General features: G+C 36.8%; 6 protein-coding genes, 1 long non-coding RNA gene and 1 other non-coding gene across 13 annotated transcripts; 5 read left to right on the plus strand and 3 right to left on the minus strand.

The window, feature by feature from the left end:
* The first annotated feature begins 1445 nt into the window (after positions 1–1445).
* Positions 1446–2264, plus strand: LOC104777506 (uncharacterized). The gene has a single exon (XM_010501777.3). The coding sequence runs from the start codon at positions 1595–1597 to the stop codon at positions 2138–2140; it is 546 nt and encodes a 181-aa protein (XP_010500079.1). The 5' UTR covers positions 1446–1594; the 3' UTR covers positions 2141–2264.
* A 524-nt stretch (positions 2265–2788) lies between these two features.
* On the plus strand, positions 2789–5784 carry LOC104777509 (glutathione S-transferase T3). 2 transcript variants are annotated; one of them, XM_087506424.1, is made up of 5 exons: positions 2890–3374; positions 3480–3562; positions 3652–3773; positions 4264–4419; positions 4503–5784. In XM_087506424.1, the coding sequence occupies exons 4-5, from the start codon at positions 4306–4308 to the stop codon at positions 5124–5126; spliced, it is 738 nt and encodes a 245-aa protein (XP_087362550.1). In that variant the 5' UTR covers positions 2890–3374; positions 3480–3562; positions 3652–3773; positions 4264–4305; the 3' UTR covers positions 5127–5784. The 2 variants fall into 2 exon arrangements, with proteins under 2 accessions (XP_087362543.1, XP_087362550.1); XM_087506417.1 differs by having other exon boundaries at positions 2789–3374; positions 3652–5784.
* LOC104777507 (uncharacterized) lies at positions 5700–11199 on the plus strand. 3 transcript variants are annotated; one of them, XM_019243835.2, is made up of 3 exons: positions 5700–6664; positions 8145–8197; positions 10009–11199. In XM_019243835.2, exons 1-3 carry the CDS (start codon positions 5935–5937, stop codon positions 10249–10251), a joined length of 1026 nt encoding a protein of 341 aa, XP_019099380.1. In that variant the 5' UTR covers positions 5700–5934; the 3' UTR covers positions 10252–11199. The 3 variants fall into 3 exon arrangements, with proteins under 3 accessions (XP_019099380.1, XP_010500080.1, XP_087362539.1); XM_010501778.2 differs by lacking the exons at positions 8145–8197; positions 10009–11199 and adding an exon at positions 6791–7347; XM_087506413.1 differs by lacking the exon at positions 8145–8197 and having other exon boundaries at positions 5792–6664.
* On the plus strand, positions 10009–13397 carry LOC104777510 (uncharacterized). 3 transcript variants are annotated; one of them, XM_087506436.1, is made up of 5 exons: positions 10009–11123; positions 11461–11634; positions 11722–11809; positions 12509–12661; positions 13128–13397. In XM_087506436.1, the coding sequence occupies exons 2-5, from the start codon at positions 11502–11504 to the stop codon at positions 13159–13161; spliced, it is 408 nt and encodes a 135-aa protein (XP_087362562.1). In that variant the 5' UTR covers positions 10009–11123; positions 11461–11501; the 3' UTR covers positions 13162–13397. The 3 variants fall into 3 exon arrangements, with proteins under 3 accessions (XP_087362562.1, XP_010500084.1, XP_087362566.1); XM_010501782.2 differs by having other exon boundaries at positions 10869–11240; XM_087506440.1 differs by lacking the exons at positions 10009–11123; positions 12509–12661; positions 13128–13397 and adding an exon at positions 12234–12345 and having other exon boundaries at positions 11385–11634.
* On the minus strand, positions 10542–10648 carry LOC147947059 (small nucleolar RNA R71). Its single transcript, XR_015595600.1, has one exon. It is a non-coding gene; the product is annotated as a small nucleolar RNA R71 (small nucleolar RNA).
* Positions 13398–14153: 756 nt separating the features above from the next.
* Positions 14154–17545, minus strand: LOC104777512 (uncharacterized). The gene is made up of 5 exons (XM_010501785.3): positions 16472–17545; positions 15604–16352; positions 15434–15523; positions 14628–15350; positions 14154–14526 (listed from the first exon to the last, which is right to left on the minus strand). Exons 1-5 carry the CDS (start codon positions 16578–16580, stop codon positions 14455–14457), a joined length of 1743 nt encoding a protein of 580 aa, XP_010500087.2. The 5' UTR covers positions 16581–17545; the 3' UTR covers positions 14154–14454.
* A 2869-nt stretch (positions 17546–20414) lies between these two features.
* Positions 20415–22655, minus strand: LOC147947060 (NAD(P)H-quinone oxidoreductase subunit 1, chloroplastic). Its single transcript, XM_087506450.1, has 2 exons — positions 22103–22655; positions 20415–21009 (listed from the first exon to the last, which is right to left on the minus strand). Exons 1-2 carry the CDS (start codon positions 22653–22655, stop codon positions 20723–20725), a joined length of 840 nt encoding a protein of 279 aa, XP_087362576.1. The 3' UTR covers positions 20415–20722.
* Positions 22656–40232: 17577 nt separating this feature from the next.
* Positions 40233–41365, plus strand: LOC147947061 (uncharacterized). Its single transcript, XR_015593924.1, has 2 exons — positions 40233–40385; positions 40479–41365. It is a non-coding gene; the product is annotated as an uncharacterized LOC147947061 (long non-coding RNA).
* The last annotated feature ends 15620 nt before the right edge of the window (positions 41366–56985 follow it).

Here is a 56985-nt window from a genome sequence, read left to right on the forward strand (position 1 = left end):
TTATCGTCTCTCACTAGAAGATGGTTTGCGTTTATGGTTTGGATCAATTACTTCGAAACATTCTACTCAAAAATTAATCCAACCCAATTGCGCTTATGGTTTGGATCAAATTACCATTAAATATAAACTAAATATAGTAAATGTAATAAAGTGGCTATGATAAACATTAAGTATTTCGTCGAGATCCAAATAATGTAACAGTGAATAGAAAATGAAAAAGTAGACTGAATTGTATAGGCAGAAGGGGACAAAGACAGTAGACATTAGTACATGATTCATTAACTTTTTTTACATCTAATTTGGACCTTCTCGGGAAATGATAAAACTACAAGTTTTGGAGCCATTATTAAATTAACTAAATGTTAATGATATAACCATTTAATATGTTTTTTGCAGGCTCAATAAATGTAGATGATGGGTTTTTCTATCCACGCGAATGGTAAGTGCGACTCAAAAGAACCAACTACTACAACTAGACCAGCAAAATTTTATCAGTGTGAGACCTATAAATTACAAAGACATCAATGGTCAGATCTATAAATTATATATATATATATATATATATCATATAATAAATGGAATCTATTTATAAATCATAAAAGTATCAACATGAGAACTCGATGATGATGTATTGTTAACCTGGCGGTCTATTTAAGTGTTGTCCCATTTCCTCGTGCAAAGATTGAAACCTGGTGCTTACATCTGGTGGTAGGGTGTCTGTCAGTTGTGACAAGAAATGTTATACTACTATATATATACTGATAAGTTACTATAATTTAGTAAACATAGATTTGCTCTTTGCTCTTGTTTTACCAAATCAAGTCATCAACTAAACAAAAATGGAATATATTAAAAAGCATGGGTCATAAACTAATAATAAATTATTTTTAAAACGAACTATTACTATTGTAAGTAAAAGTAATTAACAACATATAAAAGTTGAATACTATATAAAATTATCGTGTTGCATACTTGCATCTCTTTTTAAAAAGTTCATTCATAAAAGAAAACATAGAAACATTTAAGAAATTTTGTTAATACTACATAAAAATCGGTTAAAAAGTGTACTGTAATATGAATAAACTTATAATGTAGTAAGAATGTTATCTGAAACATACCTTTCATACAGAAATATAATAATCTAATTACCACTGTTTGTCTGTTTCAAAAATAGCATTGCTCTCAAGTCAATTATTTCATTTCTTACCTACACGCCAAAACTCAATTATTTTTTTAAAAAAACAGATATTCCTTAATAAATAATACTTTTTAAAAAACATAGAGAGGAAATATAATTTGACCAGATTGAGAAGAAGCCAATTTTCTGGAAAGAAATCTGAAAGTGATTGTGAATGTGTAACCCAAAAATAATGATAAAGCCACTTTGACCAAAGCCTCTCTATCTCCTTATTTTAACCATGCATCAAAGCTTTCTAACTCTCCAACTACCACAAACCCAAACTCTCTTATTTCTCCTTGTCTCTCTCGCTCTCTCTCACACACACATGAGAAACTAAGTTCTTTTGTGTAATCAAGAAGTTTCATTTCTCTTGTCTCTCAGGAGTAACCAAGAAAGAAGATCTATTGGATCAAGATGATTGAGACGAGACAAAACAGTGTTCAGTTCCAAAGACCCACTTTCTTACCAATGTTATGTTCAAGACCTTCCATCAAGAACGTGACTGTCCCGTCTAAATTACATCAAGAAGACCATCAAACCGATCCGTTGTCTCCCAAAATCAGCTGCATTGGTCAGGTCAAACGAAGCAACAAGATCGTCGGCTATCCCACCACCAGCTCCTCCTCCTCCATCACCCCCGCCAGTCACCACCGTTACTTCAAGCTTAAACGTCTCTTCTCCGGCAAGAATCTCACTTTCTCCGCTCCCACTACCACCAGCACCAAGACTAGTCGAGGAAGAATCAGAAAAGAAGAGTTTGATAACAAAAAGATTGCTGTTATCGACGTTGCACAATTGGACCCTCCGTTGCCGGTGGTTAAGAAGAAGCTCGACGGTGGTGCCGGAGATAAAGCGGCGGAGAATCTGTGGAAGAGGAGATCTGGTGGTGGTGGTTGTCAACTACGGAGTTTGCAAATTCAACCCAATGGAGCTCATCAGCTGAAAGTAACAACTGTTTGAGTTTGGATCAATCAAAACTTTTATTTGTTATTGTAATTTTTTTTAGTCATTTATATAGTTTGTACAAATATATAACTCATATTCACTTCTTTCTTCTTCTTCGAAATAATTTATTATATCATAATTTTGGATGTCTTTCGATTAAATCAAAAGTATCATATATTATGAAAACTATTATATTATATATATAGTATCGTCATTTTTCATATATGATTTGTTCATGAAGTTATTGCATCATTTTCAGAAAATTTATGGCTTTTTAAAAATAAATTCATTTGAGTCTTTCCTTGTCCATACACAATATATTTTAAAATCATAGATAAAAATAACAAAGGATAGTCTCCCGGATCTTTGCTATTTTGTTATTGTGGGTAGCTTCTCGCCCTGGTGGACTCCAAAGCATCCATTCTATTCTCAACGTCTCAGCATCCTTTGGCAGTGACCAACCAACCGTCCTTCAAGTTTTTCAAGGATGGCTTCTCAACTTACCAAGATCTCACACGTGCTAAGGGGCTAGAGCATCTTTATCGGGACTTCTTAGTACAACTTCTTAGATTTTGTGTAATTAAAATTAAATCAAAAATAGGAATATTGCTAAGATGAACTTCTTAATTAAGGGGTTTAAGAGCATCTCCATTGGTTGTATTTAAGCAAAATTAGTTGCTTAAAAAGTTAAAAAAATAAATCAAAAGTCTTAATTATTTAACAATCGATCATTAGCTTAGATATTTTAGCAACGATGCTTACCTAACACGTGTCAGCCAATATAATTTTAGACTAAAAATAAAAAAGAAAAGCGTGTTCTTTTTGTTTATCCCAGCCATGTTTTCTCTTTTCTTCGTGGAGGAAGAGTTTCATCTGATTGAGGAAGAAACTCGACATACATCCAATTTCTACACTTCTCTATGTTTAGTCGATTGGGAATTTTTAAGTCGATTGGGATACTTCCCTATATCGTTTGGTCTCTTACGGACCTACCTTATGCGATATCACTTGGGGTGCCGGAGGATCCACCACCGATCTCACCCTCGAGATCGCTTCGAGGATGCAGAAGATTGACGACGCTCTTGAGACGATTAGATCTAATGGGGTTCAGAATTTGCTTGCTCTTAGAGGAGATCCTCCTCATGGACAAGATATATCTAATGGGATTCAGAATGTGCTTTGGATCTGGTTAATCACATTTGTACCAAGTATGGTGATTACTTTGGAATCACTGTTGCTGGTTATCCTGGTATTGAATTTGCCCCCACCTTTTTGTTGGTTTTGTTAATGTATTTGTGTTTGTGTTCGTATGTTTGATCTCTAATTGAGGATTTGTGTTTTTTGTTTAAATCAGAGGCTCATCCGGATGTTATTGAAGCTAATGGACTTGCTACTCCTAAATCTTATCAGAGTGATCTTGCTTACCTGAAGAAAAAGGTTCAGATATGTGTTCTTGCCTTGTTTCTTGTTGAGTTTGGTTACTCGTCTTTGATATGATCTGATGGGTTGTGGTCGTATCTGAACAGGTTGATGCTGGAGCAGACTTGATTGTTATCCAGCTTTTCTATGATATTGTATCTTCCTCAAATTTGTGAATGACTGTCGTTTAATGTTCTTCCTAGTCCCACTATCTCAGCCATATGCACAAGTAAGTAACCAACCTTTGTTTTGTTTTTTTTTTTTTCTTTTTCTGGTTTGAGTTTTGGTCAATCTTTTGTTCCACCAAGTTAAATCTTAGTTCAACACACGAATGAATGCTTTAATGGTTTTCTTGTTGAATTAAGTCACATCATTATTTAGTGAACCATTATACCAAGACTTTTGCAATGTGATAAATGGTTGGTTATGTGTTATTAGGTAAAAATTTATGTCCACCATTGATTGTTACTTATGTGACTTTTAACCATAAACTTCAATTGAATCTCTTGTTATCTAGATAAATCCTTCTTACTCTTCCTTCTTCTTCAACCATAAAATATTCTTGTTACTCTTCTTTCTCCTTTAAACACAAACCATAAACACTCTTTCTATCTCTTACGTCTCCTTTAAACACCAACGACAAACACTCTTCCTTCTCTTTTAACCACCAACCAAAAACTTGACTATGGAACCATCTAGTGACATGTTAGGTTTTACAGATCTGTTAAATAGTCAAACCACAACCAACACTGTCGAAACCAATGAAACTGATGAGGTTGCAAGCGAAGGTGAATACCAACCTGAGGAGCGTCAGCAAAGAAGAAAATGGTCTCACACTGAAGATGTGGCTCTCATTAGTGCTTGGCTCAATACAAGTAAGGATGCAGTTATTTCAAATGGCCAAAAACGTAATACTTTTTGGTCACGTATTGCAACTTATTATGCTGCAAATCCTAAGCTTGCTGATCTCGAGAAAAGAGAGCCCAAGCATTGCAAACAAAGCTGGCAGAGGATCAACAAGACGGTGTGCAAGTTTGTTGGAAGCTATGAGGCTGCAACAAAAGCAAAAACCAGTGGCCAAAATGAGGATGATGTGATGAAATTAGCGTACCAGATACACTTCAACGATTACAATGTGAACTTCACACTTGAGCATGCTTGGAGAGAGCTTCGCCATGATCAGAAATGGTGTGGAGCTTCTACTACAAAAGGTACTGGAGCTTCTAAGAGAAGAAAACATGATGACCATTCACAGTCATCAACCTCAGTTCCAGCGAGTGTGGAAGAAGAAGCTCTTCCTCCAGGTGTTAAGGCAGCAAAGGCCAAGGCAGCAAAGGCCAAGGGTAAAAATGTGTTGAGCAAGCCAAAGACTGTGGAAGAAGAAGGCGCTTCGCTTGAGGAGTTTCAGAGCATGTGGGAGATAAGGCAAAAAGAATTTGATTTGAAAGAGAAGCAAAGTAAGATCAAAGAGAAGCAAACAATGCATAAAATGCTTGACCGTCTTCTAGCTAAAACGGAGCCGCTTACAGAAATGGAATTAGCTTTAAAGAATAAGCTAATTAGTGACATGTTGTCAAGTTAGTTTGAGTTTATGTTAATGTTCATCTGCTTGTATGTTGTTTCTTTCATTTCTGTTTTATGTTATGAGTTGTTTGTCTATTTTATGCTATGAGTTGCTACTGGTTTTTATGTTTGAATTTAACATGTTTGGTTTATAATGATGATCAGTTGGTCATTTCTGTTTGAATTTAACTTGTTTGGTTTATAATGATGATCAGTTGAATTTAACTTGTTTGGTTTATAATGATGATCAGTTGTACAAACAAGTTTGGTTTTTGTATTGTGAAAAACCGTTTTGTTGTTTGGATGATGTTGGTGTATTGGCACTATAACAGGTACATGCATTTGGAACATTTGAAAGAGACCGTGAGGGGTACATGCATTTGGGACAGTAGAAGACAAGAAGAAAAAAGAGAAGAAGACAAGGCGAAGAACAAAGCCAGCCACAAGTTTTGTGAGTTGGACAGTAGGTCACGGATGTTGAAGGAGTAGACAGGAGGAGAACAAAGCCAGCCACATGTTATTGTTACTCTTCTGCACATGGTCACGGATGTATGTACTATATCTACTTTGTATTATAGACACCACAAATTTTGCAAGCAATGTAAACCACAAATATTTTTAGTTTGTATTACCACAATCGATTCTCCTCTATATAAGTCTTCCAAAGAGTTTATCAATATGCATTCTCATCTCATTGTCTTTTTTTACAATCTCTTTTTCAGCCACAAAAATATCACGATACAATATTTCCCCAAAGCATCTTTTTCCCCTTTCTTTATCCACAAAAAAACTTTCAAAATATATATTCTTCTCCTTTCTTTGGTGAAATGGCATCTTCTTCTAATAATATTGAAGAAAGGATGGATGAATACTTTGATCAAGCATTTGATAATTATTTTGATAAAGAATTCGAGAATCGTTTCAATCAAGCATTCAGTGATCAACAAGAAGCAACCATGGAGAAGCCAAAACGATCCTACATTGAAAGAGACCGTGAAGATGGTCACAGACGCTTATGGGACGATTATTTCAGTGACGATGCAACATATCCTCCTCGCTTCTTTCGTCGCCGTTTTAGAATGAACAAATCCTTGTTCTTGCGTATCGTTGAACGACTCTCTGCTGAAGTTCCATACTTTCGACAACGACAAGATGCTACTGGAAGGTTCGGTCTCTCTGCACTACAAAAATCTACAGCAGCAATTCGTATGATGGCATATGGTTGTGCAGCTGATGCAGTTGACGAATACCTCCAGCTTGCTGAAAGCACTGCGATGTTATGCTTGGAACAGTTCGTTGAAGGAGTCATTAATTTATTTGGAGATGAGTACCTCCGAAGACCCACAGTAGAAGATCTTCAACGACTACTCGCTATTGGAGAGTGGCGCGGATTTCCCGGAATGATAGACAGCATAGATTGTATGCATTGGGAGTGGAAGAATTGCCCGACCGCATGGAAAGGTCAATACACACGTCGATCTGGAAAGCCAACAATTGTTTTAGAGGCTGTAGCTTCACAAGACCTCTCGATATGGCACGCATTTTTTGGACCTCCAGGTACATTAAATGATATCAATGTTCTCGATCGCTCACCAGTTTTTGATTACATATTACAAGGTATAGCTCCCAAAGTGGAATATTTTGTCAATGGACGAGCCTATCATATGGCTTACTTTCTTACAGATGGTATTTATCCAAATTGGGTTACTTTTATCCAATCAATTCCAATGCCAGCAGATCCGAAAGCATCTTTATTTGCTACATGTCAAGAAGCCACACGTAAAGATGTCGAGCGTGCTTTTGGCGTTTTGCAAGCTCGATTTGCCATAGTCAGAAACCCAACTCTTTTTTTGAATAAGAAAAAAATTGGAAAGATTATGAGAGCATGTATCATACTGCACAATATGATAGTAGAAGACGAACGAGATGAGGCCACTCAGTTTGATAAGGCAACATTCACACAAGCAGATTCAAGCAGAACTCCAGAAGTGGATCTCTCATATTCTACAGAAACGCCTTCAAATGTCACTAACCTAATGAGTAACATAATGAGCAAACGAAAGGACCTTCGTGATCGAAAAATACATCAAAGATTGAAAGCTGATTTGGTTGAGAATATATGGCAAAAATTCAGAACCAATTAAGATTACGATTAATCGTTTTGTAATGTGTTTTAAATATGCTTTTATGTATTGTTTGTTTAAAATCTTATGAAATATATTCATTTTCAAGTTTTTAAATATATTTAAATTATACTATTATAATTTCCAAAATAATAAATTTAAATTAAGGACCATATTTTTAGATACTACAAATGGACCATAAAAATAGAAAGTTTTTTAAGAAGTTTCTTAACTTCACTTTTATTCATTTTTACTCAAAATTAATGTTTTTAGCAACTTTACTTAAATACAACCAATGGAGATGTGTTCGATATTTACTGGGTGAGAAAAAAATTATCTGTTTTGCTTCTTTCTCTTCCTCCTCTCTCTCTCTCTTTCGCGACGCTTTCTCTCTTTCTCAAATCTCTGTATCTACTCTTTCTTATTGAGAATCAGAGTAGAATCAAGCTGCTTTAGCCAGATTCTTACAAACCCTAATCCAATTTCCTAATTCTCCGTTTCTCCCTCAATGTTCTGTTTTGAGGTTAAAAACACATCTTTACTGAGAACTCGAATTGCTCCTTTTCAATCCAACCAAATTTGGTCCAAACCCCTTGATTTGTCTGCTCAGTCCAGTTTCTTGAACGGTTTGTTCTTTATCCTCGTTTTCTGCTTCTATTGGTTGAATTTAGAGTTTTGATTGCTTAGTTTATGTCATTGAGCAAAAGGGTCATTGAGTAATCTCGAGAATTGGTAAAATTAGATTGGATTCAATATGAATTTGAGGGTTTTTGTTTATCAACACCAAATTTTTGTCTTGAATCTCTGTTTATAGTCTATTGCTCCGGTCAGACCACCCCTTGTTATTAGTATTACCAGACTAAATCCTCTTGGTCTCTGCTGTTACAAAGACTTTTTTGTTTTCTTAATCTCAGGATATTGCACCAAAAATCTTTCCAAGCAGAAGCTTTCTTCACAGATTCTTCAGGTGATGATGAGTCTTTGCAGAATGAGAATGTTAATCAAGTCAATGGAAATCCAAATGTTTGATGGAATATGTAAAGTTGATTTGAATGATTGTTTTGAATCTCTGTGCTTTTAGTCATGAATCTCTGTTTTGAATCTCTGTTTTTTGTCAATGAATCTGAGTTTTGCATTTGACAAGTTTTTGATGTGAATATGAGCTCTTCAAAAAGAATTCGTAAGAACCCCTCATATGTTCTACTATTGGAGAAAGTTTTTCTTAATAACTCCATTGGTTTCTAAACATTGACAAATCCAAAATTTAATAGAAAAAAAATTGATTTCATGGGTTCTTAGTAGTTTACCGATAAAGATGGTCTTACATGCTCATGGTTCACAACTTTTTGGATTTATAGTCGATGAACTATCTTTGCATTAGGGAATGCCTTTGTTTCTATTGCTTTAAACTTTGAGAACTCTTGCTTTTTGTACTCGTATATGTGATATGTATATATTTTACACTCTTTCATCATGCATTTGTTATTTATTTTGTTCTCTTAACTCATTGTTTTGCATTGTTTTTAGTCTCTTTTGCATAATATACATGTCTAGGTAGTCTTTGCATTGGTCTTGCATACATCTTGCATATTGGAGTTATTTCAGGTGTTTAGGAGATGTCCAGATTGTTGGAACTGAATGGAGGTTGAGACATGCGGCTTGACCAAGCATGCTCGGAATGAACGTCATGTGACTCGACCGACATCCAACTTGGACGCGCTCCCAGGAAGAAGCACCAGCATCCCACTCAATCCATCATGCCTGGAATGGATGTCATCAACACTCCCGGAACCGTCGTTCGAGCCAACACCATTTTCGTTTGAGTCGTCGTTCGAGTCGCCGTTCGAGCCACCGGTCGAGAGATTCAGCTTTTGACGTCTTTATCAAAGTTGTAGAGAATTGAGTCATCTTTCCAATTCCATTTATTTCAAGCCAATCAGAGGTGTGGTTAAAGAGTTATCACCGTTTTAGTGGATACATATACACCCAGCTCGAGTCGCACCACCTCCACTCGATCCAGCTCGAGTCGCACCACCTCCACTCAACCCAGCTCGAGTCGAACCACCTCCACTCGATCCAGGTCGAGTCGCACCACCTCCACTCGATCCAGCTCGAGTTGCACCACCTCCACTCGACCCACCTCGAGTCGTATGACCTCGACTCGATCCGTTCCACTCGACCGCACCCGAGGGAGAGACGACACGTGACTCGACCACACGTGTTTGGTTTTGCACGCTTCAGGAGATTCCCGAACCGACGCTCTATCTTGTCGTTTTAAGTTTTAGGGTTTTAGGGTTTTAGATTCCCGAACCGACGCTCTATCTTGTCGTTTTTGATTTTTATTGCATCCTGAAACTGTTTCTGATCCTATTATTTAGTTCATGCTAGACTCGTTTTTGTTTTCACTCTTGTTTACTTCTTGTCATGCATTTTCACTTCTAGTTCTGTAATCCATTTCTGTTTTGCATTTTCATCACTCTAGGTTGTTAGACAAAAACTCTTTTTTTGAATCTGGCTTAACTTGTGACTACTTGATTGCATTTTGATTGTTAGTAAAGTTTTCCAACTGGATTGACACCTTAAGTATTACAACTGCATAAGGTTAATTGAACCTACTAGGAGACACAAAAAATCCTAGTATCAATTTGGCTCTGTTGCCATTTGGGATTTACTTTGCTACATTTAAGATTTCAAGTTTTGCAAGATTAAGTTCTGTTACATTTGTGACTCTGAGTACTGACTTGTTTTGGTTGTATACTTGTTTGTTTTGCATCACAGAAACTTGTTGATTGCAACCTTGCATGCACACCAGATCAAGAGGACATCAGAATCTTCTTCCTACTATCGACGACATCAATCAGTTACAAAGACCAAGACAAAATCGTCCTCTCACTGATCATCCCGCACCGGTCGCTATGGAACAACCGAATGGACCAAATCCGAGACCGCGAAACATTGGTGCTGGGGATGCACCAAACACTCATACTCAGCGTGCTGGAATCGTTCCTCCCGCCGTGCTGAACAATAACTTCGAGATCAAAAGTGGTATGATCTCCATGATCCAAGGAAACAAGTTTCACGGTTTACCTATGGAGGATCCACTCGACCACTTGGATGAGTTCGACCGTCTGTGCAGTCTCACCAAGATCAACGGAGTGAGTGAGGATGGTTTCAAGTTGCGACTCTTTCCATTCTCCCTGGGAGATAAAGCTCACCAATGGGAGAAAAACCTCCCCAAGGGATCCATCAACACTTGGGATGACTGCAAGAAGGCATTCTTGGCAAAGTTCTTTTCCAATACCAGAACTGCACGTCTCAGGAATGACATCTCTAGTTTTACACAGAAGAGCTCAGAATCATTCTGTGAGGCCTGGGAGCGTTTCAAGGGTTACCAGAGCCAGTGTCCTCACCATGGGTTGAGCAACGAGTCACTGCTGAACACTCTATACCGTGGTGTAATTCAAAAAATCCGCATGCTGCTTGACACTGCCTCTACCGGAAATTTCCTGAACAAAGAAGTGGATGAGGGATGGCAACTCGTTGAGAATCTCGTCCAGCCTGACGGCAACTACAATGAAGATTATGACCGCACAGTTAGAGGTGACACCAATTTTGCGGAGAAGTACAAGAAAGACCTCAAGAACGTCAATGAGAAGCTAGACCGTATCTTGCTAAGTCAGCAGAGGAGCGTCCACTACGTATCTGAGGATGACCCTTTCCAAATTCCAGATGGGGAAGGGGAGCAGTCCAAATCGATTTCGAGTTTTAGAACCCTAAAACCCTAAAAGCAATTTTTCTTCTCAAACTTCAAATTCTGATAGTTGTCGTCTGAATAGTTGCGGTTATAGTTGATTGTATGGTGTGTTCGTTGCAATAATCAACTGAGAGATGAGGTATGAAACCGTTGTTAATTTCAATTGTAATGTATGGGGTTTTAGGTTTCAATCCGAAGTCGATTTGGGTGAAAAAGAAGAGAGCAACAGTATCTTTAGTTCTATCTAATTGACCACGTAGGGTTATATTTTAATTTTAGTTAATATATTTGTCTTTAGAAGTAACAGTTGTTACGTTGTAAATATGGATTAGAGGAAGGTTTTTAAATATAACGAAAATTAAACGAGATTTTTTTTGGGAAATTTAATAAACAGATTAATTAAACGGCAAACAAAAAATTAGATGCCATATTTTTTGTGTTTTTTCCCCTTAAAATTTTGACTTGGACGGAGGTAGATCCTGTTGGTAGAGAGAGCACTAACGACGATCATCGAGCGATGGATTTGGCTGAACTATGGGCTATTTTCGGACCCGGGTTCTCCGGCGCAGTCTTCGGAACCGGGTGGTGGTTTTGGGTTGACGCCGTCGTGTGCAGTTCCATTCAAGTTCCCTTCGTCCATTACCTTCCCGGTAAAAATTTACATCCATCGAACTAATTCTCCCGTGAATTTTAGGGTCTTTAGAAAATCTGATTTGGGGGTTTCGCTTTCTTCGCAGGCATATTCGCATCTCTCGGAGCTTTGATGTTCAATTGCGTCAGAAAAGAAGACATTGATTACTCTCCTTATGACGAAGGCGAGTGGAGGTTCGTTTTCTATTCTTCCTTGATTTTTAAAAATTCACAGTTCTTTAACCAATACATGACTTGACAACTGTGGAAACGATAACATAGGTTAAGTTTTTAGCTGAGATTTGCGGCTGATGTAGCTTGAGAAGCAGTTCTTGGCTTTATGATTGAAGCTATGGCTTTACATAGCGTGTATGTCGTAGCATTTGTTTTTCTCTAGCTGCTTACGTTGGCTTCACTCACTGGTCCGGTTATTAAATCAAGATAAGACTTAAGAGCTTGTTTACTAAGAGTTTATTATCTGTATCCCTGTGCAAACTAGAAGATAGTTGAGATATCTTGTGTGCTTATAACACTCAGTCAAGTTTTCACGGATATTTTCGGCTTGTTTCAACCATTTTCGATCTCTGTTTTTATTTATTTGGATTCTTCTTGGCTACAGATTGAAGCTATGGCTTTTGATAGCATATGTCGTAGCATTTGTTTCTCTAGCTGCTTGTGTTGGCTTTCTGATTCAGTTTTTAAATCAAGATAAGACTTGAGAGCTTGGTTAACTCGTGTTTCTAATCTGTACTCCTGTGGAAACTATAAGATAGTTGAGATATCTTGTGTGTATATATAACCCTCGTATCTGAAAAGTCAAGTTTTAGCTGAGGCTTGCGGTTATTTTCAACCATTTGTGATTTGTTTTTTATGTATATGGATTCTTGGCTACAGATTGAAGCTATGGCTTTTCATAGCGTATGTCGTAGCGTTTGTTTCCTTAGCTGCATCTGTTGGCTTGCTGATTCAAGATTCGGTCGTCAAGACTGGGCCTTCGACTTGGACTGGTGTGGCTGGTGTTTTTCAATGCGTGTTTGTATTGATAAGGTAAAGGCATTCTATACTTTTATGTTTCTCTAATGCTTTCGACTAGTTGTGCATATCTTAAAGCACTACCAAACGCTGAGAAGAATTATAGAAAATCCATACAAACTTGTATTAAAGGAGCATTAGATTTAGTGATTCATACCATCTTATTGGGACAATCCATAATTTAAGTAATAGGCTGCCTTTTTTTATTGCATCTGAGGCAAACTAGCTTGTGGGAATCATCTTTCATAATCAGAGTAGATTTCGACTGAGAACAATAAATTTAAAATAAAATTATTGGTTCATTTGCATTGAGATTAGTTTATAATAGCTAGAGATAGCACAAGATTGTATGGCACAGTCAAACCTGGAAAATGAGATTTGTATTTGCAATGAGACAGCAATGCATACTAACCTTTTTGTTTTCTTGTACTGCAAATCTTATCTGTATATCCTTGGTCACTGACCACAATTCATTTGACAGTGGGCTAATGTATTGGACGTCACATTCAGAGTAAGTAGACGCACAGGCCCATACTTCATCTCCGACTCAAATACATTCTGTGACAACATAAGTTCCTATCTTTTTCTCACTCTGTAAATTCCTGTGTCTTGTCTGGTCAGCTTGACCTTGTTCTAGATTCCTCTGTTGCATCAGTGTGTTTGTGTTAAACTTTGTTGCTGTTATTGAATATCCACCTTTAGTACAAGAATATAAGTTGAACTCCAAATCAATCAATTGAGTGTTACAACATTTCTAACCATATTCTTTGGTTGGTTTATCTGGATAAGAAACACAAAATCATGTGATCGGTAAGAATAAAATGGTAAAATTTGATAGATACGAGAGAACATGCTAGAAAGGATAGAGAGATGTTAGAAAAGAAGACCAGAGACCAATCTTCTTGAAGATTCAATGTCGAATCTTCTTCCAACGGGGAGTCTTGAAGCAAAACATCGAATGCGTGATGGGTGTATTTTTTAAGTATTTTTTTTTGGTTTACTCAAATTTGTTGCGTCTTAAGCAAGGAGGTTACCAGTCTTGGGTCCGTAGATGTCTGAAGCTGGGTCAACGAGGGTTCGCGTGTAAGAGCTGTTGATGTTGGTCTTCTTTGATTTGTCTCAGGTCGATTCGCAAGGTTCTCCTTTGCTCCTAGTTTGAATCGCCCTCCATGGGTTCTGGTTTGTTGTGGTGGTTGTGGTTTCTTTGTGATGGTATGAATTCTGTTTTCGTTCCTGCCGGTTTGATGATTGCTTTACTACGGTGTGCTCTCCTAGTGCTTCCGGTCTTCTGGGTATTCTCCGGCGCTAACAGGTTCTTTGGAAAAGCTTAGTGGAATTCGCTCAGTTTCAGTTAGACAGTTTTTGATCTTTGATCCTTCTCTCATTCCCTTGACTTTTGTTTATGTTCTTCTACTCTTTCTAGTTTCCGGAGGTATGTTTCCTGCCAGATTAAGCTTCCCTTGTTTGGACTTAGTTTAGGTGAAATAAAACCAGATGACAAAAAAAATAAAAAAAAAAGCTTTGTGTTTGATTTATCGAATGATTTGTGTTGATAAAAAACCATTTGGGATAGAGCAGTACACTCATATGGCAACTCAAGCCTCATCAGCTTATTTGCACTATTTGCAAACCATCAAAACAAACAAACAAAAACCCTCCCTGCCTTTCTCCTCTTCCATACTAGTAGCTAAGCTTTTCTCAAGAACAAAAAGACCAACAGAAGAAGAATATATAAAAAAAAAAAAATTAGAAACTATCTTCCAAAAACCAGTACTTTCTTCAGTTTAGTAAAGTTGGGTTCAGGAGTTTTAAGCTACATCCTCTCTTGCCTCTTGTATCATGGGCAGTCTCTGCGGAAGTGACGGCCTTAGCTTATTGTACTGTTTGAACAAAAGAAAGAACATAAACAATTATTCCTCTTTTAGGTTCCAATATTCTGAGAGAGACAGCGGGATTGTTTAGTCTTGTTAAGTGTTTTTACCCGTTCAACGAAGGCTTCTATCTCCTCCTTTGTGAGTGCAACTTCGCCACTGTTTTCATCCCAGCCGAGCGATCTAAGGAACTCTGCTTCTTTCTCATCTGGAGTGTCTGCTGCTTCAAAGCCACTCGTATGAGAGGCTACCTGGACTCTTTCAGTCACTTCGAGGCCACTTGCTGCCTGTGGACTTGAAGGGTCACTAGCTACAAGATCCTTTGAGCTGTTGACTTTTCCCTCAACAGAAGAAGAAATGCTGGTTGAAGAGTTAACAGGATCAGTGGAGATGCTTGTTGATACAGTTTTCTGCTTCAGAGCACTGTAAAATGCACTTCTGCTCTGAGTTTGAGCAGCAGAAGATTTCTTTTCAATAGTTTGGCCAGATATCATGGAGAAGGCACTAGCTCCCTTGAGCTCCTTCGGGCTGTTTGTACTTCTGACAGGAGCAGATTGTGTTGGTTGGGCATTGGACATCAGCTGGCTAGAGGCGGCTCGACTGTTTGTATTAGCACTAGGACTTCCAGATTCTTTAACAGCACTGACACCGTTTTCCCTAGCTGGTTTGAGAACCAACAGCTTCTTCTCAGATTTGATTTGACCACTGGGATTAGACTGTAAATTCCCAAGTAGAACAGAGGGCTGTTGTTGGGCATTTCTTAAAGGAGCAAGACAAGTTTCACCAGCTCGAATCACTTGCTTTGTCTTGGATTTATCAGAAGAACTCAGACTCTGACAAATCAAATATAACAGATATCCGATTATAGCACTAAAATAATTGAGGAATAATAAGACTGACTAAGGTAAGTACTTACCGAGCATTTTGGTGCTGAAGGCACAACCGGTATCAATTGCCTTGACTGCTTGATTGCCAAGTCCTCGAGTCTTTGTGTCTTCACAGAACCCTGAAATCAATGGTTATAATCTTAGACAACCAGAGAGGCAAGTGTACAATAAAGTTACACAAAGATGATGCAAATCATACCTGGGGAGGGGTGTGAGTTCTTGCTGGAACTTGCACCAATGCTTCAGCCATGTTAAGACCACTCGGTCCAGATAAAGCTCCCGTGCTAACAGCATTAGCTTTTGGCGACGTTAATGACCCAGCACAAGCCTTTTCAATGACATTGGGAACCTCTGCCAGAGCCGACGTCCAACCTTCCCCACCAATCAAAGCTGAGTTACCAACTGGCAAGTTTTGAACAGCTGAACTTAAACCAGGAGATGAGACTCGTACAACATCTTGCCCACCTTGCTTCTCCTCAGCACCAAGCGAAGGAAAATCCTTATCAAACCCAGCTCTCTGAAAGCTATTCCCAATGCTAGATCCAGAACGTATTCCATTACCATTGTAACTATTACTACTGCCACCATTTTTCAAACCCACAGTTAATCCTCGAGATAAGTGATCGCCCTGTTTCCTTGTCACCATTGAATGTGATCGTCTCAATGGATCCGGATCCCTACCAGTCAGGATAGTTCTAATAGGGATAGCAGTGTCAAGGTCCCAAGGATCTACATAGCTTACCCTATCCTTCTCCCTGCTGCGGTCCTTATCCCTTTGACTCCTATTAAAGTTGAAACTACTATATGCATGCTTTGCAGACCCATTACTAGAGCCTCTCCTTGAATTAGTAGAAGAAGATCGATCCAGAAAAGGAGAATGAATTGAATCAACGTCACTTTTGCTCCTAGAATTCCTATTCCTGATATTATGTTGTAAAGATGCAGAATCTACACAAAACAAAAACAAGATACGAAGAAAACAGTTAAAATCACGTGATAGCGACTAAGGAGGCTAGGATCAACAAGGGAAACCAAAATATAACAAACTATTAATGACAGGAACCTACCTGAATGAGAAGAAGATGATACAAGGAGGTGGTTTGAACTCCCACCACCAGAAGCATGCCCTGAACTTCTCAACCATTCGGGAGCTAAAGACTGTTCACCTTTGTCCATTAGAAAAGCTGTACCTCATCAGATAAAAGAGAGAACATACACTTCCTCTGACCTTCACCCCTCAACTAGAATAGAGAAAGCTCCTCTTACAAAATTCAGCAAAGTCCTAACGTATCCTAGCTTTCTCTAGCATCTAAAAAAATCCTACCACGGCAAAGGGCAGGAGAGGAATCCAAAATCCAATCCCTAGGCTCCTTAAAAACTCTAATGCACAAATCCAAATAGCTTGTTTCTCCAAGATGACAACACCTTCTACACTTCCATTAGAAGACAATTTAGCTACAAACTAGGGAACACCAAGGGACAAACCCCACAGAGCTCTGTCCAAATGCCACAAGCCACAATTCAAGTGATGAAACCCTAACACCTAGGCTTACAATCTCAAAATCTAATCACCAGTGCCAATATTAATCAGCCCAAAATCTCTACCTAGGGTTCAACAAAACCATCAAACTCCGCGCTCAAACCAACATCAGAAAAAATTTCCCCAAAAACCAGAAACGACGACGAGGGCACAAAAAACCCCCCACAAGGGTATGTAAGGACGAGATAGATAAAGATACAGAACACACCAAAACCCTAACCTAGAAAGAGATTGTTCGCCTCGTAGATTCAATCGCTCAATCGAAAGAAATGGCCTTTTTTTTTTTTTGTTTGATAACCCACAACGAGAGAAGACGCCAAGCTTCCTAAAGCGCGATAGAAGAAGGATGGATTAAGATGGAAACTTGCAGAGAAAATATTCCGAATCAGAAAGGAAAATGATGAAATTAGGGTTTTTGCGAGTGGTCGAAGAAGGGAGGCGAGAAAAAAAAATTGTAAAATTGGTTCTTCTGTTCTGTGTGTGTAAAAATTTTGGGAACGAAACGTATGAAGTAACAGAAGAGCCTTTTTTTCCTCTCCTTAGAACACAATAATCAAAAAAAAAAAAAAAAAAAAACATTTTAATTTTCACTTTATTTTACATATTAGAATCTGTTTTTATTTGTTTAATCTAATTTGAATATTTTAAAATTTCGGTACGTGAGGTGTACAAGTTAGGCCCAACAAATGATCCTAGATGGGCCTATAAACCTTTTTTCTTTGTATTTGTTCACTCAACGTGTTTCTTTATTTATATAAAATCTGTGTAGAGTGAGGATGAGTTCTTACAATTTTAATGTAAGTAACGAATTCTATGATTTAATTTTAGCGAAAATTAGAAACAAAGGATTTTTTTTCCAAACATTTGGCCATATACCCTTTTTCTTAAAATTGTTAATTGTGACAAAAATACCCCTGCTAATAGATCTAGTGAAATTTTTAGGAGTTTAAACACAAAAACAAATAGTAAACTCATGTTAGTATACAATTGTGCAAATTTTTTTTTTTAAAAAAATGTTTTGAGTGTCAAAAATCAGTTTATAAATTGATGATTTCTGGTCTAAATTGTTCAGAAAAGACTTTCTACGATTTTTCAAGTTCTGAAACATTTAGATTATTTATTCTACAGTTTGTACATGTTCTACGAAATTTAGAGGGAAAATTTGTTCAAAAAACTTCAGAAACTGAATTTTGTATGTTCTACCAAATTAATAATATGTATTCTACATTTTTCTTCATTCTATATCAATTCAGAATATATTTTCTACGTTTTACCATGTATACTAAAAGAAGTAGAAGATATACCATAAACATTTTAGAATTTATAATCTGTAAAACTTAGAATACTCTATTATAGAAAGAAATTAAAGTAAATAAGGAAAGTGAATATTTTTTGAATAATCGTTATTTATGGTTACGATTCTGTATTCATTGTTTAGATATGTTCTAATATATTTTATAATGGGTATTCTAAATTGTTTAGAAGAAACATAAAAACAGGAAAAATTGACATTCGACTTTACTTATGATATCGTGATCGGTTGTTTACCATCTCTTCCACCTCCCACGAAATTTTCACATAATTGTTTATGATGCAAATCTACATTACTTGTGGTGTATGGACACTGGATCCCAACAAGGAGTGGAGATTTATTGATGATGAAGAAAAACGTGCGAGATTACTGACTTTGCAACCCACTACGTCTCTTGAAGAGTTGAAGGTGATGGTTTCAGAAGACTATGAAATAGAGCAAAGTATGTTTGATGTGGAATTCAGTTATTTACCCACAAAGGTTAGAGTTGATTCTCCTCCCGTTGTATTGACAAATGATAGAGGAATGAAAAATTTTCTTGCATATATGAAAAGAAAAAACATGATTTGGTTGTGTGTTACGTTCAAAGGAATAGTTGATGATGATAAGAGTAAAGTCCAGTTCCATCTGAATAAGGACCCACATGATACAAGTGATGGTGATGATGTGGGAGTTGATCTGGGAAAATCAGTAGCTATTATTTTAAGGAATTCACTTAAGCCAACTGATGTTGTATTATAAAAGCCTATTGATGCTAATCTTGGTGATGCTGATGGTTCAAAGTTGGAAGATTCAATGGTAAAGAAGGGCGAATATTTTAGCAGTAAGGAAGCTTTACATGCTACTATGGACAATGTATGTAATGAAATATAACTGCGACTACAAGATTACAAAATCTGATAAGAGATGGTGGTGTATACGCTGCATTGATAGTGCTTGTAATTGGAGGCTTCAGGCTGAGTGTTTACAAGCGTCTACATATTTCAAAATAAACAAGTTTGTGGGTAATCATAAATGTTCTCGTTCAAAAAAAAAATCATTTTGTAGGACTCCATCTGCAAGAACAATTGGACATCTCATTAAGCAAAGCTATGAGGGTGTGAAGGAAGGTCCTAAACCGATTGATATAATTAATATTATTCGTTCAAGGTACGGCTGCAAGCTAACATATCACCAAGCTTGGAAGTCTCGGGAGTATGCAGTTAACGAAGTTAGGGGAATTCTTGAGAAAAGTTATGCTAAGATACCAAAATACTTGCACATGCCACAAGAAGCGAATCCTGGTACGTTCACAAATTACGAAATTGACTTTGATGGTAGATTCAAATATCTATTTATTTCATTTGGTCAATCAAGAAGAGTGTTCTACAAGGCAATGTGGAAAGTGATAGTAGTTGATGGAACATTTTTGAAGAATAAATACAAAGGAGTTCTACTAGTTGTTACAGCTGTAGAGTAACTCCAATTTGTATCCAATCGCATTTGGAATTGCTGATTATAAGAATGATTGTTCATGGGAGTGCTTTTTTATGCAACTTAAGATGGTTATAGCTGATGAAGAAGGTTTATCATTTGTGTCAGACAGACATACATCGATTGCTAAATCAATTGGAAACATCTACCCATTGGCTAAACATGGTATTTGCATCCACCACTTGATTAGTAATGTGATAACATATAATAAGGGCAGAGGTGTCGCTGGTAAACGACCCAAAGCTATTTGATTATAATTCAATTCGTGACGATCATAAGTGGAAAATTCATATTCTTCAGTCATTGACAAACAATTTGTTGGACAATAGTCAACACAATTACCACAAAATATACAAATTCCAAAATCAATACTGTAATTAAGCAATCGTTTTTTTCGAATATTAGTTTCCAATTTCCAATCAACAACAGGCAAATCTATAGGACATACTCGAACACATATTTCACAAGCAATGCATTTATCAAATTCAAAATGGATTCGACCGCGGAAACGTTCTGATGTTATTAATTTTTCATAGGGATATTGAATAGTTACAGGTAAACGATTTGTGTGGGATAAGGTAATCATGAAACCTTGACCAATATACCTTGCAGCTCGTAGGTTTTGTTGACCATAATTCATGAACCCGGTTATCATAGGAAGCATATTGTAATTATCTCTGAATAATTTTATCTTTGTTTCTTTCTCTTGTTTAAAAAAATAATGAATATATTGGATTCGTTTTCAATTTAGAGCGAAAAGAGTTGGAAAGAAGTTGTTAATAATAGATTACCAAGGGAAATAGGTAAAAGAAATTTCCATCCAAGATTTAATAGTTGATCCATTCTTAGTCTAGGTAAAGTCCATCTTGTTGCGATAGAAATGAACAAGAACAAATAAGTTTTAGCTAATGTAATAAAGATACCAATTGTTGTTCCAAAAATTTGATCCCTTTGAAATAGTTCCAGAATAGATATATACGGAATAGAAATATTTCAACCGCCTAAGTATAGAACTGTTACAAATAATGAGGAAATTAATAGATTTAGATAAGAAGCAACGTAAAATAAACCAAATTTGATACCTGAATATTCAGTTTGATAACCTGCTATTAATTCTTCTTCCGGTTCTGGTAAATCAAACGGTAACCTCTCGCATTCTGCTAGGGAAGAAATTAGAAAAATGATAAAACCTATAGGTTGACGCCACAAATTCCATCCCCAAAAACCATATTTTGATTGTGCCTCAACTATATCAACTGTACTTAAACTGTTAGATAATCCTAGTCGGCGATAACATTACTATTTTCACCGCTATTACAGAACCGTACATGAGGTCTTCGCCTCATACGGCTCTTCGGGGGCCGTAAATAAATCTAAGGACCAGATTATAGTCTCATTTAGTGGATATGATGTGTTCTAAAACGAATTAAATATATCTGGGGTCCCGAATTATACCAATGGAATTCTGTCTGCTCAAATTCTAAGAATCAAAAAAGCGCTTCGGAATTCATCTCATCCTTTACAAATTTGAATTTCTATTTATTGAGTAATAACTTAACTCTTTAATAAAATACTCCTTGTAAAAATAAAAAAAAGGTATTTCAGTCCATCGTGGTTTTCAATTACGAAAAATAATTAGACCTCCTAGTAGTTTATTATTCATAACAGAAATTCGATTTTATTTTCGAAATATATGAAAACAATATCCTTGTTTCGTTCCTATTCTTCTTTCTTTTTTAGAAAAAAGTTGGTGGACTTATAAAAAATAAAGGATTATTTCGTTTCTGATAGTCATTACATTTGTCAGTGGATAGGAGCATACTGTGAATCAGAATCTTGGGGAGTACTGTCTGATCATTTCTACTAATTTCAAGCCCCAATTAACCTTTTTTTTTTTTTTTATCTTATGTTATGCATAAATATCCTTTTCAATTTGGTTAATCTCTATTACAAATTCTTTGTGTATTTTTGTGTATCTAACCATCCACTAACTTTTACCTAATTGCCGCTCACTTTGTAATATATATATGTTAATCTATATAACTGATAGTGAAAACGTCGTCCGGTTAATATATTTAACCCGCTTCAAGCCAGGATGACTAATCAACCAACCTTGGGGTAAAGTGATTCTTACACTTATGTTTATTTTCGTTTAACCTTTGTACATAGGAAATGAGACTCAATTTTTCTTTTTACTGCAAATTTCTGAGCAGTTTTTTTTTCACTCATATATAACTATCAAATTCCTTTTATTAATTCGAACGATAAATATATCTATTCTGTTGTTTAACTTATTCGTCTAGAAGAAACGGAATAGTAAAAATAAAGAAACGGAATAGTAAAAATAAACGTTTATGTTTCAACGAATCGCACGTAGAGATATTGATAAAACACATAGAGTTAATGGTATTTCATAACTAATCGATTGGGCAGCAGCTCGCAGACCACCTAAAAAAGAATATTTATTATTTGATCCATATCCTGACATAAGAAGTCCAATAGGAGCAATACTTGAGATGGCAATCCATAAAAAAATACTGATATTGAGGTCCGCTAAAACAAGGTGATTACTAAAGGGAATTACTGAGTAACTTAGTAAAATTGAGATAACTGCTATAGATGGTCCAATACTAAATAAAGGAGTATTTCCTCTAGATGGACGAAGATTTTCTTTGAAAAGTATTTTTGTCCCATCGGCTAGAGCTTGAAGAATTCCCAACGGGCCTGCGTATTCAGGTCCAATACGTTGTTGTATCCCTGCAGATATTTCTCTTTCTAACCACACAATTACTAGTACACCTGTTATGATTCCCAATATAAGAGAAAATATAGGGACAAATATCCATATGAGTCCATAGACCTCTTTTAAAGATTCCAATTTAACAAAAGAATTTATAGTTTGGACTGCTGTTGCATAAATTATCATTTTAACGATCAACTTCTCCCATAATTATATTTATGCTACCGAGTATCGTCATAATATCAGCCAATTTCATTCTTTTAACTAGTTCAGGAAGAATTTGCAAATTAATAAAACCCGGTGGTCGGATTTTCCATCTCCAAGGAAAACCGCTTTGATCTCCTGTGAGAAAAATTCCCAACTCCCCTTTTGGAGCTTCAACTCTTACATAAAGTTCTTGTTTCGATAATTCAAAAGTAGGAGAAGGTTTTTTACTAATGAATCGATATTCAAAATCATTCCATTATGGATTCCTTTTTCTATCAAAGCCCCTGCTTTCTAAATTTTCATAGGGACCCCTTGGAAGTCCTTCCAGAGCCTGTTGAATAATTTTTATGGATTCTGTCATTTCGCTAAGTCGTACTAAATAACGAGCTAATGAATCTCCTTGTTTTTGCCACTGAATTTCCCATTCAAATTCATCGTAAGACTCATAACGATCAACTTTACGAAGATCCCATGGTATTCCGGATGCGCGTAGCATTGGTCCGGATAAACCCCAATTTATTGCTTCTTCCCCACCAACAATCCCAACCCCTTCAACCCGTTCTAAAAAAATAGGATTTCGTGTAATTAGTTTTTGATATTCAACAACCTCTGTTAAAAAATAATCACAAAAATCCAAGCATTTATCTATCCAACCATAAGGTAAATCGGCCGCTATTCCTCCAATACGAAAAAAATTATGCATCATTCTCATACCGGTGACAGCTTCGAATAGATCATATACAAATTCTCGTTCTCTGAAAATATAGAAAAAGGGAGTTTGTGCACCAATATCTGCCATAAAAGGGCCGAGCCATAACAGATGAGAAGCTATACGACTCAATTCCAGCATAATTACTCTGATATAGCTGGCCCTTTTAGGAACTTGAATATTTCCCAATTGTTCTGGTCCATTTACTGTTATTGCTTCTGTAAACATAGTAGCTAAATAATCCCATCGCGTTACATAAGGTAAATATTGTATAATTGCTCGGTTTTCTGCAATTTTTTCCATTCCTCTGTGTAAATAACCTAATATGGGTTCACAGTCAACAACATCCTCACTATCTAGAGTAACAATTAAGCGAAGAACACCATGCATGGATGGGTGGTGAGATCCCATATTGACTATCATAAGATCTTTTCATGTAACTGGTCTCTTCATAAGTTTTTCCTTGATTCGTTCTGGCATAAATTAGATTGCTGAATAAAGAAGTTTTTCAAAAAATTGAAGATCTAAAAAATTCACTAATTCACAATTTTGGAATTTAACGAGTTTTTAATTCCCGAATATTCAACTGATTAATTAATTCTTTATAACGTACTCTATTTTTTTTTGACAAATAAGCCAGCAGTCGTTGACGTTTTCCCAGAATTTTTCGTAGACCCCTCTGAGATAAATAATCTTTTCTGTGCAATTCCAAATGTGCAGTAAGTCTTCGTATCTTATTAGTGAAACTAAATACTTGAAATTCAACGGATCCCCTGCTTTCTTCTTTTTGTTCTTCAAATGAAATGAATGTATTTTTTATCATACAAAGAAATCCTTCCCCTTTTAATATGAATTGAAAGATATGAATTTTACTGATCAGTAATAATAATGGTAGTTTTTTTGTACAAGGATCTGAATTTAATTATTTACTTCTTAATTCTTCATTTTATATTATAATTATAAAAAATATAAATTTAGATCTCAAAAAGGAGGATTCTATTAATTATTTTATGGATCCGCTCTAATTGGTATCTATGTGATTAATTAAATTAATCTCATGTATAAAGATGGAATTTAAAAGAATCTCTCCTATTTGTGCATATAGTTGTTTTTAGATACCGTAACTTATTATATATAGTAAAAAGTCTCTATCATTAATGAATCGGAAATCGCGTATACATGCGTATTCTTATCATAATGAAACGATTTCCGTTAGTAGTATTAAACCAATAGCGATTCATACAAGCTAAATCTTCTAATCTAAAATTGGGCCAAAGAAAGGATTTTAAATTAATTAGGTGTTAATTTATAGAGTTTTTGAGTTTGAGAAAGAGTTTGCCCGAATTAACAATATTAGTCCTGCTATTGGAAGTTATCTAGAGGAAGCCGATGTGATAAAATGGGCTCGCTGTCATTTTCTGGGTTATAGATATGACATTAACACCAACAATGCGGCTGAGTCAATCAATGCAGCTTTGAGGTCACCCAGAGAGTATCCAATAATTCCTTTGTAAGACAGCATCAGAGAAATGATGACACGCTGGTTTTATGAGAGTAGAGAGTTAAGTGCAAAGCAAAAAGATCCTTTTAACTATTGAGGTGGAGAAAAAGATTTCAAGAAGAATAGACAAAGGTAAATTCATGAACGGTTATCCGATGAGCAGATCCATGTTGCAGGTTAAAGGTAATGGAGTAGACTACATTGTTGACTTAGAAAGAAGGAATTGTTCATGTGCAAAGTTCAGCATAGGAAAACTCCCTTGTAGACATGCTATAAAAGGAGCTTTTGATATTGGTAAGGATTTATGTTGATGATGTGTATACCACTACCGCATGGAGATCGCAATATGAGGAAACTATTAATCAAATAGGTGTTCCTGAAGAAGAATGGCGAGTCCCACAACATGTTGAAGATGCAAAAGTTCGATCACCTGAAACAAGAAGACATCCTGGACGGTGAAGACAAAAAATATATGAATCCGCTGAAGACAAGATAAAATCATCACAAAACTCACAAGGGTCAAAAAGAAATAAGTGTAGGCGCTGTGGCGAAGAAGGGCATAACAGAACTACATGTGATATCGTCATATAACAATGGTTTGTGCATCAACTTAAGATTCATGTTCTTGAATTTTTAGTGGATTTCATTTATATTTACGGTACTCTTTTTGTTTTCAGGTAGTTGGTGTTACTTCATAATCACGCAAAGACAAACAAAAACGTTGTTTACGTTGATCACTTCTATTTTTTTTTTCTTCGATTTTCTTCCTGTTTTATTGACAATCTCTTTGGTTTAATGTGATTTTAGAGCTTATTTCTTCATTTTTTTCGTCTTCGATTTTCTTCCTCTTTTATTGACTATTTAAATGTTCTAATTAACCAAAATAAACCAAAATTAAATGCTCTAACTAACCAAAATAAACCAAAATGCTACCCGGTTTAAATCAAGTTAATACACGATTTTAGTTTTAATATTGGGAGATTTAGGGTTATTCTTCTCCGATACTCTCTTCCTGTTCTTCGTGATAGTCTCTTCTTCTTCATTCTTTTGTTTCGTTTCAACTGAGTGGACCAATGAGCCAACTATCTTCGGCTGGTTCGTCTGGGCTATCTTCGGAGAGAAGTTCTCAGGGTGGAGTTCCGAGTAGGTGCTGGTGTGGTGGAGAGATTACGACCTACACCTCAAAGACTGATGAGAATCCCTATCGTAGATTTTTTAGATGTGTTGTAGGTGTGAAGGTAATCTACATTTATCTCCCCTTATTCATTATAATAGCTGAAATTTATTAAATATTGTTATCAAAAAAATGAATTTAGGAGAAGAAGGAGAAACACATGTTCCGTTAGGTTGATGATGCTCTTCTAGAGGAGATTAGGATGGTTGAAAGTAAACAGAACCAACTCTTAGAGGATCAAAAGAAAATGGTAACAAACAAGGTGGAGCTCCAAAAGGAGATGGTGTGGGAGATGGTAGAAAAGATGGAAAAGAATATGATTGAGATCATGAGGCAAGAGCTAATAGTTGCAAAGGAGAGTATGGAGAAATCGATCCAGAAGAGGATTTGTGTAGTCGTCGTAGTGGCAGTTTCAATGGCATGGCTTTATGGAAAGATGATCTGATGTGTTTGGTTTCTGTATTGTGTTGTTATGCTTAAGACCATTTGTTTTGGTTATTTTTTGTGAACACCCTGGTTGTTTAAAAGCAACACCATCAATGAATTTCTGAACTGTTTAAGAACTTTTGTGTTGTTTGTTTGTTTCAAAGATAACACCATCAAGGAATTTCAAAATACATGAGTATCTACGTTGCGATTCTGGAATTTAAAAATAAATCAGACCTTATGTACTGATCAACCATTATAAAGAAAATTCAATAGAATATCAACTATTGAAAACTAAAAGTGTAAAGACACTAACAAATTAGCCAAGTTCTACAAACTCAGAAGCATACACTAGAGGCTCATAAGTTTTCATTCGATTAACTAGCACAGGATCCTTTGCTGCTATCCAAAGATCAACTACCAACTTCAAATGAGCATACTTGATGTTTTCATCGTCACTCAAATCAAAAGGTAGATTACGCATGTGACACTCATTATACTTCAGGGCATAAACTCCACAATCACAATTTGAGCGGTTTAATTTAGGTGGCATACAGACCTCAATGATCTCGTACGGATTCAACAACGGAACTTTCCCATTAATCTTTTTGTGAATCTCCTTCACAAGACGAGGGATGACATGTGCGAATGACTCAACGTGTCTTCTGTTGTGGTATTGATTACAATCAAAGACTTCAATTGTTCTTAGGATGGAGTCAATGCAAACTGAGATCCAATGATTATTGTTAATGAAGTCCGGTGCATAAATTCTGTCCAAATCAACAGCCCAACTTTTTCCTGTCTTTCCATGAGATGGCAATTCACCTTTGGCATAGCCTAACAAAATTTTATTCCTAGCGTGGGTTCATCCTGCCGATCTTAACTTGAAGTACTCGCTTTTGACGATCATGCTTAACTTTCATGAAACCAAAACGATCCAACCCGAGGCGGCCTAAAGATGTATGCTCCCGAAATATATACATCATTGCATCCATTTCCTGGTAATAACTAAATGTTAACAAAATCAGGTTTGTCCAAAGATTGATATGTACTTTAAAAATTTTAAAAAGGTTTTGTAAAAAGATTGATACGTACTTCGTTTCCAAGCCATTTGTTGCCCATCATGACTCGTTCAAACAATGCTTGATCAAGTGAAGTTGGACCCAGTTGAATCTTTCTGTAAACGTAAAACAATAGTAAGGTTAAAAAACTAAAGGAAGAAATTAAATGGAAAATAATAAAATGTATGGAAAAATTATTTAATAACATACTCGAGATGCCTACTCCACTCTTCAAAAGCATTCCATACATCATCAGCAACGAAAGTCAACACCGCATCCGGGTCATCTTTACCCGCGTCTCGGGGACTCAGTGTAGGATCAAATCCGAATACAACAGACTTTTGAGATAAGTGTCCTATTGTGTTCTTTAGGTAGTCTTGTGTATCTACATTAAGGTCTATCTCAAGAGGTTAAGTAAACAGATTATCAAATTCAAACGGTTCAACCTGTCAAAAAAAATAAATTACAAAAGGCTTTGGTTAAAGTTTACAACACATAAGTTAAAAAGTATTAGTTTGTGTTTACAACATACACATACAAACAAGAATACAACAAAAGGGAAAGACCACACAAATATTACAATATAACTAGATCGAACAAGGCTATTTCTTACGTACCAAAGTTTTGGGCTTCACTTGTGATGGACTAGGATCCACTTCTGCTGGTCTGGATATCAAGGCCTTGATATCTGATACATCTTTCTCCAATGTTTGCAATCGTTCCTCAAAGGTCTCTGTGAAGCTCTTGAAAGAAGAGTCAATCAATTCCTTAAAAAACCGCTTCATTTCATCTCCACAAGAACAACGTGAAGTTGATGCTCGCTGAGATAGCACCATCCTTTTCCGTGTCTCTGCTCCATGATCTACTTGCTTCTTCTTCCTCTTCTTCAAGCTAGACACTTCTGGGGTGTTAGCTTGCTTTTCACCACTCTCCATACCAACCGAAACTTCATTATCCCCTCCAACAGTATGAGATTGTTCTTCAACATCCTCAATTTTCTCATCTTCCACACCATATCCTTCGACACTCTCCCAAATATGATCTCCAAAATCATAGCCAGATCTGATCAAAGCATCAAAGTTGTCCACTTCACAATCTTTAATTTCATCACTCCTCATAAATCCAATGGACTCATATACATCAAAGTTTCCGGTGGAGAAAATGTATGGATATACAACATCCTGACAAAAACAAAACAAAAAAACCAATTCAACATACATTCATGTTCGTTTATTAATTAGTAAAAAAAATTCAACATATTCGAATATATTCTAAAAAATAAAAAGAGTCAACTAACCTTGTTTCAAATTGATTTCTCTACAAGGAGGAGCTCATCATAGGAAACTTTTGCAGCACCTTTCCAATTAGAGCATCGACCAACTGTAATATCTTTGTCAATCTTCTCTCCCATAAGTTGTCCAATGACAGGAATGGCTTCCATAACCCAAACTTGAAGAGCGTATGAGAAACCATTGAGGATGTAACTTATGGGGTTCTTCAGTTTCTTTCTTGCTTCTGATCCTTAGCCACTACCAACCCAGCAATTACACAAACATACACAAATCGAATCCTATCTTCTATTTTTCCCCCACGATGGAGCTACTTCAAGGTGGGTCTTCATCAAACTTTGAATGGTAATGATACCATCTCTCTTCGACAATTTACTCCAAAAACCATTATCATCTGTCCATTCCTCTGAATCACCACTAAAATCATCATCGAACTTTAGCCTAGTAACTGCATGAAATTCTTGCATCAAGAATCTAAGCGGCTTCTTACCAAACACAAACCACAGCTCATGTCTTCGCTTAGTCACCAACTGCCTACACATCATGCTGTGTATTAACCGAGCTGAGCACCCAAGACCATTCTCATACAATGCAAAAATACTTGCAAAAACTGGATCACCCTTCACAATCTCATACTCCTTTGGTAATGCGCTCTTGATTTTGTTCAAAATAGACATTCGAAATGAGTTATTTATCTGTCCAACTTGTGGCTCACTTCCATCTTCCATAAGCCGCTTAGGATACCTTTTTTCCATTCCTGCCAAATAAAACAAATATGAATTAGTATGAATTAACCACAACTGAATCAAATCAAATCAGATATTTAGACATGATAAATGGTTTCTAAAAATTTTGAAATGGTATATCACATACCTAAGAAGAGGTGAAGATGCCACAAGCTAGGAAGCAATGAGAGAAGGAAACACCTCTGAAATCATAATAATAATCGACAAATACATGAGAAAATTAAATACAAAAGAGTCAAAATTTGAAAAACAAAATAATTACGATTCTTAAAACTATGATTTGGTTGAACAAAAAAGGTACCAAACAGGAATTTAAAGTCAATACAATAGTGAAAAAATGTACCAAACAAAGAGATGATGCTTTGTCTCGATTTCTTGAGATACAAAGAGTCAAAATTTGAAAAAAAAAATAATACAGATTCTTAAAACTATGAATTTTAATAGAATTCTACATACCTCTTAAGTGGTGAATTAGATGCAACAAGCAAAGATGTGACAAGCTAACAAGCAGTGAGAGAAGGCAACACCGCTGAAATCATAACAAAAATCAAGAAAGACATGAGAAAATTATATCCTAAAAAGTTCAATTTCGAAAAAAAATTAATACAGATTCTTGAAACTATGATTTAAGAGCAAAAAAACTTAGATTATTAATCATTTAGATGCAAAACAAGAACTCAAAGTCAATACAATAGTGAAAAAGGTACCAAACAAAGAGATGATGATTACTCGATTTCTTGAGATAGAAAGAGTCAAATTTTCAAAAACAAAGTCACAATACAGATTCTTAAAATTATGATTTAAGAACAAAAAACCTTGATTTTAATCATTTTTAGGCAAGACAAGAATTTAAAGTGTATACAATAGTGAAAAATAAGAAAACCGAGAGCTTCATACTCATCATTAACACATTATTAAGAAAATCATTGAAACGTTGTTAATAGTACTTATAATAATACAAATTCTGGATTGAAATCGAGATTACAAAAGGATAAAAGTTAAACATGCCAAAAAAATTTCAAAATTAAACATACCCAAATTCGATCAACATGGATAAATGGTCAAGAGAAATCCAAACTGAAAATTTGATAATTTACTTATAAGGGATACTAATCTAGGTTGAAATCGAGATTAAACAAGGACAAAATTTAAACATGCAAAAAAAATTCCACAAAATCAACATACCTAATGTGATCGACATGGAGAAATGGCGAAGAGAAATTCAACCGGATTGACCTTGAGATAGTGAAGAGGAGACCACCGAAATGACTAAGAACCCGATGGAGAGACGGCAGAAGACGGTGAAAATGGATAGACGGCGGAAGACGGTGAAAATGGATAGACGGCGGAAGACGGTGAAGAAATCGAATCGGCGGAAGATGGTGAAGATGGAGAGAGACGACGGTGAGATGGTGAAGATGGAGAGAGACGACAGTGAGATGGTGACAATGGTGAGACACGACGGTGAGATGGTGACGATGGTGAGACACGACGGTGAGATGGTGACGATGGTGAGAGACGGCGGAAGGTTTTTGTCTTGATTAGCCCTTTAGGAAATTTTTTAACTCTGAATTGTTTTCTTACTTTGTCGAGACAGTGAATTGAGACCCATTATGACAAATTAGGCCCACTCGATTTCATCCCAAAATTATTTCGAGAATTTTTGGTGTTTTCTTAAATTCAGGAGACTAAAAATCTACAAATTTTATCTGAAAATATAATTAAGGGTATAATTGGCCTCTTTTATATCCTAAAATCGACAAATGTTTGGAAAAAGCTCCTTTATTTCTAATTTTCCCTTAATTTTATACATTAATAGATTGATTACTTAATCTGCGTATCTTCCGTTGTTTTTTGGGAGATTCTCAAAAATAGCACAAAAATAAGTTTTTTTCCAAACTTAGCACAACATCTCTAAAATTCTAAAAATAGTACCAATTAATCTTTCAAAATTAACACCTAAATTCAAAATATTAAACCCTATCCCTCAAAACAATACCTTAAATGTGAAATTGAGAACCCAAACAAAAAAAAATTTAAAAAAATGTGTTAAATAGTGCTATTTTTGGAAATTTATGAAATGTGTGCTATAATTGTCCATAAAACTTATTTTAGTGTTATTTTAGGATATTTCTCTTGTTTTTTCCCATCAAAATAGTTTTATATTAAATTGGAAAAATAATAATTGACAAAAATAATTAAAATTAACTTTTAATAATTTTGTTATTTGGGGTCATCGCTTCAGATTTCAGGAGAGAAAAAGAGTCCCCAAATGCTAAGGTAAACAAAATTTGATGAGAGTCTTGTTTTTTGAGGATGATTCCTCGAGCTTAGCCTTTAGTTTTCTGGAGGTTGACTTCTCATCGACGCTCATCAGAAAGAAGCATTAACATTGTTCATTCCAGTTTCTCAGAATCTTTCTCCAGAGCCCACTTAAGGTCTCATATTGTCAATTCATGTTCGTCGATCCTCTTTTTTTCAATTTCGAAATCTTTGGCAGGCGTAGAAGAGAAAAGAAGATCCTTGTAGAAATCGATGATATCATTGTAATCCATGGTGATCTAAAAACGAGAAAACATCGGCTTAAGTAAAATTCAGAGATTGAAGAAATAAATTTTCTAGGGTAAACCTGAGAAGTGGTTGAAGCATGGCGAAAATATTTCGCCTCATTTCTCCATTAGAATAAAGGGAGAAACTTCTCTCCAAAGTGAGTACATCTGAAGATCTCGCAACTTTCTTTTTCTCTGGTGGTGAGGAAGAACAAGCAAAAATAAGGAGGTATTCAAAGAATGGATCAAGTAAACAAAATATACTTACCTATAAGAGAAACATGAGAACCGAGTTTGGAGCTCATGTCGGGACAATGAGCTGATTGGCTCCTGGAACTACACTCATCATACTCTTTTTGAGGAACCAGTGCATAAGTTATTTCTTGGGAGCGATGAGCAAGAGAGCTCGATGTCTTGGTAGCTCATGAATCTGGAAAGGCATCAAGGTGGAGTCCTCGTCGCTTACCCCAAGTCTTTATTTATCACAACGATGAGTAGAAGGGGTCTCTAAAACTTTCTTTTTCAAACCAAATTAGTAAGGGTCTCTTCCCTAGATTCTTCTTTCTCTGGAGCAGTTTGTTGATGAGCTGAATGAGAGCCCGAAATGGAGCCTGAGGTGGTTGTAGTCCAGGGAGGAGAGGATTGCTCGATTAAGCTGGTCTTGCGAAGGTTGTTCTCGTTTATTCAGGAAAAATTTCTCTCAGGCTCTTGGTGAGCTCAAAGATCCTCTCTTGCATCCCTTTATCTTTTGCGTTCAGCGCCTTCTCAACGACCTTTTGACTCATTAACACTCAAACCTCTAGAGTTAAATTCTCTAGGAGTGGACTCTTGCATGCGAGTCTCTCCCTTTCTAAGGAATTCTCATAATTCATGACCTCTCGCCCATGGTGAAAGTGTTCCAATTAATGTCACCGTCAACTACCGTCCTGTAGAAGTTGATGTGTGTGGTTTTTGTCACTTTAATCTTTTACCTTAAAATGATCACACGACAACTGTAAGTCGACAGTTAATCAGTTGGAATATTTCAGGATCGATTCCACAGAGAGAGTTGTTGTTTAGAGAATCCGTCAAAAGAGATGTAAGGCTATGACTCAACAAAAAAAGAGGGTTTTGGTTGTCACGGTCATAAGTAAGCAAATAAACGTTAATAAAAGCAAGTAAAATAAATGAGAAAAGCGTTGGGCATCAAGGGGAATTGCAGGGGGTCAATGATCTATCTATCTAATAAAGTTTATGGGTAGTTTGTATATCTAAGACTCGGACTACAAAACACAAAAGAACCATTAACTTATAGGTCACAAACTAACCGTCTAAGATCCCTATACTCCGTTACTCAACAATTGCAGGCAACGACGCATAGATCAAAGCATTTAAAACAGGTTGGATTCTAATCCATGAAGTTCCATAGGTAAGTGGTATGTGCTTCCTATGACACGACACACATCTAAGCTAGGTCAAGCAGATATGCAAGTTTTTAGCGACGCACACACACTTTAGATCATAGTTAGTTCATGAGGCTAACTTAAAGCATTAAGCAAAGATTTAAAATTAAAGTATAGAACAAACATAATATAAATCTAACATACCCTAAAAATTGTCACCTAAACTAAGATCATCTCCCCCTTTGATTATCCCTTTAAACCCAACTTGAAAACTACTGTAGCATGTTTAAGGGAATCATCAAAGCAAGGTTAAATAAACTCATAAACATAAAAGAATAAATAGAGAAAAGGGTTTAGATATTACTTCAATGGTTGTAAACAAAGTTGTAAGGATCTCCTTCCTCTAGAAAACTAGAACAAAGCAAATAGAAAACTAAAGAGTTTGGTGATCTTCAAAGATTCGAGGAGAGGAACAAGAGAGGGCTCTGGTCGTGGCTGATTCTCTTCTGGTTGACTCCTAGGGGCTGTTTCGAGGTACTTTGAAGGCACAATGAAGACATACACTAAACCCTAGGTTTAAATGAGTATTTATAGGATTTTGAAGAGTTATAGTTTTGTAAGAGTAAAAACGTCTTTTCTTGTTGAGTGCATGACAAGGGGCGGCGAAGGAAGGTTCTGCACCGTCGTGACTCCTCTGGACAGGGCCGTCGTGAAAATTGATAATCGGGCCGTAATTAAAGTCCACTTGGCTTCAAACTTATCTTCTCGCTAAGATACGTTCTGGTAAATCAGGCTTATCTTCCAAACGGCTAAACGAAATAACTTGATTCCACTTCGAGGAGAAATATGACTCGTCCATCTTTCCATAGACACCAAGCATGTCAAAATATGAGTTCTGGAAGTTCTTCAAAAGTAGCTTGTACTGTAAAGCTCTGAATCTCTCCTAAAACGTATTTTTCTTGTATTTTGGACTTTTTTGCTATAAAACCTGTAAAATCTTCTTGAAACCTAAAATACTTGTTAGTAGACATTAAAGCTTTGAAATCATGTCAAACTCTTCCTAAATGCATATAACAACTATAGCTAAAATGGATAGAATAATGATGTTATCAGAAGTCACAAAAACCTTCCCACGTCGGGGGACAAACCTGAGTTGCTGGAAAAAGGGAAAGGAGAAAAACCTAAGTGAGGATGATAAAAGAATAATCTCGGGGTGTCAGGAATCATATTAGGAACCTAATCTCTACCTGGAACGGTAGCCCATTTACATTATAGCAAGTTGGCTAGACCATTAACGGAGGTGGAGTTAAGTTTAAAAAGTGACCAAGACTCTCCGCCAATAGTCATCTCGCAGCAGCAAACTGTTGATCAAGTCCCTTTGAAGGAATGGATCGATGGTGACGGTCCTAGACATTTCTGAACCCAGAGTACATATAGCACAAATTGAGCCTCCTTCACCAATGTAAGGGTATAGAGAATGTATCTGTGCATGTTAGAAATCATATGCGGGAACGCTATCTAGAGGTGGTGAAGGTACATGACGAGCGTCAGAGGAAGAGGGAAGTATAACCTACAACCAGTGAAGTAAAATTTGAAAGCTACATAGTACCCAACACAAACAATTTCTAACAATTCTTCAAGATGAGGAAGGACCAATTCAACCTCTGGCAGAATTCAGCAAAGACTTCGGATATCATCTAAAGTCCCATTTCCCTTAGGCTAGGTCACATACATTCATAAATAGTGGGGGCCAAATTTGTCCCCAAGCTGATGAAACATATCTTTTTGTGGATTTTAGAATACTTATGAATGTATGAATGATGCAATCAGACAACAGACACAAACTAAAACTAAAGATATATGATCAGGTGGAATGAAAGAGGTTTCAATTACTCTTATGCAGTTGCAGTGTAAGAGATGTCAATCCATAATGAGTATGATGCAAGCAGTCAAGATGTAAACAATTATCTAAGTTAAGCCAAATATGAAAATGGTTTTGGGTGTAACAGTTTGATGACAGAAATGTAAATGCAGAATGTAAAACTACTAAGATGACAATTTAAACGCAAGATAATAACTGAAACTAAGATATGTAATGAAACAGGAATGAACCTAGAAAGATGCAGGACATAAAGCAAGAACTTGGAAACGGACTCGAGCAGGCACTCGATCGTATGCTCGATCGAGTACTGGGTCGAGTGGGAAGCTACGAGGAACAAAAACAAAACTTAACAATCAAACAGAGCAGGTTGAAAGTAAATCAAACAGAAAGCGGATAAGAGTAACCAAATAGAGAAATCAATAAACACAGAATGTCCTAGGGATGTATTCATGGGCTGGACTTGAGCTATACTAATCTAAACTGACCAACAAACCTCAATCAACAATGAGCTATCTCTAGACAATGACCCTCCAATACTTGTTAATCCATTCTCATGACAATAACAATCAAGCTTAGATACTCCTAGATCTAGTTCTCACTAGCTATTGCATATAAAAGCAGGCATAAAGATTCAGATCATCACATGTCAAAAACCTTCCTACACAACCAATCTCTTGGGATAGGAACAGTAATCTCTAGTATTAGTATTATCAAGAAACTTAAACATTGGTATGATGCTAAGCAACCTAGGATCTGTTCTTACCCTCTCAGATATAAGAACATCATAGAGCATGCCTAATCTAGAAGAGATATTTAAACAATCAAGCTTGATCAGTCTAAACTACCATAACTCTCATCCAGCCTAATCCATCCCTAAGATCCTAACACACTACTCAGATGAACAACACATGATGAACAAAATCATAAACCCAGAAATCAATGAAACTTGCATTATTAGAAAGATAAGATGAAGATCTACAACTTTGTTCAAAGAAATAAAATTAGATTCTCAATACCCAAAAAGTTATAGAAGCAACAAGGTATGAAATTCTCAAGAAAAAAGCTTAAAAGTGCTGATGATGTAAACTTAAAAGCTAAAATCCCAAAAATGGTAAAAACTAGGTTTTCTGATATTTTTCCCCTGTGAAGTGGCTTGTCAGCAGCGGCCATAGAGTACAAAGGGTATATATAGAAAAGTAGGGAAGCCCTAAAATGGCTACAGGACAAAATAAAGAGGCAGATCGGTTGACTCGACCATGTGCTCGGTCGAGTGCATGGTCGAGTCAGGTCTTCTTCTGCTCCTTTCAGTCGGTCGAGTCCCTCTCAGCACACGGTCGAGTGTGGTGGTCGAGTGAACTTCCGGACCTTGATTCTCTTCTGCTCTAGCTCCTTTGTCTGCTTCTCTTGATGGCTTCACTCTCCCTCAGCACTTATCCATGCTCCATTGGGTCCTAAATCACCTGTTTATGCAAGAAACAATGCAATGCAATGCAAATCTATTCTAATGCATAAACAGCCCTAAACTATTCAATGATGACCTAACAAGCTAGTAAAACATGCAAAATGTGTATATAAACTAAGGTAAGACAAGGTAAAATATATGAACATCAACTGAGTACAGACAGTGAGATGAAGAATCATGGCCATCAGAATAACATCTGATTTAACGTCCATAGCTTTCATCCTCACAGCAACATGAGTAACAGTAGATGTAGAAATGGTAATAGAATTGTTGACAAACTAAAGATGATAAAATCGGAAGAAAAAGATGTTTAGGAAATATGGGAATGAGATTTTCTAGAAAGAATGGACATTAATTAAGAATAAATAAAAAGAACCTTACAGTTTAAAAAAAAAGACAGCCTCAAAGATAGTTGGAAGGAGAAAATTGTTTTGTTTTTTAAAAAAAATACATCAAATCAAGAGTAAACTAGGTTCGAACCTGCACAACGTGCAGGGTTATATTTACGTAATTTTTTTAAAAAATTAGAAATTTTTGACGTAAACCTATACTCAGACCAGATGATATTTATTCAAAAAAATTAAGATATTATTTAGTTAAATGATATTACGTGTTATCCTAAACTAATCCAAATATTTTCAACAGTTTAATAAATATTTATTTGGTATATCATACATAATTTGAATGTATAGCAGTTTGATATTTTTGATATCACTAAAGAAGACAACTATATAAAAAGACAATGAGATAAAGTAATCTTGTCTCTAGGCATAATCAAAGTTAAACTGTAACCGTATAAAACGGTTAACCGTAACCGCTGATCGTAAATATATAGTTAAATTTATATTAATTATAAGCATTAATTTACCGTCAATCATATAAAACTGTTGGTTAGCCGTATAGTTAAATCTTAATTTTTCTACCGTAACTATTTTGAAGATGTAATAAAATATTTTAATAATTTTTTTTTAATATGAATAGTATAATATATAGAAATGCGATTACACTGAAAAAGCATATCAATTGAAAATAAATAATATCAATTGTATCATATTATCAAATAATATCAATTGTATCATATCATCGAATAACTGTAACCGTATGTAATCGTAACTCATAGTTAATAAACCGTAACAGTACCCATAGTCATGCCTAATTGTTGATTCCCATCTGGTTGCGTATCATAGAATTTCCCGTGACATATTTGCTATTCCCTTTGTCCCTAACAGATTGATGTTTTGCCAATTTCACATATATTAAGAAAAAGTTAGGGGTTTATTTATAAATTAATTTATATTTACTTTTAGGTAAAAAGAGAAAATATAGACTTTAAATAACATGCTATGTAAAAAAAGTTATTTCAATTTTTTAACGTCCAAAATCAATCTTTTACGGACAAGAAAAGAAAAAATCATTGTAAGTAATTGTCAAATAGTAGGAGTAGTTTTTTGACAATGACTTACATATTTGAAAGTATTTAATATAAGTCCAATGGGCAAGAGAATCGGTAAGACTCGGATGAAATACTTATTCCCGTACTTCCCGTTTTGGTAGTTGATATTTTGCAAAATTAATGGAAACTATCAAAATATTTTTCAAACATTCTCTAATTGTTTTTAAATATACCCAAATTTCTAAAATATCCTGACAACCTTTCCATGTCCATTTTCTTTTACCCTGATCAAAATTAGTGAGATTTTTAGAGATTGAATATACATATTTCAATTTTCTGATCTAGTTATATTACCCGCAATGAATTTACTATTTTTAATTTTTGGACACAAAATCTTGATTGCCGAAATATTTTATTTTTCAACATGTGGCACCGTCTATGTTTGTGGATGCTTTAAACCGACGACATTATTTTAGGATGGGCCTTCACAGCCCAATAATATAAAAATGTGTCCTTCATTCCCAATCTGTAAGAAAGGAGCTGTTTGGTTTGGCTTCACCTTCTCGTAATTACTACACAACTTCGAGTAGAAATCAGCCAGTAAGAGAAAATTAATTACTTCATTCCCAATCAAAAATTGTAATTTTTTAAAGAAAAACATAAACATAAAACAGAATTAGAAATGCTAAAGTTTAACCACTTCATCCATTGGACCTCTATTTCTTTAGTCTGGTTTGGTTTTGATAAACAAAAAAAAAAACAGTTTCGTCTGGTTTAGATATCTGGTTTAGGTTTAATAAACACATACTCAATCTTTTTGGCAACCGATATTAATTTTCTTTCTTCTTTGACAATGTGATGTATTTCTCTCATCTCAAATCCCTAGCCATCGATGTTTTACATAGTCAATCGATTGTCTCCACCGGCCACCGCCATCCGATTCTTTCTCGCTGCCATTGCCAGATCAATCAGCTTCTATTTTACCGCCAACCGATCAACCATTTAAGCTTCTTCTTTTCCCCAGACACTTCAGCTCTAAATCAGGTGGTAAATAGTTGCTATAATTTTTTTGTTCTCAGATTAGTTATGGGACTCTATAGATGGTGGATTTAGATTCATCTCACAAAGTTTTCTTCGTCACACACCCGTGCCATATATTTAGAGGATAGTTATAAATTTCTATTGGTCCTCTAAGAATGGGTTTATATGCATGTTGGGTTTGATGCTCATGTTGTTAATCCAAGTTTTGACATACGTTCTTTGACAAAGACATAATGTGCCCAAAAACATTGTTTGTTTAGAGTGGACAACTGGATGTCATCAGATGATTGAACTGAAGCTCTTTATATTTTCGGCTCAGAAAAAAATTTGCTGTGCCTAGTTTGAATCGATTCCATGAAATGCAAGAGTTTGATGCTTTACTTTTAAAAAATTATTTTGTATGTGGATTTCCACTTTTTTACCGATTTCAATCTATAGATTTACAATCGATTTATTGTTTACAGTTTACTGTTTACTGATTTACAATCTATAGATTTATTTTTTACTGTTTTGCTATCAATCGATTTATAATCTCGATATGACTATCTTCGTTTATATTTGTAAGTTCTTCTTGTTATATCCATTTTACTTCTCTTTGGTTTGTTGGTTATGAAAAACATAGAATATCGAGCTATATGACAAGTCAAAAAGAGAAGCTATTGACGAATGGTCAAGAGTCCATTTTCTATTTACTAAATCCATACTCATAACTCAAACCCACTTTGACAGGAAAAAATACCAAAAAAATCCAAAGTTATTTTTATTTAGAAGTTTAATATCTAATGGTTTTGTATTGGAATAAAAATTCTTCGTGTATTTATTTGATGCTTTTTAAACCATCATGTTATACAAATCAAACATTCGATTTAACGTTAATTCGATTAACAGAATCTCTAAACCGAGTTAATTAAACCAAACATGTGTGTAATGGGAGAAAAATTGCTCCAACAGTTCAGAGATTCTCTGTTAAAAGTAAATACAACTGTTCAGCTTTCTCTCCATCGGCAACTTTTTTCCCGTTACCACAGAGCTCTTTAGAACGTTCAACCACAGGAAGCTCTTTACGCACAGGGTTAGGCTTCAAGTAATCCTTGGTAATCACAGAAGAAACCATCCCTGTAGCAGCAATAACTCTACTCTGCTTCTTTCCTTTAAACCATCTATATCTCGTCAAATCTTCAATACAGGTAGAACTTGACCCAGCACCATACTCAGATGTAGACGCCATCTCCTGAGTATGGTGCTGACCCAGTACCATACTCAGATCAAATCAAGTCAAGTCAACGACGTGTAAACTATTCCGATCTGAAAGAACAAACTGAAACCCCCTGATAACCGACGGGAAGCGTCGGAAAGAGAGGGAAGAGATAAAGGAAATCAGGAATCTGAAAAGTCGATTTTGGGGGAAGATTTCTCAAATAATACAGGAATTGTTTTTTTTTTTTGTTCGTCGTCCAGATTTGAACAATTAACCCGGTTTAGAGATTAGGTTAATCCGGTTTAGAGATTCTGTTATTTTTTTTTGTTCGTCGCCCAGATTTATCGTTATTTTCTCAAGGGATCTCTTTTCTCAATCTTGTTCAGAGAAGAAGATACATCTGGTACAGATCCAAGATCCTATATATAATGTGTCAATTGTAAGAAGAAGGTCTTTGATGCCCAGTTAATGCCCTCCGTTGAATTTGATTTCTCTGCGCATGAGCTAAATTATGGATCTTTGGAAGTTTTTCTGAATGTTGGATTGGAAGACGAATCCATGGACGATTTATGAGACAAGGGGGTTTGTTCTATATTTGCGTTTGAAATCTGTGTTTCTTTTCTTTCTTCTTTTGCTATAGAGATTAGATTGTTGTGTTTGAAATCTGGGTTATTTTGGTTTTGGTTTTGGTTTTGGTTTTGGTTTTGGTTTTGGACATCTGTTTACTGTCTTTATTACGAAGTATGTTAGATATATTTCTGAAAAATATGTTAGCTCAGTTGGTAGGGTACTGTGTTGTAAAACGTGGGGTACCCGGTTCGATTGTTTATTATGCAATAAGTTTTATAACTAAAACGAGGCCGTTTTGTAAATAAACTGTAACATTAACTGTAAATAAATTGTAAGGGACTTAAAGTCAACAAAAACTTTAGCATTTAAATGACATTATGAAAGTTTATGATTTAAACGTCCCAAATTTGAAAGTTCCGGATTTTTTTGACATTTTTCTCTTTCTGAAATCAATATAACATGATGGTTTAAAAATCATCAAATAAATACACGAGGAATTTTTATTCCAATGCAAAACCATTGGGTATTAAACTTCCAAATAAAAATAACTTGAGGGTTTTTTTGGTATTTTTCCCATTAGCAAAATATATAAAAATGGTTATTTGTATGGTTAACAGTTAGATAAAACATAGAAAAAAAATCTACAATATATAAGATTACTTGAATAATATTTTTTCCCTTCGGATTGCGGTAGTTCATTGGCACATTGAGTCTATTGATGTTCATATATTTTACCCAGTTTTCGCTTAACATATTCACATCTTTTGCATGATTTTCCATCACATTTGTCCATTAATGTATAGCTTTAGAACTGTTTATGCATTAGAGTAGGTTTGCATTGCATTTGCATAGTTTCTTGCATGAACAGGTGATTTTGGATCCTAAGGAACATGGAAGGAATGCGGAAGAAGATTGAAGCTGTCAAGTGAAGGAAACAAGGGATTTAGAGCTGAAGAATCAAGGTCCAGAAGTCCACTCGACCGCCCACTCGACCAGACACTCGACCATGTGCGGAGAAAGACTCGACCGGATGGAAGAAGCAGAAGAAGATGGCCACTCGACCCTGCAGCCACCAAAAGAGGAGAGATTTTTAGAGTACAATATTCTAGACCTAGTATTTACCCTTTTGGGAATTGTTTTACTTTTGCACTTTCTTTTCCTTAGATTCTCTAGACACCTTGAAAAACTAAGAAATCTTTGATACTTGCTGGTTCTATAACTTTCTAAGTATTGAGTATTTGAGTTTGATTCCTTCTTCAATATTGTAGATCTCTTACTCATCTATCTAATAATGCAAGTTTCATTGATTTCTGGGTTTATCACTTTGTTCATCATGTTCTGTGATTGTGAGTAGCGGCTTAGGATCTTGAGGATGGATTAGGATAGGTAAAGGCTATGGTTGTTTAGGTTGATCAAGCTTGTTTGTTGCATATCTCTTCTGGCTTAGATAAGCACTATGCTATCCTTATACTGAGAGGGTGAGGATAGATCTCAGGCTTCTTAACATCATACCAATGTTTAAGTTGCTGGATAAGGCTAAGGCTAGAGATTATCATTGAGCATGCTAAGAGATTAGATGCTTTGTTTGATTTTTGACAATAATGATCTGGGTTTTAATGTCTGCTCTTATATGTAATAGCCAGGTGAGAGCTGGGTCTAAGAAGTATCTGAGCTTGATTGTTATTGCCATGAGAATGGATTAACTTGTCTTGGAAGATCATTGTCTAGAGATTAGCTCATTGATTGAGGTTTGTTGGTCAATCTAGATAACCATAGTTTAAGCCCAACCCATGAATCCATCATCAGGACCTTCCTTTGTTTATTGATTTCCTAGTTCAAGTATTGTAGTTTGTTTACTGTTGCTCTGTTTCAATATTTGCTCTGTTTCTTACATCCGTTTACCAACTCGACCATCCACTCGATTGTGCATCGATCGAGTGCCTGCTCGAGCTCATCCAGAGTTCTTGTTTTTGTTCTGCATTCACCTATTTCATTTCCTGTCTTGCATCAGTTTATCTTAGTAGCTTTTATATTCTACATCTCATAATTATCATTAGGTTGTTAGTGACAAACATCCTTTATATTTGGCTTGACTTAGATAAGTATTCATATCCTGATTGCTTGCATCACACTCATTTTGGTTTGACATCCTTTATGCTACAACTACATAAGGGTAATTGAAACACCTTGCATCCGTATCCATCATCAATCATCACACAATAACAAAAAGAACATGTTTCATCTATCAAGTGTGTGAGTTAATGTTATCGTACAAAGAGGTGAGTTTTAATGTTTTTTTAACACCTTACATAGTGTTTTGAATGCTCCATATGGTTGCTTAATTGTGTGAATTATGAGAATTATTTTCATAACCTAAAAAGAACAAGACACAAAGTTAGTTGTATATACGTTTAACATGATTTATCGATAAATCGACGTAGGATAGAAGACCACAAAAAACTATTTCTACCTGAAGTATGTTGTAAACTAGAGAATTTAGGAAGTGAAATCTCTTAGTCTTATTAATGATAATCGAATGAGGTTACATATATATAGTAGAGTACAAGGGCTAAAGCCCAAACCGACATAGGACATAAACTAATGGACTAATGGGTCTAAGGCCATGACACATGGTATGGGCCGTAAGGCCATGTCCTAATGGACTGTGAACGGGCCGGTTTATGGAGTCCACTAAGTGTTTTACAACACTCCCCCTTGGACGAGATGACCGTGCCTATGTTGGATGGGATCGACGCAATGTGCTTAGGGGATGCTGCCTCATTAAAACCTTACCAGGAAAACCCACTGGGACAAAACCTTGGTGAAGGAAAAAGAGTACAGCACACATTGCTCCCCCTGTTCCAAACATCACTCCAAGTCCTTAAGTCTCCGCATTCCAATCTGATGCGTGAGCTTCTTGAATGTTGTTGTCGGTAATGCCTTTGGTGTAGAGATCGGCTGAGTTGTCGCATGACTGAACTTGCACTACTTGAACTTCTCCGGCCTTTTGTAGTTCATGTGTGAAGAAGAACTTTGGCAGTATGTGCTCCGTCCGATCTCCTTGATGTAACCTTCTTTAAGCTGTATGATGCAAGCCGTACTTGTCTTCTTCTATCACTGTTGGTTCCTTGTCATCGATCTAAACCATATGAAACAAGATTTATGTTGTGGTGTGAATGATGATGTATGCAATGGTGAGATATGAATGGAATGATGGATGGGTGTTTCAATTCCCCTTATGCTATTGCAGTACAAGAGGTATCAATCCTAAATGAGTGTTTGTGAACAATTAAGATATGCATATGAATCTAAGTTAAGACAAATGTAAAGATTGTTTGTCACTAACAATCCTAGGAAGAAAATGTAAAATGCAGAAAATAAACTACAAGAACTAACAACTAGATGCAATTGAAATTGAATGATTGAAACAGTGATAAAGCAAGAACAGAAACAGAGACTACTACTAATGAACTAATGCAAGATAAGTATTGAACTGAAAACTAAATGTATGCAACTGGGATGAAACAGGAATGAAACAAGACAAACACAAATCATAGACACAGAGTTCTGGGGATGAACTCGAGCAGCACTCGACCGAGTGTAGGTCGAGTGGGTGGTCGAGCTAGACTAGACGCAGAAACAGAGCAATGCAATAAAAACAGAGTAATGCTAAATCCAATCAAACAACAAGCAAGCAACAGGATTAAGACTAAGATTTCAATAAACAAAGAAGGTCCTGAGGATGGATTCATGGGATGGACTAATCATTGTGGTTATCTAACTTGGTCAACAAATCTCAAGCAAACTTTGAGCTAACCTCTAGACATATTAATCTAAGACAAGTTTCTCCCACTCTCATGGTCAAGAAACAATCAAACCTATGCAATTCTAGACTTGTTCTCACACAGTAAAGAATCTACACAAGCAGGCATTAAGCAATACATCTCAAACCAAACAAGACCTCTAATCTCTTAGCAAGCCTAATGGTAAGCTCTAGATCTAGCCTTATCTATGCTTCCTAAACATTGGTGTGATACTAAGAAGCTTGAAATCAGACTCTACCCTCTCAGATATAGAATCAGCATTAAGATCATCTACCCTAGAAGAGATCTACAACAATCAAGCTTGACCAAGTCACACAAACCACAAGATCAATCCATCCTAACCCATCCTCAAGATCCTAAGGAAACTACTCACAACAATACATGATGATCAAAGTCAAAAACCCAGAAAATATTGAAACTTGCATTATTAGAAAGATTAAACAAAGATCTTCAATATTGATGAAAGGATGAAACTCAAATTCTCAATATCTTGAAAGTTATAGAACCAACAAAATATAAGAATCTAGTCTTCTTTTTTTAGGAAGTACAAGATCTTAAAAATAAAAATGCAAAAGGAATAAAACTAAAAAAGGTAAAAACTAGGTTTAGGGAATATCTAAAAAGTTGCACACTTTGGTGGCTGCAGGTACAAGGCCTTATATAGGTGAGGAGGTGGAAGCCCTAAAAATAGAAAAAGTCAAAGTAGTCAACGGCTCGGTCAACTCGACCAGTGCTCGGTCGAGTCCATGGTCGAGCTGGCTTCTCTCGTGCACACTCCACTCGGTCGAGTCCATCTACCCACTCGGTCGAGTCCATCTACCCACTCGGTCGAGTGCTTGGTCGAGTTGGACTCTGGACCTTGGTTCTTCAGCCTTAACTCTCTTGCTTTCCCTTCAAGATTGCTTCACTTCTCCTCAGGATTGTTTCCATGCTCCTTAAGCTCCAAAATCACCTGTTTATGCATGAAAAGATGCAAATGCAATGCAACTAAACTCTAATGCATGATTAGTCCTAAAGCTACACAATAATGATGAAAATGGCTAGCAAAAGATGCAAAAGATGTGAATAAACTAAGGGAAAACATGGTAAAATATATGAACATCACCATACACACTTAAACTTTCTTTGCTATAACCTGCATCATCAAATCCAACTAAACCTTTCTTTGTTATAGTTAGTATAATATAAACCCAAATCTTACCTTCCTTGTAGGTAACATAATAAATACTTAATTTCACTCTAGTGCCTTTGGGTTAGTCAAGAACTAATTCTTGCTAGGAGGTTCACGGCAAAACTTATCTTTGGTCTAGTGTGGCTAGCCAAGATTAATTCTCCTATAGCACTGAGATATGGCATTTCAGGTCCGAGAACTTCTTCATCGGCCTTCTTTGGACCAAATGGATCTTTATCTAAGTCTAAGCTTCTAAACAACCATTGGGCTAGTCAATGGGTGAGCTTGGTCCATTTTAAAACTCTTGAGTACCTTTATGTATATGCCATTTGATGCACAAGGATTCTATCATTTATGTACTCAAGTTGTAACCCCAAACAGAATTTTCTTTTGCCTAGGTCTTTCATTTCAAATTCTACTTGTTTGGGCGATTTAACCAGGGGTTCCAAGGATGTTTAAATCATCCATATAGACTGCTATTATCACAAATCCTTTGTTTGCAAACTTCTTTATAAATACATGGACTGATGGGATCATTATTATAGCTTTCTTTAGCTAGGTACTTGCTTAATCTATTGTACCATATACACCCACTTTGTTTCAGTTCATAAAGGTATTTGTCTAGCCTTATGCAGTATTTTCTCGAGAACCACTCTTATAATTGAGCTCTATACCCTCTGGTAATCACATTTCATTTTCCAGTGGACCATGTAAGTATACGGTTTTAACATCCATTAACCGTAAATCCAGTTTTTCTTTTATAACCAGACTTATTAAAGTCGTTGCATCCATCACAGGGAGTAAGTCTCCTCATAATCTATTCCTGGTCTTTGAGAGAATCCTTGTGCTATAAGCCGTGCCTTATCTCACGCTTTCATTACTCTCATTTCTCTTTCTTACAAAGACCAACTTATGTCCAACTGGTTTATATCAAGTGTTGTCCTTAAGGTCGGACCAAACACATTTCTCTTCTTTAAAGAGTTTAACTCCACGTCAATGGCTCCTTTCTATTTTAGCCAATCTTTACTTTGAGTGCACTCTAATATAGACGTGAGTTTCTGATCCTCATTTACTTCAAGTGCTACCTTGCATGCAATTATTTCATTAATGTCGACATCTTTGCAGTTCCATTTTATTCTAGACATGATATAGTTTATCGAGCGTTTATTATTATTAATACCTTAAGGACCTTGAGGTTTAGCGTCCCAAACCTCATTGTTGGTACCTTAGGATTTGCCGCGGCCATGTCTATACTTTTTCCTTAACCTCGGTTTTATTTGCACCTTTCTTAGATTTCCGAAGGTTCTTTTCTATGGAACATATTGGTCTATTTAGACTCTGTAGCAACTTGATTATTGTGTTCCTTTTGAACATCAATACGTACTGGTGCATCACAAGCTGGTATGTACGATTTCATAATTCTCTTTGGGTCATTAAAGGAATCTTGGCAATTGAATAGCTAGCTTTTGCAAATGTATAATCTCGAGGATCTTGCCAATTTAAGGATGTTTGATTCCATAATATTTCTTTGACCAGCTTGTCTTTCTCTCCACCCAATATAGGGAATTCGGATTCAGCAAACTGACAATCCGTGTATCTGGCCACATATAAATCACCCATAGTTGGCTCAAGATACTTAACAATGGTGGGAGAATCATATCAACATATATTCCCATCCTCCTTTGAGGTCCCATCTTTGTTCTCTGTGATGATGCAATATAAACGGCACACCCGTATATTATTTTAGATGGGATATGTCTGGCTTATGACCCGTTATGCATTTGGGAATATTTATACTCACTAGATGGCCTGATGCGTATAAGTTCTGATGTGTGTCCCCAAGCCGACACAAGAAGCTTCGACCTCATGAGTAATGGTCGAGCAATTTATTAAGTGCGTTTAATGAAGGATTCATCTAATCCATTCTCTGTATGTACATGTGCCATAGGATGGTCCACACTCACCCCCATGGACATATAGTAATCATTAAACGCTTGGGATGTAAATTCACCAGCATTATCTAGACGTATAGTCTTTAGTGGAAAGTCTGGAAAATGTGCTCTTAATCTTATGATTTGAGCCAACAGCCTAGCGAATGCTAGGTTCCTTGTGGATAAAAAGCATACGTGAGACCATCTGGTTGATGCATCGATCATAACCATGAAATATCTAAACGACCCACAAGGTGGGTGTATTGGTCCACATATGTCACCTTGTATCCTTTCCAGAAAATGCAAAGTCTCTTTTGTGACTTTTACTGGTGATGGTCTTGTAATGAGTTTCCCTTATGCACATGCTACACAAGTGAGATTTTTAGGGAAAACTCTTTTCTCTTTAAGGTTGTGCCCATTTGAACTCTTAATTACTTTACGCATCATGTTCGAACCCGGGTGGCCTAACCGGTCATGCCATAGAGTGAATTGTTCAGTGAACATTTTGTGCTTAGCCATGTTAGCTTCTATCATGTTTATCTTAGCATGGTATAAACCAGTGGCTAGTGCGGGTATAGTCTCTAGGACCTTCTTATGGCCATTTACATTTTCAGTAATGTATAGGAATTCTTTAGTTCCTTCACCCTTGGTTTCAACATGATAGCCATTTAATCTTATATCTTTAAAGCTCAATAAGTTTCTCTTAGAGCTGGGTGAGTATAGGGCATCACTTAGTTCAATATGTGTACCGTTAGGCAACAAAACGTGAGCCTGGCCGTAGCCTTCTATCATGTTGGCTATACCCGCAATTGTACTAACATTTGCACTTTTCATTTTGAGATCTATAAAATATCTTTTATCTCTTAGTATAGTGTGGCTGGATCCACTGTCCACCACTAGTTCACTCATTTCCTTGGCCATTTCTATAAATAGGACATAATTTTGTATTTTAATAAGACAATTATAAAATAAAAGAACCATTGCATTTAAATTAAATAATCATCCAATACAATAAAGGAAAATAAAGCATAAAAGCATTGAAATTAAACCGCATTAAAACAAAAATCAATCATCCATATGAAGGCAATCGGAAGTCTCTAGCAAGTCGTCATTCTCATGATCGAAGTCTCCTTCATCATCGATGTACGCATAGTTGGTTTTTGGATTTTTCTTTAGAACTTCTTGGTATGCATCAATGAGGTGTTTGGGAGTTCTACAAGTCTTGGACCAGTGGTTTGACATACCACATCTATCGCAGACCGATTTAACCTTGGTACGTGGTTTAAAGGACGTACGGCCCTTACCACCACGTCTGCGGCCTCCTCGGCCGGCCTGTCCGCCACGGCCACTACGTCCTCTGCCACCACGGCCTTGGCCGTAGTGTCTTTCTCTGTGGACGTAGTTGGTCTCATGGGGCGCTCTTGGCTCCTTAGACTCCATTGTAGTTTTCTTTCCCAAATCAACCTTATTTACTTCCGGTAATGGGGCTGTACCGGGAGGTCTCATAGCACTGTTCATCAGCAGCAACTCATCATTCTGCTCAGCTAGCAGTAAACATTCAATGAGTGCCCCATAATCGGCAAAGCCTTGATGCCGATACTGTTGCTGAAGAACTCTATTGTTAGGGCTGAAAGTAGACAAGGTCTTTTCTATCAGCTCCTTTTCAGTCACCTCTTTTCCACATAACCTAAGGAGTGAGACAATCCTAAAAAGCTCAGAGTTATATTCCTCCACGGATTTGTAATCCTGGATCCTTAGTTTCTTCCAATCAAACTCGGCCTTTGGAAGGAGCACCGTCTTTTGGTGCCCGTAACGGCGTTTAAGCTGTGTCCAAAGGGCGAGTGGATTGTCTATGAAGAGGTACTGGCTCTTGAGACTCTCCGCAATGTGATGGTGCATATATTGGAGACACTTGTTCTTTTTCTTGTCAGTGCTCTCAACTTCCTCATCAATGCAACCAGCTAGGCCATTTGACATTAGGTGGATTTCGGTGTCTTTCACCCATTCCAAGTAGTTCTTTCCAGAAGCTTGCAAGTATATGATGTAGACAACTGATAGTTAGCATGCGATATTTGAGATCGAATCATGCAACAAACATTTATTCAGGTCATGCGGTATTTGAGACCGAAACATGCCTTGGACCATGCGGTATTTGAGACCAAAACATGTCCTTGGGCCATGCGGTATTTGAGACCGAAACATGCCCTGGGCCATGCGGTATTTGAGACCGAAACATGCTCTTGCCTATTATGGATTTCGTATGGTTTAAAATCATGCATGCAAAGACAACAAAATCAAATATGTATGCATGCAACAATTTCCTTATTTCTAGATAGGATTTCCTTTTTCTTAAATTTCCTTTTAGTCTAGGATTTAGTAAATTTGTTTTAAGAGTTTTAGATAATTAGGAACTTATCCTAACTAATATTTAATTTCCGATTTCATGTTTTAATTTTATAGAAACTTAACAAAAGTTTTTAATTCAATCGGACATACTCTTAGAACATTAAAGTTAATTTTATTTAAATTTTAGGATAATGATTAAAGGTTTATAGAAGTTATCCTAATAATCCTAGAACAAGTTTCATGCTCGATTTTTATGTTTTCATGGCCGAAAATTTGCAGGAAATTTATGTTCAAATTTATGCTTAAGGAATCCTAAGAATTAGTTCATGCAGCCGATTTTTCTAACATCCTATACATGATCCAATTTTAGTTATGATGCATGAATGATCCAAGTTTTAAATCCTAGAACAGTTTAACAATATTCGATTTTAACAAGTTCATGTTCTAGGCTCTTATGCAACAAACAATCCAAACAACCAAATTCGATTTCATGTTTGACAGCGTTTGGTGCAATTTACAAACAACCTAACAGCCCTATGCAATCCGATTTTAAGATTTACATGGATATAACTTTAAGGTTTGTTTGTTTATGTACTTGGATATGTTAGGGTTTAATAGTTTGTTAATGTGCATGTTCGATATTAGGGTTCTAAGAGGGTTCGGCCATATCTTTACCTTTCACCGGTTTGGATCTGACTGGATATGGACCGGGAGCTAACAGACCTCGGTTTTAACTCTCTCTCGTTCACGGACCACGAACAGAACCACGAACCAGATCTCGGACAGAACCACGAACCAAATCACGGACAGAACCACGAACTGGATCACGAACAGCTTCCGCGGACAGAACAACGAACAACTTCCCACGAACCGCTAGGTACTTCTCTCGTCCGGAATCACGAACCACGAACAGACGAACTCACCCCCGAACACGCACCAAGAATCTCGATCAAGCTGTCGATAGAAGCTTGATCACGAGCTTAAGGTATGCTCGTGAACAAGGAGATCTTCGAACAGAAAGAGGTTTTGATCTCGGATGGAAGCAAGAACGAAGATAGTTTAGGGTTTAGGAAAGAGAGAAGAAGATCGGCGGCTGCCTTAGGGTTTTAGGGTTTAGGAAGCGGCGGCTGCTTTAGGGTTTAGGGTTAGAGGCTATCGTGCTGATAACGTGTTGTAAACTAGAGAATTTAGGAAGTGAAATCTCTTAGTCTTATTAATGATAATCGAATGAGGTTACATATATTGGTAGCGTACAAGGGCTAAAGCCCAAACCAACATAGGACATAAACTAATGGACTAATGGGTCTAAGGCCATGACACATGGTATGGGCCGTACATGGGCCGTAAGGCCATGTCCTAATGGACTGTGAATGGGCCGGTCTATGGAGTCCACTAAGTGTTTTACAACAAAGTATAGATTTAGGAGAAGTTAAAGATATACTTTGAGAGGTTCTATACAATAATAAAATGTTGAAAGAATGATTAGATGCTTTTTAACATGATTTATTATAAATAGAATTAATTATAATTTCTTATAATATCTCCGTAAATAAAACCTTACAACTTGTTGATTGGTTGAAGAACGTTGAGTTTAGAATTCTGATTTACAAAAGTATGAATCGCTCGAAATGTTTTTTGAATTTGTATTTTGTTTTCCAGCTACAAAATTGTTACAGGTACACAGTAGAAAACTTCTTGATGGTTTACATATGAAAAAACAAACTTCAGTAGGTCATATATAAATTCGTAGAGACTTACAGATTCATAACTTGTATTTTAAGGGAGTTGGTGGGATTTTAATATTTTAGGATTTTGCAAGATTTGATTGAGCTTTTAGAAGATTTTTGGTGATTTGTTAGAGTTTTAATATATTTTTTAAAAATATCTTGTGATTTGGTGAGATTTTATTATTAGATTTTGGGAGATTTTAGGATACTTTACAACAAAAAAAGAAAATTGTCTTTAGAACTCAGATGACGATGATGGGTGCTCTCGACTTCTCATCGATTTGTCCTGAGACTGACCATCGTTCAATCAGCAAATTCATCGCTTACCTTGCACCACTTGCCTCCAGCATCGGAAACCACCACTTTGACAGGTTTAACAACGAATTCATTTCTGTGTTCAGCGACAACGTACACAACAAACACAATCATCACCATTACAACAACAACTTCAACGACAATACCTCTACGGTACTACGCCGTCCAATCACAATAGCATTAGCAATGATAATAGCAAAGAAACACCACCATCTCATCATGATCATCACATGGACAACATAGCCTACCAAAACAATCTTATGTTCTATGTTTTTATCTTTCTGGATTAAAAAGGGATAAGATTGATGAGAAGTAAGCTTAGGAGATTGATTTACATGTGTGTTGCTTGTTCTGTAGTATTGTGTATTGTCTTTGAGGTGACAAGAGTTTAATGTGGATAAGATTTGTTGTGACTTGCAAAGAAAGAGCAGAGGAGTTTAACCAAAAAAGAAGAAGTAAGAGCTCACTAAAACTAACAAAAACAGAGAGTAGCAGCCATACAAGCAGCTCCATAAAAAAAAAGGAGTTACTAAGAATAAGATGAAGGAAAAAAAAGCACAAAAAGAAGAAGAAAATGATCTTCAGTCATTTGTATATATCTTGAGACTGCCAAATGCAAAACAAATTGTAATCAATTTAAAAACTTGAATCTGAAACGAGAGAGGAAGCAATCAAATTTGCTGGTGGTGGGATTGGAGCGGAGGAGTGGGGAAGAACTAGAGGTCGTGAAGAGGTGAGACTTGTTTCAGTTTTGATTTCCCATAAAATACAGTTTTTTTCTTCTTTCAAAAATCCTGTAAAATTCTATCTTAAAGAGTATGATTTTGAGGGAGACTATTTTCAACTAAAAAACAAATCAAAATGAAACAACCCTTTTTTTTTATATAATAATATCAATTCACTAGTGATCTCATACCCACTAACATCCAAGCAACAATCAACATCAGCGGATAACAAAACAATTCCATAAATCCAACATGAATTCCAACAATAACAATCCAATAACCAACAATGCAATAAACCAAAAACCAACAATGAAATAACTAAGTTCCAACATCCTACAATGTTCTATCAACTCAACACTAGCAACCTAACAATAGCTAGACCACAATCAATCAAGCCTCTAGAACATCCTCCTCCTCATCGTCTTGATTCCACGATCACACTTTACCTTTACCTGCACATCACTAACAACAATTGAGATGCGTAAGTATTATCATAAATACTTAGTGAGGCCGTCCTCCCATCTACTAGGTTATACACACAAGAAAATGAGACCCTCAGGTTTAAGCAAGCAAACAAACACAAACAATACATCAAACCAGGAAAACAAGCCTCGGATGAGACTGGTGTCGACCGACACTAACTCGGTGTCGATCGACGCTGGCACAGAGTGGTGTCGACCGACGCTATCTCGGTGTTGATCGATACTGAGTGGTGTCGACCGACACTGCCTCTGCAGACGCGAACTGCATGAACACGAACGACGAACCTCCGTTTCAAATCATCTCAAAACCGTCCCAAACTCACCCAAATGCCTCAGGAACCTATGGGAAACCCGAAAACAACAAACCCAAGCAAGCAAACACCATAAAAAGAAAAAGAACAGCCAATAAAAAGAGACCTCAGGCTTAGATCAACCATGGTCAAGCACTCACCTCTTTTACAGGAAGATTGGAATGAGAAAAGGTGGAACCAACACCTTAGGAAGCTTCTCCTTCGTTCCCAATAACAGCTCTCCCTTTCGCAGCCATAAATCTCTCCAAAAACACCAAGAACAAGACAAAAATCTCTCAAGAACACTCTCAACGCTCTCCAACACTTTCTCTACTTTTTCTCTCTTCTCTCACTCAACGGCGACAAAACAAGACAACCTAAAACCCTTAGTTCGTCGCTTCTCCTCTTATATACTTGGTTTACGGGTTTCCAATTGAACCAAACAGCAATTAAAACAAACCAATCAAAATTGGAAATGATGGTGTCGATCAACACACCTATGGTGTCGATCAACACACCTATGGTGTCGATCGACACTCAGACCACAAATATAATTTCTGGTTCGCTGATGTTACAATTCTCCCCCACCAACAAGGATTCGTCCTCGAATCCCACAGCATCGTCCATCCGTCAAGGACCTCCGTGCCACCGTCAACACGGCTCGCACATCCTCCGACTGGACTTAAATACCGTCAGCCAAGGTTTCCCGTGCAACTATCGCAACAGCCCGCACACCTCCGACTGAACCCTGAGGTCTCCCTCTAGTCAATATACTCACATCCAAGATCCTATTTGCTCACAACTGAGTGCTTCCCCCGTCCGTTGTCGCAACCAACGAATCATGTCGGCTCGCTATAAGGCCAACCGCCCTAAGCTACGACATCCAGGAAGTCACTCACACACACTCCCCCCGCTCTCGGGTCGCAACCCTCGAGACATACTGGCTCCCAACTACGGTATCCAGGGAGTCCCAAATATCCCGCTCTTGGGTCGTCACCCTAAAGCGCGCTCTCGGATCGTCATCCGAACCAACATACCACTCCCACCCTCCGGACACAAAGTCCATCGAGCTATCGGTATCACATGAGTTGGGCCCTCACGGCCTTGAGCAAAGAAGTCTGATGCCCTCGAGTATCTCCCGACTAGATCTACCTCAACACTTTCCACAAAATTTCTCTTTTTAGAAACTTTCTTACTCAGGAAACTTCCTTTCTGTGGAAAGTTCCTATTTATGGAAACTTTCCCTCTCTCTTTTTCCCATGACAATAACAGTCAAAAATAAAGAAAAACACTCATCTTATTAATCTCAAAAAATGTCATAATCGTTACAACCCTAACGAAAATACATAAGAAAAATAAGATATCACGATCCAATCCATTAACCCGCATCCCAAACACCACCTCATCTTGGTACTTAGTCGCACAACCAACCACCCCTAAGCGACCAAGTATCAAGAGAGATGGGCTGGAATACTTCGTACCCGCTCCAGCCACAGACTACAACTTGTACCCGGCTAGACAAGCTCAAGTCGCGGCCTGCTTCTCAAAACACTTCTTAAACCTTGCCTTCATCCTCGCCTCGGGCTCCCAAGTCTGTTCCTCTACTCCATCACAGTCCCACATGACTCTCATCAAAGGAATCTTCTTCTTCTGAAGTTCCTTGACTCTCCTCTCGCGCACCCTCAACGGTCTCGCCTCCAAGGTCATGTTGGGCTGAAGATCCTCAGTAATCTTAGCCAACAACCGATCACCCTCGTGAAGACACATCCTCAGCATCGACACATGAAATACCTTGTGGAACGCACACATAACCTCAGGCAACTCCAGCCGGTATGCCACTGGTCCCACCCGCTCAACCACTCTGAACGGACCCATGTACCTCGGACTCAACTTAGTCTCTGACAATGACCTGTTCGGACCCCGCAACATGGCCATCTTGAGGGTCGGACCCCACAACATGAACATCTTGAGGTACACTCTATCGCCAACCTGAAACTCAAGATCCTTCCTCCTCTTATCAGCATAGCTCTTCTGCCGATCTTGAGCCTCCTTCATGTTCAGCCTCAGAACCCGAATCTTCTCCGAGGTCTCCTGAACAAAATCTGCACCATAAATGCTCCTCTCCCCCACCTGAGTCCAGCATAACGGTGTACGACAAGGCCTCCCATACAATGCCTCATAAGGAGCCATCCCAATACTCGCCTGGTAGCTGTTGTTGTAAGCAAACTTTACCAGGTTCAGATGATCTGCCCAGTGACCACCCCAATCCAACACACACATCCTCAGTAAATCCTCCAAAATTTGGATCGTCCTCTCTGACTGACCGTCCGTCTGAGGATGGTAGGCTATACTCATATGCACCTTCGTGCCCATCTCTGCCTGAAACGCCTTGATACGCCCAAAATTCGGGGATCACTCAGCCGGACTAAAAATGATAGAAACTCGCCAAGGTGCAAGATGCAACAAGGGAAATTTGATGGATTGAGGGGTCGCACAGCAGTTGCGGAAGGCTGCTGATATTCCCAACTCCAATCACTGCTAGATATGACACACTACTCCATCAAAAGGTGGCTGTTGCTTGGATATTACACACCAAGAAACAAAGAAATGTTCTAGACAAAGAACAAAGAGATAGACTCTAAAATGAAAAGGAAAATTGATTGATGATTCTCAAATGAGATTACATGAGTTTATATAGAGATAGAAAACTTGGTGACAAAGCCAAGTATTATTCTTGAAACTAAAACACAATAAAGATAGATAGTTTAATGAAGATTCAACTCTTGAACTTTGTCTTCCCAAGGTGTCCTTCCCAAGGTGAGTTGAACTCAATTTTCGTCACTCCTCTTTGACCACAAAACAAAGTGATTATTTTGGGCTTTCTTGGACTTGAATTAGGCTCAAAGTGGGCTGTACTTGATAGGTATCATCCCCAATAGTATCTCCCATGCTCTATTTAGCCATAAGCTCTTGAACTGACCCATTAAGGGTTTCTTTGATCTTTTCTCTCTTTGACTCTTTGGTCCAACTTGCTGATGAGAAACAACATGGGTTGTACCATTTCTTCACATTGGGCTTAGTAGAAACACCTCCTGGTTGCCAAACATAATTCTGG

Source organism: Camelina sativa, chromosome 3 (genome assembly GCF_030686135.1).
Source record: "Camelina sativa cultivar CO46 ecotype springtype chromosome 3, ASM3068613v1".
NCBI lineage: Eukaryota > Viridiplantae > Streptophyta > Magnoliopsida > Brassicales > Brassicaceae > Camelina > Camelina sativa.

Bases quoted from the DNA above. Each gene is read 5' to 3' on its own strand.
- LOC104777509 (XM_087506417.1), top strand. From the start codon at position 4,230: ATGGAACCATCTAGTGACATGTTAGGTTTTACAGATCTGTTAAATAGT.
- LOC104777506 (XM_010501777.3), top strand. From the start codon at position 1,595: ATGATTGAGACGAGACAAAACAGTGTTCAGTTCCAAAGACCCACTTTC.
- LOC104777507 (XM_010501778.2), top strand. From the start codon at position 5,935: ATGGCATCTTCTTCTAATAATATTGAAGAAAGGATGGATGAATACTTT. The intron at 6,665-6,790 runs GTACATTAAATG...ACTTTCTTACAG, and splicing joins CGCATTTTTTGGACCTCCAG to ATGGTATTTATCCAAATTGG.
- LOC104777510 (XM_087506436.1), top strand. From the start codon at position 11,502: ATGGATTTGGCTGAACTATGGGCTATTTTCGGACCCGGGTTCTCCGGC. The intron at 11,635-11,721 runs GTAAAAATTTAC...CTTTCTTCGCAG, and splicing joins CTTCGTCCATTACCTTCCCG to GCATATTCGCATCTCTCGGA. The intron at 12,662-13,127 runs GTAAAGGCATTC...TTCATTTGACAG, and splicing joins TGCGTGTTTGTATTGATAAG to TGGGCTAATGTATTGGACGT.
- LOC147947060 (XM_087506450.1), bottom strand. From the start codon at position 22,655: ATGATAATTTATGCAACAGCAGTCCAAACTATAAATTCTTTTGTTAAA. The intron at 21,010-22,102 runs GTGCGATTCGTT...ATCGCCGACTAG, and splicing joins TGTTTTATCAATATCTCTAC to GATTATCTAACAGTTTAAGT.
- LOC104777512 (XM_010501785.3), bottom strand. From the start codon at position 16,580: ATGGACAAAGGTGAACAGTCTTTAGCTCCCGAATGGTTGAGAAGTTCA. The intron at 16,353-16,471 runs GTAGGTTCCTGT...TGTTTTGTGTAG, and splicing joins ATCATCTTCTTCTCATTCAG to ATTCTGCATCTTTACAACAT. The intron at 15,351-15,433 runs GTAAGTACTTAC...TTGATTTGTCAG, and splicing joins CTTCAGCACCAAAATGCTCG to AGTCTGAGTTCTTCTGATAA.